We start from the raw sequence: 72,089 nt of genomic DNA, 5'->3' as shown, positions 1-72,089 counted from the left end.
AGTCTATTTTTAGTTTCAATATACTATACCAGATCTGTACTCTGTTTTGGTTTTCTGTTTGTGCTTCTTCTTGCGCCGAGTACAGACAAACTTATCTACAGGAAATCAATGACCTGGTATCTGGTAAAAATAGAAAAGCTGTGACACTTTAAATGTACTTTTTATTTATTTATTTTTTGCGACGTCGTCTCGCTGTAGTAAACACGTCATCATCAACGACTAGCGATAGTCCTAAAAGTGGTATGTCCACTACAATATAACAATCGTGTCGACCTGTGTATTCAGAAAATCTGTCTCGATTCACGTATTGGTGACGTCACCTTTGGAGTATCTTGTATTCTGTATACTGCTGAGAGAATCTGTCTTAATCACATATGTGTGACGTCATCCGTATTAGATTATCTCGTATTTTGTACTTTAAGTGTATTTTCTCTATAAAGGAGATTGAAGAAACTGTGAAAGGGATTCGAGAACTCGTACCACCACTCTTTTTTTATGGTAATTCATTGATTAAAATCGAATTATGGTCTTTTGATTTTAAAGGGAGATATATGGAAAAAATAGAAGCGATTAGTGTGATACTAGTATACAATCTCACACCGAAGAAGGGAGTTGAGTCAAAAGATTTAATATGACCACCAAACATTGCTAATGTAAATCTGAGCCCCGTTTCATAAAACTTGGTATCAACAAGTTACAAAAGTTGTAATAAGATACTGGAATCCTTGCATCTGATTGGCTGAGAGCAAATGTTATGTCATAGAAATGTGGCAGCTGTTACTGATAACAATTTTTATGAAACGGTACCCTAATTTCATATCTATCTTTATCTGGATGTACAGGCCTGCGTCAGTGTTATCTTGAAACAACTCGTCTAAACCTGATATGTTACGTTTGAGAGTTCATATCTTGAGCTGATTTCAGCTCGCAGATCAGGACCGCGTTTCTTGAAGAGGTCTGCGATTAATTTAAGTTGCAAGTCTTGCCCTACTAAAACGGCAGATATCATAACGGAAAACAACTAATCACTTGCAGGCATTGAAGTAGTTGCAGAAGTACGTGCAACGTTATGACTCCCTGAATTGAAATATTCAACTATTTGGAAACATTCATTTTGAAACAGGGCGACGGCTTGTCTTTTGTAAACACCAAGTACGTATAGCACAACACAACACAAAAACAGTGAGGCTATAGATTTTGCTGTCAGAAAAACAAAATGCATAGTTTTTATTGTGGGAGAAAAATGTTCGACCGTCAGCAGACACCCAACCTTATCTCAAAGATTATACACACACACACACACACACACACACACATATATATATATATATATATGATTGCATCTAATCTCAAATGTTTCTCAATGGTTGCAATTATAATTTTCAACACACCACACGTCTTCAGGGTTTCAGATAACGCGTTGAAAATTTGGTAATGCATTACAATCTTTTCTTTCATCTTTTGAGTAGTCCTTATACTTGAACTACAAGATCATTTTTCATAACGATACTAATAACATCAACACCGGAATGAGTGTAATGGTATTACCTAAATCAATCTTTCGTATATTATATAGTTTGTATCCGTCCTAAATGATCCTAAGCTGGGTAGGTCCTACATGAGAATGTATAAGGGCTTGGTTTGCACGTACAAGCTGTATTTCACATTTTACCAACATCCATGCCAGTGTACACTAAAACGGACACGTGTACACTAAATATACACACTCTACACACTAGAAAATAAGGAGTACAAGTATGGACCTCTAGGGGTAGACCTACAGACACTTGTTTCTATACAAGCCACCCCAATGGTACACATCTGCACCCCGTGAACTACAATTTCATTTTTATAACAATACTAACAACATCGACACCGAAATGAGTACAATGTATACAGTATGTACGTCAATATAATAAGTCAATCCTTTGTATATAGACATGTAGGCCCTAGTTTGTTTATATCTGTCCTAAAAGATACTAAATTGAGTATACAAATTTTTACGAGAATGTATAATAAGAGCTTAATTTGCACGTACTTCACATTACCTGCATCCGTCCAAGTGTCACGCCATGTCGCCAATATCCTTGGCGTTATAGGTCTCCGCTTCCGGATAGTGTATTATTCTTGTTAGCGAACCATTGTCGGGTATTCTTTCATAAGCCTATCGAGGGATAGCGCTAGGTATTAAAAAACAAATCAAAGTAACTAACAAGCCAAAAGTGAAACCAAGAAGAAAAACACGAGTACACTAGAGTCAATTATTCATATCTCGGACAATGACAAACTACTTGTCTTTTCTCAATGTCTTTTCCACGATCAACCATTAATTATCTCTCGTGCTATAAATCATTATTGTTCATTATCAAGAGAGAAAGAGAAAGAAAAAGGTTGTTCCAGTGATATTATTTTTTCGTGGATCGCAAAATGGGTAGGCTTTTACAGAGCGACGTACCTCACTCTCCTCCAGGATGATTTTTGTTTTGGGTGCTTGATATACACTGCAAAACAAAAAGTCGGTAGTTAAATATGAAACACCGAGCTGGTGCTGAATTTCCGGTGCTCATTTGTGGTGTTAAATTAACACCTCCGGGTGTCACTTCCAAAATATTTTCAGATATTAAGATATGGGTAATTGGTTCCTGTTCTTCTTGTTGATTTTGAACTTTAAAGGGACTGTACAGTACTGGTTGAGGTGGGGATTCATGTTTTGAACATTCCTAAGTGAGATAATGAGAAACCTCTTATGAAATATGAAAGAGCATGCAATTTTAAGAAGGATTCAAACGTTTATTTGATGAAAATTGGTTCTCAAATGGCCGAGATATCAACAAAAAAAAGTGATGATAATAATAAAAGGCGACAGGCCACACTCTTTATTAGGACCTCTTTGTTTCACCTTGTTTTTGGATATCTCAGCCATTTCAAAATCGATTTTCATCAAATAAACTTGTGATACTCCTTAGAATTGCATGCTCTTTGACATCTCATAGAGTGGTTTCTGAGTGTCTCGCAAAACGTTAAAAGCTAAATCCTCACCTCAACCAGAACTGTGCGAACAAGAACTCCCGATAAAGTACTCAATTTTGAAGAAGAAAAAAATATGTGAACACACTTACATCAGAGTATCACCAGTTCGTGTGGTCTCCAATCACACAGGGCCATTGGAATCAACACCAGCAATGTTAAATCAACACCATGTAGTGTCATTGGTGAATTAACACCAACGCAGTGTCAAAAGTATCACCAGCCACAGTGTCAAATTAACACCACAAAGTGTCAGCCGAATACCTTTCAATACCATCACAACATACTTTGTACACCTGTCGGTGTGGTCATCTTTGATCGATGTTAGATTTAACAAGCGTGGTGTTACATCTAACACCGATCTTTTTGCAGTGTATAAGCCTGTTATTATAGAGAATACTAGTAATTATGAGTTTTTCTATCACCTGTCAATACAATGGGCGGGTACTCGCTCTCATATCTGTTAACCGAATGATAAGTTCTACTCCACTGTGTATGTTTTGTTACAGGCTTTTCTGTGTTTTCGTGCAATAGGCCTAATGTGAACAATAGCCGGATTTGAGGGGATTCCCCCACGTGTATAAGAGGCTAATCAAAATTGTAATAGGATCACTGCTGCTCAAATCTTGGCAAGAAAATGAACGATTCGGAAGATTTTTTTTCTTCATGAAAGACGTACACGGCCTGCAATATTAGCTCTGCAAACAATTTGATACCTATCGAGCAAACAAAGCGAAAACTTAAAGACAACAACAACAAAAATGTATGGCCGCTGAGGCGCTGTGTTATAACAAGTCTATCACTTTGTCTATATCCATCATTATTCAAAGCATGGAATCTTAAAATTCTATGCCATTCAGTGGACAAATTTAGTGTACAAGACAGAAATAATAATAATAATAATAATAAACTGTGCTTGTATAGCGCATATCACATTCAGGGAGAAGTCTCTATGCACTTTAAGAATGAAACAATACAAGTAAAGGAAGTAAGGTGAAAATGGGACAGGTAAATAAACAATAGAAAATTAAGATTAAGCTGACACTGAGAAACACTGACGGCCATGAGTCTTATCATTGCAGAAATAAATATGTTTTCAACATTCTTCTAAATGAATCAATTGTTTCAGCAAAATACAAACAATAATACAACAATTTTATTTTCTCATTCGTCCTGTATCAGCAATGTATTAATTTGACATTGTCTTTGAAGATGTGCAACACTACTTGTTCAACGGAGAATTAAAGAAAAGTTAATTACGTAACCGATGATGAATGAAGTAAAGATTTGCTTTACGCGTCCGCTGAGAAACGATGAAGGCTTAATTGCAAGCAAGTTACCACGGAACCTATGGCTCTAAAGGTTCCCCCGAAGGAAGTGGTACCAAGGATGAAGTGTTTTGCCTACAACCGCCGCAGAGGCACTGCCGCTGCCCTCATGGGACTCGAAACAGGGACGTATGGGCTTCTACATCAGTGTGCTGAGCTGCAACCGCTCGGCCTGTCGATGTATAGAATGGCAAAGTAAATACGTGAAGTATTGGTTTCATCAGTTCATCAATATGGCCAACGTGATATGAGAGAAATTGCTTGATACTGAGATCCCTCAGTCGGCTCTTATATCTCACGAATCAGTTAATGTAAAGATTTACAGCAACATATTATACCTCAACAGGAACTTATGATATGTGGCTGTTTTATGTGTGAGATTATCTTGCGGTTTAACATAAAAACACGTGGGTGTTTATACCAAGGAGGTATTAGGCGATCTCACCTAAATTATAGTACATGTCCCTCCTTTGTGATGCTATAGCAAAGTGGTTCTTCTTTAGTGCTCCCCCCCCCCCCTCCCCCATGGTGACAAACATTCTCCTCACTGCAACACAATGTGTATGTACAAGTGTATTTGCTGATTATAGTGGTATCGATGTTATGCTCTGTTCAGTACCCTGACATTATGTGTCTTGATAATTTGTAATATAGTGTTAATGGTTACAGCTCGTTATTCCGAAGGCTCTTCAGTCCGAAGATTCCTTATTCCGAAGGTTCGTTTTTCCGAATTTCATTTTCGGATGAATAAATCTTCGGAATGACGAACCTTCGGAATAACGCCACAAATGTTCGGATTAACGAACCCTTTTTCATTTTCGGATTAACGAACCTATAGGTATAGGGAATTTGCGTGTTTCGGATTAACGAACCTTCGGAATAACGAACCTTCGGAATATCGAACCTTCAGAATAACGAACAGCACCCGTGTTAATATCATCATTAATATCATCCTCATCATTCTTATAATATGCCATCACTAACATTGCTGTTATCAAGTCATTATAGAAAAAAAAAATGCGATGTTTTAGCAGTTTTTTTTTAACACCAGGCACTAGCACATCATGTTCCTGCTCGCTTCACTATTTAAATATGTTTGCACACCAAAACATATTTAAAGCCATGTTTTGTTTTGTTGTGGTTTGGTTTGGTTTTTGTTTCTGTTTTTTGTCGATGAATTTTATAACCTATATACCGCAAATCGTTGCTCGGTTATTAAACAAGTACAGTATAGTTTGCTACAGACAATGCATCTCATTCTCATTACTTTCATGCCAGTATGGGAGAAATCTATAGTGAAGATTTTTGTACTGGGAGCCATTGAGGTAGTGTTATGCACATCTGCCCAAATGCATACTTATTGTCACCGCTTCGTGAAAATATGGGAAAATTTAGAATTCCTCACCTAAGTTATTTTTGGTTCGGTTTGATGACACGTCTTTACTGCTCAATTTATTGATCACAGCCAACTAATTGACTCAAGAATTAATCCAATCCACAACATGATGTGAAATTGCACTTTCAGATTGAGTAACTTGTACTTTAAAGGTGTTGTTTACCATCGGAAGCAGTGATTTGAAAATGTTCGAGTTATCACATTTGATGCATATTATGTGTAGGTCAGTTGTATCACAAAACATCCTACCATCGTTGACCATATAACAATTTCGTCATGAAGCCTAAAATATAAGGAGATATCAGTATTTTTCTGAATAAACCATTACTGTAGACTGTTTAATCTAGAAACCATTATTGTATTATCACTATTGTTCACATTTTATATTATATTTAACAATACTCAGCATTGACTACTGGTACACTGACTAACATTTTTACATTGGTTGTTTCTATCCCTAACTCACATTAAGAACTGTTTTCAAGCACTAAAGCTGGGTTTTGTTTCATCTGCAAAATAATTGCAAATAATGCCTTTAAGATTGAATAACGTGTGTTTCTGACTGCTGTCGACGGAGGTGATGGTGAGTGGGTGGCCACAGCCCATGGGGGTGGGTGGGGGGGGGGGGGGGGTTGGTTGTAGACTTGAAGTACAAAATGCGTGGCCTTGATTGACACACATGTGACAGACTCCTACTCATCAAAAGGTATCTTTTTGGAACAAACATGTCTGGTCTGTTACCGCGCGGTCAACGCACTCTCAGTGCCTTTTGTTGAGGAGAGATAGACAAGGGATAGACAGACATGAGAGTCACAGTTTTACCACGTGATTTGCTGCACACACACACACACACACACACACACACACACATCCACACAAACACCCACGGCGCTATTCCTGAGGATAGGATTTCTGCGTCTTGTAGCTGCTTGTATAGATCTGTTTTGGAGACCCCCTAAGTAGGTTAACCCTCGAATTATAAACAACTAATGACTCAAATCCACATACTCCTTTTCACTTTTATACATGCATGTGATTTAAAAAAAAAACAAACAAGACAAACTGTTGAACGCATGCGCATATGCATGCCTCAAACATTTATTATGATAATATATGATCATAATATATGATCATAATATGCGACGCTATGTAACCCTATATTACACATACTCTTTCTGCTCAACCTTTTTGCATTCTTGTATTTTTTTTTTCCGTCTTTTTTTCACACATATCCATATGCTGTCAACGCAATTTTCATAACGTTTCATCATCCGAAGTTGGGAAAGTATTGGAGCTTAAGTCTGACATGGCATCATGTTTAATTGCGGTTTAGTATGAACCAGTATTTTTCTCACCGAAGCAGAGGTTTGATTAGATTATGATATGATAACGTCAAAAAGGAGAACTTTGTCATGATATATTTCTTCGCTGGTTGGTGACGTCTCAAGTGACGACAAGTCTTTGCCACGTGGTACGACGAGTGGCACGTTTTCTCACACTAACCCATTTTTGTCGGAATTAGATGAACGGACCGCATTTCTTCGGGAAAGAACAGATGCGAGTTTCCCGCGGGAAACGCACCTGCGCTTATGAGAGTGATCAACCGACAAAAAAAAGACGTGACAGGAAGAAATACTAAGTGCAGAAAAGGGCAAGAGGGGAAAAGTGATAATTGAACTTGTCAGTTTCGAATCGCTGCTTCTATCATTTTTTTCTCAGTCTTTATATAATGATTGCGTCGATGTGGCTAATAGAATTACTGGATGAAAGCAAAGAATATAACAATAATGATAAATAATGATAACAATTTTTTACCGCGCTTGATACAAAGTTAAAGGATTTTAAGCGTCTTACATGACATATTGTATCATAATTATACCAAAAATATATAATCATACATTATTCAACATAACTACAAACTTTATACAAAAATTTACGTTACTCAGTGTACTTTAAAAATAATGAAATGCTAAAATTAGCATGCTTATTATGATATATATTTCTCTTTCCTACCCATTGAGTCATTCCCTGGTGGGTTGTGAGTTCTAAAGCAGACGTTGAGTTCAACCGAATCAGGATTTATTGTCGTTTTATTTATTCAAATAGAACAGAACAGAATCTTGGCGAGAATTCAAAAGCATGCGGTTAAGGGCCGGACCTTCAACAATTCTGTGCCGCTGCATATTGCATCGCAAGTGGAGGGAGCAACACAACAGTCATCTGATTAGACTGACCACTTTACGTAGGAATAGCCTCAAAGTCATCTCGGTATCTCATTCAGAGAGAAAAGTACATGTTAGTGTCATGTTCAAGGAATGCATTCATTGAGCATGAAAACTCGTGCACAGATTACGTAATAATTCAATATTTGGACATTGACTTGGACACTGAAAGTTCCAGTCGTAGAAAAGAAAAAAAAAACTTTACTGGGATTTTAATTCGGAAGGATTTGTTTGTTTGTTTGTTTGTTTGTTTGTTTGTTTGTTGGTTGGTTGGTTTGTTGGTTTGTTGGTTTGTTTGTTGGTTGGTTGGTTGGTTGGTTTGTTTAGGTTTGTTAGAAGGTGGCTACGCGATTTCGAACAAACAATGTTATTGGTATCTAATATTTCAATTCAAGCTGACAGGAATATAAAATGGTCTACATTGTATATACTAATCCATGGTGTGGAACCGTGGTGAAGTTCGTCTACTTTTTCCTCCCGTCAGGTTTTATGTTCCTGTTTTATTTTCATTTTTCACTTGATATGCCTGACCTATGATATAATCTAGGCGCTTCAGCGGTATTATGTCACTATGGCGTTATACCTCCTGTCTTCTGTTCCCGTATGCTTTTTCGGTTTATTTCTTCATCTGTTATCTTACATTTCACTCTTGACATTGCCTGAATCAAATCTGCCGCTAAATCCAAGTCATAAATCTCTTCTTTTTTTTTTCTTCTTTTTTTCATCGTTTCCTCCAAAAGTGCACCCCGGAAGATCAGCGGATGTTTCGCATCACTCCACTTCTCTCCGCATCATTATTACCCTTTGAACAGCTGATGGCTGCATTTAGCGGTCTGGTGGCGGGCTGTCTTGTGGATTGTAGGTTACGAAGTGCCTATGGGGTCGATGTGTGACGCACGTATATCATTTACTGCGAGGGAAAACCCCTTTTCTTTAGTTTTATTATCATATCATATCGAGGGATTACCGAGGGCTGCTGGTATCCACTCAATTCATCTGTCGCGTGGCCCAATAACTCTCTCCCTCCCCCCCCCCCCCCTCTCTCTTTCTTGGCCAGCCTCTCTTTTTTCTTTCCCTTTTTCCATTCTCTTTGAAGAGGCTTTGCGGGTTGTCTCTTCCTCTTCATTTGTATATGTTATTATACAAATAGTGAATGGTCACGAGTGCAATGGTACGAGACTTCGCACGAGGTGAAAGATAGCGGCGCTCTATTCAACGAGGCGAAGCCGAGTTGAATAGTGCGCCTCATCTTTCACCGAGTATGCGAAATCTCGTTCCATTGCACGAGTAAAGACCATACACTATTTGAGTTATACAAGGTCCAAGTAATAAGTAGATCTTGTTGGTCTAAGTAGGCCTAGAAGGCTATATCATGTATGAAAAATATAGCCATTCTTACATGTGGATCCACTGCGATTCTCTTTCTGGCTTGTGCAATCAGTGTATAGATACAGGTCACAGCTATACTAGCGCTCATATAATACACGTACACTAGCACTACGTAGGCCTACAATTACTCGAACCGTGGAATAGAACGAAAAAATCGAACCAAGTTGCACGCAAAAATAGAACCAAAATTGCACGGCGCGTTGAATGGAGTACTTATTTAATATCACGTCACCAACAATCCTCCAATCAAATTACAAGGATCTACTTGGACGTTGTATAAAATATACAAATGACGCACAGGTCTGAGTGCGTCAGTCGGAATTATGTGCATAAGGTAACTATGGAATGCTTAACCCACGAGGCGAAGCCGAGTGGGTTTAGGCTAAATTCCATAGTTACCGCATGCACACTATATTCCGACTGACGCACGAAAAGACATGTGCGTCATTTGATTTATAGGATGGGTAATTTTCTTGTGAAAAACCCAGTTTTCTATCGTGTTACCCGATTACAAAATTACTGGATGCATTTCCTTTTGGCATTCCGTAAACGGCATGCATACCCGTACTTACCGTTTTTACTGGATGCATGGCCAGCCATGCATAAGTTTTTACTGGATGCATGGCAAAATGCCAAGCTGAGTGCGCGAACGCTTGCTTTAGTGCGCGAACCTTTGTTACAAGTACGCATACTCTTGCTAAGTGCGCGATAACATGTTTACCACTGTGACTCAGCGTCACAGAACTATATAGGTAGAATGATCAAGTGGGGTCTGAAAGCATAGCCAGCGCACGCGATCTCCGCCATTTTGGTTAGTCTTTTGTTACGTCACGGCTGGCGTGCGCAGAACAGGGTTTGCAGAGTTGCAGCATAGCGCAGGCCTACGCTGACTTTTTTCTTCTTTTTTACCTCCCCCAGGCCTGTTCATCGCAAGCCGTGACGTAACAAAAGACTAATCAAAATGGCGGCATGTAATGTGCGCGCAACTGGCTATAAAGCTACGCGTGGGTTGTGAATGGGCTTGATCAATTTATATCTGTGCTCAGCGTGCGGCCAGTAAAAATGAACACATAGCTCTCGACCAATCAGATCGCAGGATTCTCGCTACCCATTCTATAATATTCTTTATAACACACGCGCGCGCGCGCACACACACACACACACACACACACACACACACACACAACTTTTTTTCGAACAGCAGGGGGCAGGGGTATCGATATATAGGCCTACTTCCAAAAAGTTGGGTTAGATGCCAGTCGGGCGAGGAGGAATTCCTGAATAGACCCTATATATCGCACGTGCATGCACACTGACGCTCATGGTCTCATATTTCGTTTTAATCATTTTAATGAGATTTCATTCAATAACCTGACAATAATGGAAGTCATTATAAAATCTACAGTAAAGTAAAATATATCGATGCAATTTACTCGAACGTAAGATGAAAACAAACTTTAGATTGATTCAGAAAGCCAGCATAAGCTAGTACTATTTTTTTTTTTTTTTTTTTTTTCACGAAGAATTGATAAATGATTCGGGCAATGTTTCAACTGATCAGGTTTGGAGGGGAAATTTTGGGTTGAAGCGCCAGTTAGAAGGTGAATGTTCAGGGTTTAACTCATGATCTAGATCTGTGGAAATCAGCGTAGAGGGAATGGCGAGGGTCCGTGACGGGTCAATATACCCAGCGAAAATTGAAAAGTGGATATTAACCCCAATCATTGTTTGATCCATGGAATAGATACGATGCAGGTGTTCATAACGCTTTTGTGACATAAAAGTGTCGTTTTGTCCTTGAGAAAAAAAAAATGAATAAGAAGTTTAATTTGGGTCTCCTGACAACATCGGGAAGTCTTCCACTTTGATAAAAAGTCTCCCACAGCGCTTCAGACACATAGTAGTTGGCACAAATCTCTTGATCGAAATTTTAGGAGCGATATTCTGGTCCGATATTCATAAGCGATTGGGCGATACTCAACAGATACAGCGATATACGGAACATATTCTGGCAATTCTAGGATGCGAATTATATCATAAAAACATCGGAGATAGGACACCGGTTGAATGGTTCAAGCTTCATGATGAAGAAAAGAGGGGAGTTTTATTCTGGTAATGAATATGAACATGAATATTTATATGAATATGAATATGAATATGAACATGGCTCAGGTTTGAGTTTCGTCAGTTTGTCTCCCTCTACAAATTTGTTAAGAACGCAACTGCTGATCTGTAAATTAACAAACATGTTGGAAAAAAGGAACCAGTGGGACTCGAACCTGTCATCTACTGCTTTCCGGGCAGCGACACTACCACCAGGCTGTCCCTGGTTGCCGGCAGTGACACGATGAACGTGGAACTAATACCCAAGCTCCGAAATTCCGACATTGTTATGTTAAGTAGTCCAAGGCGGACAAGGCATAGGATATTATTCAGAGGGGTGAAGGCTCAGGTTTGAGTTTCTTCAGTTTCTCTCCCTCTACAAATTAAAATTTGTTAAGATCGCAACTGCTGATCTGTAAATTAATTAGTAAGTTAATTTACAGATCAGCAGTTGCGATCTTAACAAATTTTCATTATTTATTGTAGAGGGAGACAAATTGAAGAAACTCATACCTGAGCCTTTACCCCTCTGAATAATATCTTTTTTTTCAATATGAACACGATTACAAAAACGAATACGAATGCGGATAACAATATGCACTGTGAATATGAAAATAAGAGTGAATAAAAACAAAAGAAATATTTGGACCAAAATGAATGACACAATGTGAATGATAGTGAAGAGAGTGGTGCATGTCCATGTACGTATACTACATACTTTGAAGAATTACTTTCTATTCTTTCCCTTCCTTTTTATTCAGGTATTTTGTTTGTTTTTCGTTTAAAAAAAAAGAAATGGGGGAAAAAGTACTTAAAACTCAACGTCGAAAATAAAGTTCGTGGTTTAGAATCGTTTCATTCCGAAGTGAGTCCGGACAAGCGTAAACGCTGGTCGCAATGAAGAGAATAACAGAGTGAAAACAGACAGAGAGAGGGGGTGGGGAGATGAAAATCTTATCGGTATTTCCCCAGAATAAATTCTTCCTACCGATTTAATCGTAGTCAATCAATTATTTTCCCCATCCCTGAGTATCTCCTCACGAAATGTCGTCATGTTTGTTTCAGCACAGTCCAGTGGAAAAGAAAGAAAGAAAGAAAGAAAGAAAAAAAAAAACGCTTTCAAACGAAAATCTCAATCTTCCAGCAAGATTAGCAAAAGCCTGGCTGGTTAATAATCCTTGTCATAATTCTCTGCCTGAATTCCAATGATTGAGAGGGAAGATGAATATGAGACATCGAGATGTAGCCAGATAAAATAAACAGAATCAATAGCAAAAACGATTTCGAAAGTGAGCTGATAGATAGCTCATGTAAAGAGAAAAGTATTCACAGGTGCTGAAGGAAAGCAAAACAACAACAACAACAACAGCAAAAACCCCGATCGCCGGTTGCTAAACACTAAATCGTTATAAGAAGGAGAGGGGTGTTCCTTATGGATTACAAGTGACATTTTATTGCACAACCGGCTTGGAAAAACACCGGATCGACATTAATAAAGGATTGATTATCATTATGCGCGTAATAAAAATGTTCGTGATCGTAGGTCCCTATAATATGAATAAAGTAGGCCCTACATAATTTCGAATGCACTGAGCTATATATCATGCACGATGTATAATTAGCCGCAATTGTGTCACCATGTCCTTTGGTTCTGGAGTGTAGTAGAATTACTCGTCTCACTAAAATCTCCAAATTTCTTTTTTGGTGGCCTTACGTAAAGTTTGGTGTCTCGAAAAAAAAAAGAGGAAAGATAAGGAATAACATAAAGAAAAAAGATTTTATAAAACACCAAAATTATACAATTAATCACTATAATAATATGCTTTTTTGTGTGAAAAACTGTTATGTTTGAGAAGGTGCTTCAAATACCCACGAACTGTGACTAAGAAGTAAGAAAGAAAAAATGTACAAAAAAAATGATATAACTCATTAAAACATCAAAATGATTATAAGCCACGATAATATTTTATGTGAAAATAGGCAGGCATGATAAAGGAATATTAAAGAACCACATAAACTCTGACATCCTGACATAATATACAATATTGAGCTGAAACATGATGACACTATACGTTACTATGAAATCATTACTGTATATACCTACATCATTGTACCTACTAGTACTTCAATTGTCAGATAGATCAGATTTGGCCATGAGGAAAAGAATAATTTGGCCGACTTTGGCCGTAAAAAAAAGACTAATCGAGTTTGGCCGTGAAAATGAGCTAGCTGCGATCTATTAGCAACCCTGGTCATGCTGGTCGCGGAAGTTAGCTGAAATGCATGCAGTTATTGAGCACTGAGCCGCGAGTTATTTCCACCCTTCTCTCGAGGAGAACACATCGAGACATGGCACATACATGTACTAACAAAGTTTTGGTGGCGCAATCGGGCCACTAAAACATATTATTTCTTAATCCCGGGCCACCGGGCCACCGCTTTTTTTTTTCTCCTTCCCAATTTGATTTCATGTCAGTTGACATTAATTGGTTCATTTGATTTTGTTTTATATCGGTTTGTAGCTTCGTTAATTCATTATTCGCTGTTCTATGTATTTTTGAGGGTCCCACATCATACAAGCTCTGCTTTTTAGTGGGACCCTCCATTTACATTCTCATCCTTAATTTGATTGTACTATATGCATATGTATATATTTGAAAAAATAACAATTGTGTTTTTTTCATTATTACTCATTTTCACATGTATTTTGTCCATCTACGTTTTCGCAATTATTACAAATATGTTCTGCTTATATACATTGTATATAATTTCTCTGTTTATTTTATGGAAATGAAAATAAATTTGAATCTTGAATCTTATATCTTGAATCTAATGTCGAGCCTAGATGTATATACATGTAATTGATATATATGTATTGACAAGGAGCTTCAAGAAGCTCCTTGGCATTGAGATATCGCCTAAACTATCTAATCGTTGATGAGTGTTCTTCTAAAATGCATGTCATCTCTATTCGTCCTTTCAGTTTCAGTAATAGAAATATGTGCGATGGATAGGTGCCGAGACATGTTATAGACTGTGTCCGTGGCGTGAGGTACATAGCTATTAATATGCCCACCCCTTTTTATGGAGGGGGGGGGGGGGGGTGATAAAGAGACCCAATACATCTCCTGAATGTAGCCAACTTCCGCTTTTGCCAGAGGCTTGACCAGACGATGAACTTATTTCTGAAACCAATTTCCTCTGCAATTCAATTTGGGGTGTCTTATTGTGAAGTTTTGTCTATCTGTTAAAGGCAAAGGAACGAGTAATAATTTTTTTCCCGACCAAAGTGGTCAAAAAATGTGACGTCAGTAACTTTTGTCCTGCCATAATTATGCCTTTCTTGTGATATATCAGCAGAGCGCTGCCCGCCAGTAAAACTTAAAGGAAACCCAAACCCAAAGAGAAATGTGGATTGAGCGAAAGCAGCAACATTACACATCAGTGAAAGTTTGAGGAAAATTGGACAATCGATGCAAAAATTATGCATTTTTAAAGTTTTGGTGTTGGAACCGCTGGATGAGGAGACTACTAGAGGTTATGGCGTCATGTGTGGACAACAATATGAAGAAAATGAAAGGGAATTCCACAAAAATTCATTTTTCATGAAAATTACACATTCCATCAACTTGATACTGACATATGTTAAGGGTAACAATTATTTCCCCTGCTTTCTGAAAGCGGTTAGTCAAGTGCTCTTTCATTATGCTAGAAAAGTGATTTTTTTTTTAATTTTCTTATTATTTTCCTTATATTGCTGTCCACAAAATATAATACGGCATAACCTCTAGTAGTCTCCTCATCCAGCGGTTCCAACATCAAAACTGTAAAAATTCATAACTTTTGCATCGATTGTCCGATTTTCCTCAAACTTTCACTGATGTGTTATACTACTGTTGCTGCTTTCACTCAATCCACATTGCTCTTTGGGTTTGGGTTCCCTTTAAAGGCGGCCAACCAATGCTGAGCTTATCACTCAAGGCGTGACGTATAATATCGATTGTCCTCTAACAAGGCGCAAATGGAGCATTCACGAACCGTCGGTTGGTACAGTCTAAAAATGGATCCATCAATCTCAGTTACCGTTCCCCATTTGGATCGAAAATTACGGAATTCGTATTGATCCCACCACGTAGAGTCTGCTCATGTTGCGAAAGAGATCATTAAGGAAGGACAGAACGGAATAGAGACAGACAGACAGACAGACAGAGAGGGAGAGATGAAGAGAGAATGGGATGGAGAAAGGTCTGATTTGAAAGAAGGAAAGATATGAATGAAGTAAATCAATCATGCAATAACACACATCATACAGACACATGAATACATACACACAAATATACAATGGAATATACGTAAGATATATTATCTACAAGTTTATGCATACGTAGGACCTACATACGTACATACACATCAAAACATACATGCACATAAATAAATACAAGTCATACATTCACTGAAATAATCTGCTGTAAATCAATGAATAAACGAATGTACAGATATACACACAAAATAATACTTGACGTTTTGATAGAAAGTGAATTTATGCGCGCGCTTGTGTGTAAGAATGTGTGTGCGCGTGAGTTTGTGTTTGTACTCTAGATTGGTCGATTAAATAAAAGAACATATCGGACAAGCTTATTTATATGACAGGAAAATTGTAAGAACAATGGGTATAATATAGTGACAGCCTTCTCATTTTTGCCGTGGATATTTTTTTTAAACTTTTCTATTTAAAATCTAGAACTTGTGAAATTTAAGCCCGAAATCTCAGAGGTCTTTCGACAGCCTGAGGGCCTTCAGTGCATTAAGATTTTAAGTTCTAGTTGTGCTTTTCTCGAAATCAACAGTATGGTTTTTCTTTCATTCTACACGACTGATTTACGTTTCGTACGATAAGTAGATAAATGATTCGCCAAGAACACACCTTTTAGCAGTTGCAGTAAATTCTCACGTCAAACTAGATTCTTATTACACTTAAGTTAAACTGGTCTCTTGGAGAGCGCTCCGTGCTAGAACCAATCGGTGGGAATGCTTGTCCAAGACATTGTCTTCCACGTCAGTAGATTGATGATGAGGGGGTGCTATGATGAGATGAGAATGGAGTCCTGATATAACGAGTAGAATAGAGAAGATAAATAACTGATGTTCGAAAAGTTGTCTCCTTTGTCTCTTGACAAAGGGGGAGGAAATAAGATGAAGAAAGTTTGTGAAAGTGGGTGAAATGATGAGAAGAGGGGAGAGGTAACATGGCTAGGGTGAGGGGAGGACTGGAGGCCATGCAGCTGGTAAGTGAAAAGGAGAAGAAGAAATATTATGAGTAGAGTGGGGGAGTAGGAGGCGGAGGAGGAGGAAGAGGAAAAGGAGGAAGAAGAAGAGGGAAAAAGAGGAGGAAGAGGAGGAGAAGAAAAGAAAGGAGAAAGAGGAAGAAGAGGAGGACGAGTAATCTAATGGACTTGTTGGGTGTAAAACCTGATACGGTTTATTGAACTTCAAGAATCATCTGTTGCCATTGTGAAATGTGCTCAAGAAGGTGATACCATCGTTACTATTGGAAGAACCACCCACCTTGATGTATGAACTCGCAATTAAAAGGGACGGCAATTAAAAGGGACGGTAATAATCAAAGCATCACCGCCCCACTGGTTACGAGTGTGCGGGATGTGAAATATTTTTGGTGTCGTAGCGTTACCAACTGAAAGGAAGACGCTCCGAGACAGTGAATAACAATAATAATAATATGAAATATTTATATAGCACTTAGTACAAACATGTTTCGAAACGCTTTACAATATCAAAAACAAATAAACAAGCATATAAATGAACTCCGAATACAAAATATATGATCCACAAGAGAAGCGTCTTTAGCAAGCATAAGATTTCTTGATGAAATTTTAATCAGCTCGTTCCTGTTTTGAGCTTTTGATGATCTGCAAACATGATGAAAAAATTTGGTGTGTTTGAGACTGATGATTAGCATTTCACCGATCTCCACCGAGTGATATTATTATTATTAGTGAGTTATTCTCGCACAGAACAGTAGATGTACTAGCGTATGTCGTCTCTGGCCGCAGATGGCGCTATACTGCTTTTGCATGGTTATCATGCTTTTCTCCAAACCGTCTCGTCTACAGTTGAATGCAATCAAAGTTGGATCTCCCAAGACCTAAGAGCTTTAATTTTCCTCTCGAAATTACTAGGTTTCTGTACTTAAGCAATCATATTAATGGCCTTCTTTTGACCAAACAGGTTTGATTTTGACAAACCAAGTAATTACTAAAATAGAATGTCCTGTGTAATTTCCCTAGACACATGCACAAAAATAATCCTTTGCCAGATTAGCAAATGTTGGATTATTTCACCAATGCTCATCAATATTAGTCACCATCATAACTATGATTCTCATTATTCATTTTTTTTTTTTTGGTGTGGATGAAAAAAAAAAAAGCAGTCTACTGCATTTTTCTGGTCTATTACAAATAATACACACACACAGACACACACCCACACTCATATACACAGACACAAACACAGAGACACAAACACAAAATAATGCACACTAACACCTATAATATAATCTATAATATATGATATATGTATGCATAATACATTACATACTCATATAATGTACGTATCATCACAAAGGCCATGTAATGTCCCCCCCCCCCCCAAAAAAAAAAAAAAAAAAATGACTGGTTTTTGGCAGATATGGAATTGTGAGATGCCAAGTTTTAAATGAATACATGTATATCATAATTTACCTCACATCATTTCAAGGAAAATATCTAAAAGCAGAACTAAAAGTTAGAAAACTGCAAAGGTTGTATTGCCGAAAGTTGGCTTTTATGTGTATTTTCTTCCTTTTCTGATCTCAGACTTTATATGGGTAACAAGATGAGGCACCACATATATACATTGCATTGCTTGCTGTATGAAATGTTACTTTTTTGTTTGTTTTTACACAGCTCATTCACTCAGATAACAAGAAAGATGAGACACAAACAACTGAAATGTAAGAGAGCTAAATGTTTATATTTTATTCACATATTTTACACAATCTCTACAGTGAAATGTCACATGTTTAAACTTTCTGAAGAATGTTAGAACAGCCTTCCTTTTTCAAAACTATTTACAAGCAGAGATATTAACAGCATGAACAAATACATTGTCTCTAATGTCATTAAAGCCATTTTTTCCTCAATGAGACTGTAGTGGCTATAACATTTTGTACTCAAAATGGGCACAAAATTAATATTACGACAATGCATGTCTCCCCAGTTACATTTACCACACAGTTGCGTTTACACCATGAGAGGAAAGTTCACTCAACAGATTGAAAATTTCACTCAACAGATAGAAAATGAAATCAGAGGAAAAACTGGTGAACAGAAATATTTTTGAATCGTCACAGTCGGTCTCTTTTCAAGGGTACTAACTGACCGAGTGCACAGAAACCCTGTTATAATGAGGTCACCTGGACCTCCGAGTTTACCTCACTGGCCCGAATTCATGAAGGTGGTACAATTAAAACCATGGTTTAAACCATGGGTTATGCAAATTTCTTCTCTGTGTAAATATGATTGACAGATTGTGTGTGCCAACAGACGTCCAGTAGCAAACGCGCAATATGATAAGTGCATGTCAAAGGTGCGCCTATTTCATGCTTATTTTAGACCATGGTCTAAGTTTAAACCACCTTCAATAGTGAATTTGGGCAATTATGTTCATTCAGTACCTTATAAATGTACTTAAACAGAAACCAGAACCACTGAATTCACCTTGTTAAAAGTGTTTCCCCGTTGTAAGTGAGCTTATCATTTTCCTCTTCTTTGGCTGATAAATCATTCATCACATATATATTACAGGAATAAGGAGAACATGACTGCAACTATTACAAACACCTCAGAAAAACGTAATGCAACATATGTTTACAAGACGATATTCAGATCCCTTGATTCAATATCCATTTAATATCCATAAATTTGGTACATGTTGAGGTTTGAGAAAGGACATCAGAGGTTAACCACATTTCCCTATTTTAGGGTCACCTCCCTTACAAACAAAGATGTAAGATCAGTGGGGGTGGGGCAAGAGATATGTAGAGAGGTAAATAGAAAGACAGACACATAGATAAATTGACAAAGAGGGAGGGAGAGAGAGAGAGAGAGAGAGAGAGAGAGAGAGACTGCAGTGAGCAGAGAACTGAACAGAAAATGACAGTATGTGACTGCAAATGAATACAGCATATGAAACATATGTCGAATTCACATTGTTAATGAATGCTGCACATGAAATATAAGTCAAATCAACATTGTCTGTCTCTGTTTTTAAATCCAAAAGAAAATGGATGAGGTAACCAAAACATAACTCTTGGGCACCTGAACAATTATTTTGCTTATAAACAGATACAAATATCTATCATAAAATGAAGTTTGTGATGTGGTCCGGTTGACTCCGCGCTACGGTGTTGGGACAGAGAACATTGCCATAAAGGAGTCGATTACCTACAGAGGGAGAAAAAAGAAAATATGGCAAAGTGTAAGTGAAAACATCAATGTCACATATACGACGCAAAAACTTCGTGCATAATTCAAGCATTGCAATGGAATTCAAGCCAAAATTCATTTGACACACACAGCAAATGTGCATGGGACACAATACATAAAAAAAAAAAAAACAATCGCTGCATGCAAAAAATGCAAACTTCATTTCACATAAGTACAGACTCCTTGAAGTATTATATAAAGTAATATCCCCATCCCGTCATGAACAGTAAATCTGCACAATTGATATAATTTCAGTCTCGCCTAGTGGGTCAAAAAACTTTGCATAAAGTTTGTTCCACTTACTCATGTTCCAAATATAGGCATAATAGACACACAAGTGAACAATTCACAGGGTGATGCTCAAATAGGACTGTAGCATAACCACACCCTCTCTGGTTGCTTCAAAGAACAGATGCCAGAGAACCTGCCAAGACTATCAGAGGTGTACACACCCTATATCAACATATAACACTTGGTTCTAAATGAACCAATTCAAACCCTGTATAACTGATTATTCAAATTACCCTGTACAGTAACATTAAATGTCATAGTGTATGCTTGACTCACTAGCGCAATAAGAATGCCATACGAGGTATGAGTTTTTCTTTCAATTTGTCTGCTCTCTGTACCAAACGACATTTGTAAGATCGCATCTGCAGATCTATTTATTTTTGTACAAAGGGTAAACAAACTAAAGAAAATTCATACCTCATACATGTACCTTCATCCCTCTGCTGAATAACCTCTTGATTTCATTTAAAAATGCTATGATTGGTATTTAATGCACATGATTAATATTGACAATAATGATAAAGATAATAGCGGAAATATTATGTTATAGTCTTTATCCGTTTCTATATAGCAAGATTACTTGCACAGTTTCACAATATCAATCTAAATGTTTTACATTGCACTTGTCCTGTTATGAAAATACAGAAAAGCTTATATTCTATACAAACCCTTCAGAGACACAGACACTTGAGCAACAAACAAAAACCATGAAATGTTTCAAATCTAAAGAAAATCTGTGATAGAACTTTGAGACAATTACAAACTTTCTAAAACAAAATCTTGAAGAGTTGCTCTTTGCATAAAGCAGATACATCAGATATACGACTTACATAGAGGAACCCTGTTATGATGAGGACCTACAAACCATGATAAGCACCTTGTTACCGTATATCATGGTTCTCATTATATCAGGGTACAAAAACAAAGAAATAAAAAGAGATGGGACCTGTAAAAAGTAGGTTGCCTTGTTATAACGGTTTTGCTAGTGTACCCGACCTCTATTATAATGAGGTTCTACCATACTGCTAGCAGGAGCTAATGGTAAAGTTGACTTCTCAGGAGTAGTTTTGTTATGCAGCGATTTCAACCTGTGTAGACTTGACACTGTTACATTTACAGTGGCGGAATTATTTCTGACCAAGAAATTGAATCATGATGTCGGCAGAAAGCTCAGTATAGCGCTTTTTTTTTTTTTTTTTTTTTAAAGTTCTGATAGTCAGAAAGAATGCAGAAGTTAAAAGCAGGGAATACAATAGTAAATGTTGAGATCATGATGTGAATGTTGTGGAATATTATTTAGCAGCTTCCTTCACTCAGGATCACAGGAGGATAAAGTATTACAACACACTTGATCATCTATGATCCGGTCTGCTCATTGGCTAAATTTAAGGCAATATTGTGTTATATTTGACTGTATCCATGCATTTGAGAATATATTGTGTTTTTTTTTTCTTTTTTTCTCCCAACACTGGAGTATGACATCAAAACAAAACATACCCCCCCAACAAAAAAAAAACAAACAAAAAAACAAAAAACAAAAAAAAACAACAACAAAATTGCTCATGTTAAAAATAAAAATCTCTAAAAAAATAATTCACCAAAACTCAATGAGGATACATGGATTCCAACATTTTAAGAAAGAGGACAATGAAGGTTACTCTGACATCAAGTGAGGCCTCAGCAGTTAGTAGGATTTGGGATTCAAATGTTGGTTGGGGATTTCACTCTGGCATTTGGTGTGGTTGTGTTAGGATCGAAGGAGAGGTGGAATGTCTTGACACATGTCGTCCTCCCGTCCAAGAAACACGTCTCAAGCACCTGGCACAATTATGGGCAAAGTGGACGACGGTTTCAAATGTCATCTTCAAGATGTGCTCCTACCATTCATGAAGCATTTAAGATAAGGTGATCATCAAGGAAGTACTCTGTTACTCTCTTCTTCATTCACTTTGCTCACTTGCTTGGTGTAAAGTTCTCTCACCATGGCAGCAGTCATAAGCTTCCAACATTTCGGCAGTGTTAGATTTATTTAATATGCACTTGTCCCTGGACATGTTAGGATTAGCCAGGGCTCGACACTAACGGTGGCCCGGTGCCACCAAAATTTCAGAAATGAAGAATTTGGTGGCCTGCTCGGGCCACCAAAAAAGGTCAGATGTTTGCCTTTGGGCCACCAAAAATAAAAGTTAGTGTGGAGCCCTGGGTTAGCTGTCAGGTTCTACCCTCCGTAATATATCGCAACATCTTGAATGTCACTAGGAAAAACAATGGGTACATGAATGACGGCCTTCTTGCATAGGGACCAAAAGCATCTACAGCAAAACTAACTAGCAAGATTGGGAATATGCCAAGGAGAGTGACGATGATAGGCTTAGATCAGACAGAGGGAAAGTGGACATTGGATGTTCTGGGAAAATCATTTGGGTGACTTTGACCAATATATCTAATGGAAAAAGGAAAAATAGCTCAAGTACTATCTTGTTTCCATTCACAAGCATCATGTTCCTTACATTCAGAACCCCCAATCTTCAAAAGAATAAAACAAAACAATGACAATAATAATAACAGCAACAACAACAGCAACAACAAAACAAAGCAAAACCTGAAAGTCACAGCTTGGAAGTATACAGTGAGTGGTAATAAATCTCAGACAAACCATTTTTTTTTTTTTTTTTTTGAGGGGGGGGGGGGGAGAAGGGGGTTGTTTGTTTTCATGTTGAACAGAAGGCTGCAAAAGTGAATAGCTTGGGATATTTGTCCATTTTGTTACGATATTGAGTTAAATGCCTCTTTAGGGAGTCTCAGAATTTACCAGCTTTAATCTAAAGGGGGGGGGGGGGAGTGTTGGGATGGGGCTGGAAGAAGAACATGGATTTGGAGAAAAACAATACAGAAAAGAAAAGCAGTAATCAGCCAATCTGCTGAAAGCATGATTTGTCTAGAGAAAAGAATCACAGAACAGCTGTAGCACAGCAGATAATGATGAGACAAGTTTGCATCCTCGCCTACCATCAAAGCCTCAACCTCTGCAAGCCTGTAACCATGGGAACGGGAGATTGCGGATGGGTTTTAGCAGCATTATCATTACAGCATTGGAAAAGTGGGCTCTTGCACAAAGATTGCGAAGCATCTGTATTATATTTGAAGAGACAAATTCTTGAAGGAATGCACCATAATGGAGGTAACAGGAGCCAGTGGTAGTAGATACAGTAAAACAGAAGGAGAATGAGAAAAGAAGAGATAAAAAAGATGGGGGGGGGGGAAGGGCAGAATATGGGGGGGGGGGGGAGGATAGACAGAGGGTCTTGATGGGGGAGACATTGTAGAGACAGAGCAACACAGATGGGGAGTGGAGGGAGAGAGAGGAGATACAGATATATTTAGATCTATATGGGAAAAAAGAGGAGAGGAGAGATAGAAAGGTACAAATGGGGGGGGGGGGGTATAGAGAGCTATATAGATGGGAATATAAAAAGAAGAGCCAGAGATATATAGATAGGGAGAGAGGGGACAGTTAAAAGATAATAGATGGGGGGGGGGGAGAAATATAAAGAGATATATATGGGGAGGGAAAGAAAGAGATATAGATATGATAGAGAGAGGAAAGATAGAGAGTTATACAGTACAGAGAAAGGAATGCTAGAGATATAGACAGGAATAGAAATGGAAAAGATAAAGAGATATATAGATAAGAGAGAGAGATGATAGAAGATATACAGTATATAAATGGGGAGAGAAAGAGGGAGGGAGATAGAGATGGGGGAGAGAGATGACAGATAGAAATATATACACAATATATGGAAAGAGAAGAAACAGGGAGAGCTAGATGGAGAGAGAGAGGGGGAGGAGAGATAGAGATATATAGATGGGAGAGAGAGAAAGGGGGAAATTACTGGTAGTGTCACGTGTGGATATGAAAAACATGCATGGCTTTAGTAGAGATCGGTTGTCAATACTTTCTGTCCAGCTCAATCCTGCGGGATATGAAGATGTGTAGCACTCCTTGGGCAAAACAGCCTGATCACAATTTCGTCAATGATGTATGTCCAGTTAGCCAAGGATAAATGTGACAGTGCACCTCAAAACGAACATAAAGTCGCACACACTGATTTTGCGTGAGGACTGAAAATAAGTGAAATGGGTCAACCTAGCCAAACTTGACTTTTTCATATTTTCTGAAAGAGCGGGTCTTATTTTACATTATGCTAAAATTTGGTATCATAAAACGGGCAGGAAAGTGTGTTTTTTTAGCAGTTTTATCTCGAACATTTTTGGTAGAATAGTGTGATTAGGCGTGTCTTTAGAATCCCTTTTTCATTTCTGAAAACCTTGTCCACACTCTTCACTTTCAACTCTAATAACTTTTGAAAGGATAGTGCTACTGCTTTGAAAGTTGGCATTAATTATGGACAGAATGTTTTAATGAGGCATACTTAATGTCAGTTTGATCTGATAATCCCTTCATTGTTGTTACTCTGGTGGCTTACTTCCTGTTTTTTGTCCATTCATCGCACAGCCAGCACTGTTTGGTAAAGATTAAGTGCTTGAATAGACACTGTACTTCAGAGCCTCTTTTCTCAGTTCACACTTTTCCTGAGTTTGTGCTTTCTTTTCAATATTTAGATAGGTTAGGAGAGTCCTTTTGATTTGAGTTATACATCATTTTAAAGCTTAAAGTCTGCTCTTTCAGAATATGGTCTTAACTAAAAAATCATGTCTGGCGACTTTTTGTTTGTTTTGAGGTGCAGGGTCACAAATGGAGTTACAGCATTAAGCAGCCAAGTGCTTGCATTAAGGAGCCATGAAGCTAAACCAACAGGGAAAAAGGAGCATTTTTTTTTTTCTCACATCGCCGACCATCACACGTAGCTGCTTCGCTCACATAGAAGGAAGGGAAGAAGCAAAGGCAGCAATTAATACTGAAAGGATGAAAATTCACTCCCACCAATCACAGCAAAGTCTGCAGACACAGCGGCAGGGCTTCTCCCAAAGCTGCTGGGCTAGTGCTTGCCGCTGGTTGAGATGCGAGAGCGGTTGCGAGTTGGTCCTCGCTCTCGCTCATCTTCCTCCTCATCCGAGCAGTCCGATGAGGAGTCTTTGGACTTTGTTCGTCTGCTCTTATACTTCAGCTGTGTCCTTGGGTGTTGAACAAAAAAAAGGCATTTCATATAGATACCTGGTAAAGTTTGCTGGTTGGCATATCACTGAAAAATAAACTGATGCAGCTGGTGTACAAAATGTTTCCATGGAACATCTATGTGATACTCCTAGTGATAATTATGATACAATCAACAACTATTACAATGATTTCTTTAAAATTGCAATGGTGATCATCATCACGACTATTTAACAACCGAAACTGCCATAATAGCTGTTATTTACATCAATTCAAATGTAAGCAGTATCAGTTTTGGTATTAAAAAAATCGTCAACATGAAATTATAACTATACCTACTGAACACAAATTGATTTCACTCTATCTAGAATACGCCACTTCCAGTGACAATGCATTCATGAAGATTACATTTCAAAAGGTTACCTAGCTGTCAAATTGGATGCATACTCAATGATGTCGTGTTATGAGGAAGCTTTATTGCAAATGGGGGCAATTAGTATGAGCCTATGCCATTACATACGTTTTCTGTTTCGTCTTTTTTTTTTATCAAAGTGATTCACTGATGCTTGAGCATAGTCCGGAATTCTTACGAACAACGACATACTTTGTGGTGAGATCCTCTTATTTTGCGGTTAGTAACCACACACACGACCTAGATTAGCATACCCTGTGGTCCAATGAGAGAACAGCATGACAGTTTAGATAAAATGAATGTCTGATACACATCAGCTCCCGTTTCATGATTCACTTGATCATTTGTGATGCTGCTCATGAAATAGCATCCTGTAGGATAGTGCTCCAAATAATGCTATCTACTGTAAAACGAGGAATGTTCGCGTGCATTTTAATTTCGCGAATTTCGTGAGCGCCAAGATTCGCGAAATTTCTTGTCTACACTATATGTATTGAATGCCAGTGGCAATTCGTGAAAATTTCATGCCACAAAAAAGGCTGTCAGCTCCAATTCGCAAAAATTTTGTGCCGCGAATATATCATGTTTTACAGTATCTTGAAAGAAATACCTCTTTCACGGCTATGCTCTAAATATATCTCTGATATGACCTGTAATTAAACACCATAAAAGTAGAGGAGGTTGACCCTCTTCTGATCTTCTTTGCAGACCTCCCAACCTTTCTGACTGAGAAATAGGGATGATTTGGCTCAAAAAATAGCAAAGAAAGAGCAGTCCCCATAAGAGTATGTAATGAAATTATCCAGAAAAATAGGAAACTCTTGTTGCAACAAGAGCTGGGAATGGTCAAAATTCAGATTCTTTCCTCCAAATTCAGTATCTAAAAGTTAAAATCTCTGTGAATCTGAGAACCTGGTCACATGATAAAGATGGCTGCCAGGAGGTCTCCCCAGCATGTGATAATCGACGAAAATCTGACCTAAAAATATTGTTATAACTGTGCCACTTTTGCTGGCCATTACTGCACTTATGGAACTTTGGTACAATTGATATTTTATGCTAAACCAGTTTTAGTGAACTTTGTCTTTTCACGATTTTGCAAATTAGAATATGTTTGTATTGAATTTTGATATTGTAAAACTATCCAGCTGATATTATTTTCATGATAGTTCAGTGCAGTGTGAAATTTTAGAAATTCTCGTAGCAAACAGTACGCCATGCAGAAACCTTGTGCTGATTACTTTCTTGTAAAATATCTTCCTTCTCGAGGAAAATTCAAATTCAATCAAGACAAACTGATCACTGACTGACTAAAATTATCTTTATAACTACATTGAGGGGCCCTGTGGCATAGTGGATAAGAATCTCGACTCATAGTTGGAGGACCCAAGTTCGATTCCCACCCAGTGCTTACGTCCTTGGACAAGATCTTTTTACCCAATATGTCCCTCTCGACCAAAGTGTATAAACGGGCACCTGGCAACGCTAGGGTAATAATAATGGCAGGGCCCTCTGGTAGAGCAGTGGCAACACTAAAGAGGCTACCCTGGATGAAGAAGACCTTATTATTAAGACCTTACAAAAAAGAAAAAGTGGAATTAAATGTCAAATTATTCAGCTTTTTTGCTGTGTTTGTGTTCAACATTGAATCCTGATTAATGTAATCCTTCTCACCCAGAACGCAGACATGATTTCTCTCTTCCAGAGTTAAAAATGTAAATAGCAATCATGAAAATGAATAAACAGATGAATGGTTAACTACCTGAATACCCATACAAACTATTAAAGGTGGAACTTTCAGGCAGGTCAGTGTCAGTAAATGTCACTTGATATAATTTCATGGATAAGAATCTTTTCAAACATAAATCAATATTTCAATTGTAATTTTTACGATATTATTTTCCCAATAGTTCAGTGGAATGCAAAAATTTGTGAAAATTCCAAACCATCAAACATTTTGCAATTGCATGAATGAATGAATGAATAAGTACGCAAATGCATATAAGCAGTAAGAATGTGGTTGAAGATATGAACTAGAGATGCCTACTATAAAGAAAAAAACCTCTATGCAAAATTTTCACCAGCTAGGTGAAGACATGAAGCATAATATCTGAAGATTAATTTTCGCCAAACCAAAACACAGCCACAATTCAATAAACTCGCCCACTTCCAATCTAATTTTACAAAGCAAGTTATGAGCAGAAGAGACATATGAAATGGACAAACAACAACAACAAAACCCCAAACCATAATATGAACTATGTTATATGCAAATGCACATCTCTGCAGGGTATAGAGAAAACACCAGCAAGCCCCAACATATAGTTTACACAAGTTTTCCCTCCAGTACACTACATGTCATGACAACAGAGCAAGCAGAGTTGCACCTGACTGCAAGAGAGAAAATTAAATTGTGTAATGTATTAGCTGGGAGCATTTGATGCATTTCAAGTCAAACAATGGCCATGGAGGCGGTGGAGAAGTGATGCATGACAACAAAATAGAAACAACACGCAAGTAGCATATTTTGCTTTTAAACGGAGGTTAAACAAATTGTAGCAGCGCAGATGAGTTTTCTATTTTTTTTTTTTTTTTTTACTGTTATGCATGTAAAGCTGAATAAACAAAAAGTAGTTGACCATACAATATATCAAGTATTTCCTTCTTTTTTTTTTCTTTTTTTTTTTCTGCTGAACCACCTGTGGAATTGTCTACACTTCAAAATTTGAGCAAAGCTTGATATTGCATAACTCTCATACCATTCAAACATCTTCACTGCTTTTTTCTGCTCATGCAAAAGCATGAATTTCAATTCTATAAATTGCTATAGCCATTATATTTCACTTATATTTGCAATCATGTCTGAGACAATAGCCACAGTTGATGAATATTATAAGCAGGATACACTGTACCATTCTCTCTCTCTCTCTCTTCTTTCAATTGTAAATTGCATTTTGTTTGAAGCTAAACCTTCAAGTGCAATTCTCCAATGGGACTACCTTTCCTAGAGACTGCATTTCATTATGTCTTGAAGAGCAAAGGTGGTGAGTTGCCATGACTGTGATATGAAGATGGGTTCTGAAAAGGACTGATTTTAAAGGGAATGTATGTCACAACCCCCCCCCCCCCAAGAAAAAATAAATAAATAAATAAATAAAAGCAAGATATATTCCTGCATTTGTGAAATGTCACAGGACATACATTGTTAGTCTAATCCAATTTCATACATAAGGTGCCCACAATGAAAATGTATTTGAGAATGCTGGTTGTTGCTAAACTGCATCAGGCTTTTAACCCGTTGAGGACGAGTCCCGAGTATACTCGGGCAAGCATCTATGGGAAATGCGTGTTGTAGCAAAATCAAACCATCCTCAATGGGTTAATGGGACTGTACAGTGCTGGTTGAGGTGGGATTCAGGTTTATAACATTCCTAAGTGAGATAATGAGAAACTTTTATGAAAATATGATAGAGCATGTAATTTTACGAAGGATTCAACATTTATTTGATGAAAATTGGTTTTCGAATGGCTGAGATATCCCAAAATGTGATAATAATAAAAGGCGACAGGCCATGCCTTTTATTGGGATCTCTTTGTTTCACCTTGTTTCTGGATATCTCAGCCATTTCAAAACCGATTTTCATCAAATAAACTTTTGATACCCCTTAGAATTGCATGCTCTTTGACATCTCATAGAGTGGTTCTGAATATCTCACAAACCTTAAAAGCTAAATCCTCACCTCAACCAGAACTGTTGAGCTATGTGAAGTTGTGAGTACAGTCCAGCTGATTCTATTACAAGGAGCTCACAGCTATATTAGGGCTGCACACTAGCCTGTTTTTTTTTTTTTCTACTGGTCCAACCTGTCTCTTGGTCCAGTAGGTACCCAGTTTTTCTATTTTTACTGGTCCATTCCTGAAAAAGTTACTGGTCCAGCAGTAATTTTTACTGGTCCTGGACCACTGGACCAGTGCCAGTGTGCAATGCTGGCTACACTGTACCACACATGATGCATGAAACCAGTCACCAACCCGATCTCCATCTCCCAAAGAGGGGGAAAAAAAATCAGCTGCATCTAGACTTCTTAATTTTCTCATGTTTCAAAGAGTCTTAAGAAGGAGAGGAAAATATTCTATTCTAGTTTCCAAGGATAGAGATTCATTATACATTTCTAATCTTGTACTGTACATAATAAGCTTGTTTTCCTGCACTGATTCATAACAGGTAACACTGCAGACCAGTGTCTGTGGTCAAAGTACAACATGAGGGCAGACTACCACAATGGACAGCCTGCTCATAGAACACAGCTCTCTATGCCACCCCACCCCCACCAAAAATAAAACAGTAACATCAAAATTCTCCATGCACACAGCAAGAACACTTGGCATGCACTGACATAGAAGCAAACAATCTGGTGAAATAAGCACAAACCATTCACATAGGCCTCCAAGAGCTATACCTTATATTGAGAGTTATATCTGAAGTTGTTGTCAATTTGTTTCTTTTTCAGTCATAGAAAAATTTGGACAGTATGTTTTGAATGCCGAGAGATATCACTAGGCTTACTGGTTAACTACATGTAAAACACAGGATGTGGAGCAATAACCATTGTCCAAAGGCATTCATCATTTTCTGATATCTGGCTATGTCAAATTTTGCAGTGCAAAAATAAACATGCTTGTGCATAGGGAACTGCAACATGCGTGACAAAAAAGAGCAATTTCGCTGTGATATTTGATGTGCCATAAATATGAATCATGGATGCAGAGCAAGAAGGGTATTAAATCAATTGGATTGTGTGCTGACTTAAGCTGTTCTGGTTTTAAAGTGAAAAAAAAAATCCCATAAAAACACAATTTTTTTTTTTGGTGAGGGTGGGGGGGGGGGGGGGGGAGAACATTAATCTTTACATATTCTTTCAGAAAAGCAGATATCTTGGGTATGATTTCAAAAACTTCGACTCTGTGAAATTTGAATCCCCTCATTACAAACGAAGCAGCATTTACCACATTTGTCACCAAAATAAATCTTCACAATGTTTCTCCACCAAATCTTTACATTAAAGCTGCAAACACAGAAACACCAGGCTCACAAGCACAAAAAAAAAAAAAAAAAATCACAGCAAATGCATGCCAGAAGTGAAAGCCTTGTAGTTGTTTTTGTTTTAGTTATTGTTGGGCCTTTTTTTTCTGCAATGAGTAGATATTGACATAGACTGCAGAATTTGACTAAAGTCAATGATTCACTATTAAAGATTTCAAAGACTGTCATTGACGAGTTTTCATATTTTTTTTTTTCAAAGACTCATAGAAATCATGTATAACTTGCATCTCTAAATGTCTATTTTGCTTGCATTTTGATATAAGTTAATGTGATATAATTATTATGATGATATGAGCCAGCAATTGTTAATGAATACTAACATTGTTGTTTAAAATTCAGCCTGTACAGTCCCACACTATATATATGGTTGTGATCATCAATCTCAATTATTATGCGTCAAATTAAACCATAATACCAAGATGTAGTTATGTTCAGTTATCGTGGACTGGGAAAAAGCACAAACCAAGCATAAAGACGCTACAAATAATCAACGGCGTAGCCAGGATTTCATCTTAGGGGGGGCGGTTAGTCTGCGAGGGAGCGAAGCGACCGAGCCCGAGCGAGCGGAGCGAGCGAGGGGGGGAGGGTGTGGGAGGGGGGTGTCCCGCCTCCCACGGTAAGAACTTTTTTGCATTTGGATGTTGTAAATGGTGCAATTTGATGCATGTTTTTGCGCGTTTTATCGACGTGAAACAGTCCCACTTGTTTATGGTAGCAGTTTATTTTGATGTAGATTATTGTTGAACAATTTGCCTATAAAAGGGTATAATTTAGATACACTTCTTGTATTAATTCTTTTCACTGAATATCATGAACGCGACTGAACCCGAGCGAGCGAGGGGGGAGGGGAGGGTGTGGGAGGGGAGTCCCCCTCCCACGATAAGAACTTTTTGCATTTTGATGTTGCAAATGGTGCAATTTGATGCATGTTTTTGCGCGTTTTATCGACGTGAAACAGTCCCACTTGTTTAAGATAGCAGTATATTTTAGTGTAGATTATTATTGAACAATTTGCCTATAAAATGGTATAATTCAAATATTCTTTTCACTGAATATCATGAACGCGACTGAACCCGAGCGAGCGGAGGGAGCGAGGGGGTAGGGGAGGGTGTGGGAGGGGGGTTTTCCCCCTCCCACGGTGAGAACTTTTTACATTTTGATTTTGCAAATGGTGCAATTTGATGCATGTATTTGCGTGTTTTAACGACGTGAAACAGTCCCACTTGTTTAAGATTGCAGTATATTTTAGAGTAGATTATCATTGAACAATTTGCCTATAAAATGGTATAATTCCAATACACTTCTTGTATTAATTCTTTTCACTGAATATCATGAACGCGACTGAACCCGAGCGAGCGGAGCGAGCGAGGGGGTAGGGGAGGGTATGGGAGGGGGGTTTCCCCCCTCCCACGGTGAGAACTTTTTACATTTTGATTTTGCAAATGGTGCAATTTGATGCATGTTTTAACGACGTGAAACAGTCCCACTTGTTTAAGATTGCAGTATATTTTATATCATGAACGCGACTGAACCCGAGCGAGCGGAGCGAGCGAGGGGGAGGGGAGGGTGTGGGAGGGGGGTGTCCCCCCTCCCACGATAAGAACTTTTTGCATTTTGATGTTGCAAATGGTGCAATTTGATGCATGTTTTTGCGCGTTTTATTGACGTGAAACAGTCCCTCTTGTTTAAGGTAGCAGTATATTTTAGTGTAGATTATTATTGAGCAATTTGCCTATAAAATGGTATAATTCAAATACACTTCTTGTATTAATTCTTTTCACTGAATATCATGAACGCGACTGAACCTGAGCGAGCGAGGGGGTAGGGGAGGGTGAGAGGGGAACCCCCCTCCCACGGTGAGAACTTTTTACATTTTGATTTTGCAAATGGTGCAATTTGATGCATGTATTTGCGTGTTTTAACGACGTGAAATAGTCCCACTCGTTTAAGATTGCAGTATATTTTAGTGTAGATTATTATTGAACAATTTGCCTATAAAATGGTATAATTCCAATACACTTCTTGTATTAATTCTTTTCACTGAATATCATGAACGCGACTGAACCCGAGCGAGCGGAGCCAACGAGGGGGGAGGGGAGGGTGTGGGAGGGGGGTGTCCCCCCTCCCACGGTAAGAACTTTTTGCATTTTGATTTTGCAAATGGTGCAATTTGATGCATGTTTTTGCGTGTTTTAACGACGTGAAACAGTCCCACTTGTTTAAGATTGCAGTATATTTTAGTGTAGATTATTATTGAACAATTTGCCTACAAAATGGTATAATTTAGATACACTTCTTGTATTAATTCTTTTCACTGAATATCATGAACGCGACTGAACCCGAGCGAGTGGAGCGAGCGAGGGGGTAGGGGAGGGTGTGGGAGGGGGTGTCCCCCCTCCTACGGTGAGAACTTTTTGCATTTTGATGTTGCAAATGGTGCAATTTGATGCATGTTTTTGCGTGTTTTAACGAGTTGAAACAGTCCCACTTGTTTAAGGTTGCCGTATATTTTATTGTAGATTATTATTGAACAATTTGCCTATAAAACAGTATAATTCAAACACACTAGTCTTCTTGTATTAATTCTTACACTGAATATCATGAACGCTGTCTGTTCAGCAATCAAACAGAAAAAGCATGCACACGAGGGTGTAGATAGGGGCATATCCCCTCCCACACGAAGGTGATTTTGCGTTTTCAGACCTGAAATTCAGCGATCTGGTGCAAATTTTTTGTGCAACACTTTTTCATCGAAGTGTTAAAATCACGGAATTTAGCTCTTATTCCGAATGTGCACCATCTGTGCGTATGTATAAAGTCTAGTGAGGTAGAACTTAGGGGAAGGGGGATTCCCCCTCCCGCTCGCGGAGCTTTTGCGTTTTTAGAATTGAAATAAAGCGATCTTGGTATAGCCACAGTCTACTTCTTTGCATGGCGGGGGGGGGGGGGGGGGGGGGAACAGGAAGAAGGCGTTGGCGAGTGTTATCTCCACTCTTCCCTTCCGATGGAGCTTGTATCTTTTTGAGGCTGAAATTGAGATATCTCGTATACGCATAATAAGCATATTTGATGGAATCAACATTTGGGTAATCAAAAAAAAAAATGATGGGGGGGGGGCTGAGGGAGGAAAGGGTCGATTAAAAGGGGAAATTCCCCTTATACATGAGGGAACCTTCAGTTTTCGGAATATTAGTGAAAAGTCTTGTGCACTCAGAATTATTCAGAATTTTTTTTAATCTAAAAAGTGTACTTAGCTAGGGAAAGCGGCAAAGAGGGGGAGGGTTTGGGAGGGGGTCTCCCCCTCCCAAGCACGAGAGATTTTGCATATTTTGAATTGAAATTCAACGATCTGGTGCACACTTTGAGTGAAATATTCAAAAAAAATTATCTTATTTGATGAAAGGTTGCAAAGGAGACCCGCTTCATGTGCATGCATACAGTATACACGCATTTTTTTTTCCGCCTCCCAACTCCTCGGTCCAAATCTTAGGGGGGCGACCGCCCCCATCGCCCCCCCCTGGCTACGCCAGTGCAAATAATGACATGAAAAGCACACAGGAACATACATCGATAAGCATGTGATGGTTTTTATGTGTAGTTTATAATATGTGATGATGGCACTGGTGGTGGATATGCTTATGATGTTAACGAGACACAAAAATAAAACGCTACAAAGCAAGAGACAAGACTGGTGACCCATTCTACTGACTCTGGGTATAGAAGATCCAGTTGCATGAGCTTCTTGCAGTCTTCAAGAAACTGGTCACAAATCTACAAGAGGGATGCAAATGATGTGGTTAAAAAATTCATTCTGACATCTATGGCATATGGTGTGGATTAATCCTCCTGTACGTATCATAGGTTGCATAATGAGACATTCCCACACTGGAATAACTATGTATACCTTTAATACTGGTCCTACAAAAATGAATCAAACCCAATTTGAAATTCAATTGACATTTGGAAAATTATTTTTTACTCTAACTGAAGCTTCCTCATTGTTTAAGGTGTTTTGTATTACCATGTAAATCTTTAAATAGGCCAACACTGGTATCTTTATCAATGGTAGTAAATCCTTTATAAAGGGATGGAACTTGTTCAAAGGATACTACAAGGGGCTGGATGCTCTATCCCCTTGGAGCGCTAAGGAGCTTTCAGATGTTTTTCGCCACAAAAACTAGGATTGTAAAAGACAGGATTTCACACTTTTGGACACAATATCCAATCTTCATTACAAAAATGAAGGACTTATCAGATTCATATTTCAATTTTTTTTTTCTCTCTCTAAGCTGCATATAAATTTTATATACATTACTGTTTACCAGGCAAATATTTCTCAATGATGCCAGTCAGGGAATGCTGCACATTCCAAAAACAGCAGATAGGGTACTGCATGCCTGGCACTAGATTTTTGTATCACTTTTAATGGAAAGGACTACCTTATGAATACCTGATAAATCATAATGCATCTAGAATTCACACACACTGCAGACAGCAATATACAATTTGTTTATCAAACATGGATTACCAAATAGATTTTGTCCAAAAAAGTGATTTTTTTGTTGTTTTTGTTTTAAAGTTCTATCAATATGTATTGTCCCCATTCATGGAATGTCCTCATGAATTGCCTGACTGTGGTATATATCCCTCCTCTTAAACCACACCCACCTTTGTCAGTTCAGTATAATATTAGTAGTCTGTTAGTCAAGTATTCATGCAAGGGTCATGGCACTTACTTTTTGTTTCGGTAGACAGTCTCCAAAGCACTCAACAAGTAGTGGTTCTGCCTTCACAGATTCAGCAAAGTCTTTTGCTGATAACCTGCCGTCGTGATCAAGGTCCTTATTTGAGAATGGGGGAAAAATAGAACAACACCAGCTCATTACAACCTCGCATGTTGGCGCAAATTTCATGACCAGAACTTACACTTTTCACAACAACAAATTTGCAAATGGATGAATCAAACATTCACAAGAAACAAGATAAAAGTTAAATACGAGCTGAAACAGCATAAAAAAGTACTTGTTTTGTAGCAAGGCTTCACGACACAACCATCACTTCTGTTAGAGTCATCACACTCACCATAAGCTGTAAGATCTTCCTGAGAGAAAGTGATATCACCTCACAATGCTGTATTTTGCTGAGAATATGCAGTGGACAACATTATCATTCATACCCTTGAACATTTTTACTGAATTTTCCAATAAGTGAATGATGGAATGATCGTACTTCGGTGTGACTTTGATGAATTTAGTTGCCATCTACCAACTGAAGTAAATTTGAATCTAACTTCATTTCCCATAACAATTGAAACACTGAGATTTCCTTCTTTTTGGCTGCCCTTTGATTGTTTGATTATTTTATAGGAATATACAAATTTCTCACTGGGGACATGATGAAATCCAGTGCAATGAATGCTGTTATTACAAACAAATAGCTTGTGATCAATAATGGTGACTAATGTCTGAGTTGGAAGTCTAGAAAGCCTTGAAAATGAATATCCTTACATACTTTCTTCTGTTATACTAATGAGATGAAATGAGAAATATAATGATTTTTAGTATGACAATTTAATGAGAAATTGGCATAATTACTAAAAAAAGGGGGAAGTACTATGAATAATTTTGCATACATCTGTATACAGTAGTGACCAATTTTCTTGAAATTTGGTGAAGACAGTTGGAGGATGCACTCACCATCTTCTTGATGGTGATTTCTACCAGGTCCTTGATGCCTTCCTCCGGATCCTCCTCCGTGGGTTGCTTCACCATCGATGTCTTCAGGAGATGGAACATCTCTTCTCGCTGGATGAAGCCATCGCCGTTCAGGTCAAACACTTTGAAGCAGACTGGGATTATATTGGAAAGACAGAAATTATTGCAAATTAACCCATTAAAGGCTAGTCCCGAGTATACTCGCGCAAGGGTCTATGGGAAATGCGTGTTGTAACAAAATCAGCCCTTTCTCAATGGGTTAAGGTGAGAAAAATGTATTTGTTGCTTTGCCTTATTGTAAAAGGCTAATGCTCTGTGTGTTTTGAATGTCTATTTGCACAGAAATCCTAAGAGTGTTGTACATGCTTTCCAAAGTCTGTAATACACAAAGGTTTAAAGGAAAAAAAAATCAAAATGGTCAGACCTGAAAAGAAAAAGGTCTGCTTTAATTTACAGTACATGCCACATCATAAGCAAACACTATCAAAATGCTGTATGTAATCTTGTAATAATAATCATAAGAAAGAGAGACTTCTTATCAACAACAATGCACAATAGTTCTAGATACAGTAATACCTATGTATGATAAACATACTCACATGCACATGTACACATTCTCATATTTTATTAAATAATATTATATGAATACTTACATTGAGTTTTCTCATCTAGTGTTCCCTTGAGAAAGACAGACAGACCTGTGATCCACTCGTAGAGATTTATGCAGGCATCATTGTCCTTGTCAAATGCTCTCAGGACTAGAGAGAGATGGAGAGAGAGAGAACAACAGGTTATGAATAATGTCAGCTTCCGCACAGAGAATGACCTTGGACAATGCACTACAATTCATTCAGGAGAACAATGCAATTAGAAAAGTCATTGCTAGGAAATAGAAATGATATTGTAGTCATCAAGTATGATGAAATGAAAATTCAGTGAGAAAGGTTAGAATTTCAACTTCTCACCTCTGTGCAGCATGTAGACTACATGGGAGAGACAAAGCTGTCAGGAGATTAACAATTTATATGCAAGTGGCTTTTTTGTGGATTTCTCGACATTTGACTATTGTACAAAATATTGGCTGTATTTCTTTTATGAAATCAATAAACTGAATTGAATTGAATTGGAAAAAAAAAGAAGAAAAGTAATCACTCTACTAAACTCTTTTACAATCATAACTGAAAAGATGATATAGTAGACACTGAAACAAAAACAAACAAGGGAACCATATTTCAGCAAACAGTCTCTGATAACTGCAAACGGCAGAAGAGAAAAGAATACATTGCGAAATAGTTTAGCTGCAAAGTACTTGCAAATTTTTGGTACATCCCTCCATTCCTTGTAAAGTTGCATTTAATCTACAATCAATTCAATTTGATTCAAATCAATTTTTATTTTCAACTCATGGGGTGGAACACCCTCATCAGCCAAAGGCTGGTTTTCAGAGGGGTCCACATTAATTTGTAATTAATAACAAAATGAGCACTTGATATCAAGCTATCAAGCTCAACTTTGTGTGTGTGTGTGTGTGTGTGTGCGTGTGTATGTGTGTGTGTGACAGAATCAATTCTTACAATGTACTTGCAGTAAACTGCACTACTGCAAATTTGCAATCAATCACAAGACTTCCAATTGATGGGGGGGGGGGGGGGTCCAAGTGATTGCAACTTTCTTGCCATGTGTCCCTCCCCCTTCCTCCATCCCCACTCCCCATCCCCACTCCCCCACCCCCCTTGGTGCTGAAAAGGATGAGCAAGGCTTACTTCTATCCATCATCACATCATCGGTCATCTTGAAGGTGGAGTGGAGAACCTCTCGAAATTGAGACCTGTCCAGCTTGTCCTCACGGATGGACCCGATGTTCTCCTTGGTCAACTCCTTGAACATCTTGGTGAGGGACTCCTGCTCTTCTTTGGTGACTGTTGGCCAATTTGAGACACATAAACAGAATAAACTGTGAAAAAGATTTACTGATAACATCCACAGAATGTTCTAGAACAATCCACAATTAAAACAAGTGTTCATGTTGGAAATTGCTTTGTGGTAAACTATTTAAAGTGCTGACTCATTATGTCATGATGTGTCTATCATGCTTGTAAGGTTGAGTGTAATTTACAAACAAATTTCATGCTCTAAGGTTTGGTCGTGAAATATGTCACAATAACATGAATTGTTAAGTTACACGTGTAGTATGTAGGCATGAATTATATTGTTTTCATGAGTAAATATGAAAAATCTTAACACATGTTATAGTATGGTTTTGAAGGATCTGGTATTTACTGTTGTAGTGGTTGGCTGCATTGGCCATACATTGTAATACAATGGCTAAACACAGGGTCAATTTAGTCTTGCTGACCTCTTATTAAACTGTGCAATGCTGTACAAGATAACGCATAATCTCCACATGTTAACATGATCAAGAAACTGCTTAACAACCACTCCCTGTACATCAAAGTAGAACTCACAACCATCAATACCTGGTCCCCCCCCCCCCCCAGCAGATCTCTCTATCACCAAAACTCCTTCTTACCAAGAACCATCTAAGACTACAACAGATTACTAGTACCCCAGGAGGTGGTTGAGGCCAATACATGTACCATCGACACATCTGTGTCACGAGCCTCGGCCCAGGAGTACACTTTGCTTAGCACTCATTTTTCATTAATAGGGTTCTATTGTTATTATTTATTTATGGACTTGTCAATTTATTGATCATTTATTTACTTATTTAGATGATGATTCTTTCTGCAACTACTGTAAAACGAGGAATGTTTGTGCGCATTTTAATTTCACGATTTTGGCGAGCGCCAAGATTTGTGAAATCAAAATGCAGGCGAAAGTTCTTGTCTACACTATATGCATTGAATGCCAGTGGCAATTCACGAAAATTTCATACCACGAAAAAGGCCGTCGGCTCAAATTCGCAAAAAATTTCATGCCGCAAATATATGTTTTTACAGTTCTTGAACCCTTTGAAGACTCAAATAACTTAGACCTCCCGAAAGTGACAGAATAATCAGCAAGTTGATTGTGGTCACTCTCATGGAATGAAGAAGAAGAAGAAGAAGAAGTTGTGAAATATCCTCACAGAAAATCGCTGAACACAATTCCATCAATATTTAATATGGTTAGAAAAAACATCATAAAGACAAAATGAGCACAAACAGACAAACGATTGCTAATACTATAGAAATCTAACTGTTAGATATGAAACATCAACGAGCCAAGTTGTCCTGTGGTCCGAGTTAGCCCAGATCCTTTTCTGTCTAGCCATTCCCCTTGCATTTTGTAAATTGTTGTCATTGTCATTGACATGAAATTGAATAGGGTCTATGGATAGGGTAATTTTTCCCAATAGTAATGCCAGACCGGTGCCACCAGCGCATGTTACAAACAGTTAATATTACGATGGATTGTGAGAGCACCCATAACATGATATTGATAAGGCCAAGCAAAGGATCTGCTGTATTAGCAGTGCTGTAACCGTGTTATGGCGTTAACCATGTAGGCTCTTAACTGCTTGCACAGTATAGGACCCTATTAAACGGTTACAGGTATGTAGGCCTACATTTGCATTTTTCTGCTGCGGGATTATTTGTATGTTGACCCGACTGTTTGCTCGGTCGCTGTAGCTGTAACGTTAGGGCCTGTAGGCTACGCGTCTTGAACTCGCAGCTCCCCGATCTCGTGGGCTAACTGTTGGTAGGCCTACTGTACTGTAGATAGACGCTGAGCTTACTAGCACTGAACAAAAATGAGGAGTCAGTTTCGAAATAGATGGGCAAAGAAAACGAACTAAAGCACACATTCTCAACAAATAATTACACAGTTGTAGATTTCCAACTTACAGTGACAGTCTTTGAGGCTTCCACCGACATTTTTACTGTTACCCTTCATCATTTGAAAATAAACGCTCTGAAATTATACCAAGGATATTAAGCATGAGGGTGGCCAAAACGTACAACTTGTTTGGTTACGGCTTCACGTCTCTATGCGTAAAGCGCATGCGCAGAAATGGGGATCACCCAAAAATATCTCATGTGACATTTAAATACATTATTCATTCCGATTTCAAGACTACATAGTCATACTAGAAAAATATATATAATGAATGAAAAGATAAAATAATTGAAATTTTGAGAGTGTAATAATATTCAGTTTTCAATAAAAAAGTATTGCAGGAAATATGACATTTATGAAGTGAGACACCAATATGGCGGAGAACATGGAACCCAAGGAAAGTGAAAATGTGACCGAAGCGACGCCAGCAAACACGGACAACAATGTCGCTGATGTTGCAGAAGAGCCAGGAATTTCCAAGCAACCACCAGCGTATGTCATTGTTGTGTTTTATTTGAATGCATGTGCAACCCTTTGATCTATTTTTCTTCTCGAATAATGTGTTTACAGGCGCACATGTTCTGCAGCCCTGCACTGCTGCGTTGGGCCCAATTGGGTGCGGGTGTGTGAAGCTGGACTGGAGGCAACTAGCTCTCGGCTGCGTATTTACATCCGCCTTAGATCCACGCAGCGGCGCCGCCTCGCTCGCCGTTCCTCCCGGTACTGTGATTCCAGCCGTCACGAATTCTCCCGGATCCGATCCCGGGGCCGTGGCCGCGGTAGCGACTCTATCTTGCGAAGTCTTGGGGAGTTTCTTTGAGAAATGAACGTAAAGTGAGCTTCGCATACATGCAGCGTAACTCTTGGCTGCATCGTGCATCTTTTTTAGACAATGTAGGCCTAGGCCTAAACATAAAATTATTGCATCACAATCACAGCCACAGGGGTCATAGAAATCTACATTTTCTCTAGCTCGGGGTCAAAAGATTAATTTGTGGATGGGATGATCTGTGGCACTAGCCACTGTGCCCCTATCGCCCTAACCTACGGCACGCTACACTACACTGCATAGCTGCAGTAACACACACACACACACACACACACACACCACCACCACCACCACCACCACCACCACCACCACCACCACCACCACCACCACCACCACCACCATACTATGGCTATCCCACCCACCCACAGGAAAAAGCAAGCAGTGTAATTAGACCGTCTAATACTTATTTTACTTAGTGCAGTAATTATGTGTATGCTGCTGTGCCTGCCTGTACAGTGTCAGTAGGTCGGTAGGCTTGCTTGTGTGAAGTCGTGACAAGTTGTGTGTCTGTGCACTGTAAATTTACACATGTGTGGCGTGGATGGGAGTGGGTGGGTGTGCATGTGATATGTGTATACTGTAAACACACAAATTTTCACAGTGCATTAATTTTAGCGCATTTAGTGCTACTTTTAGGCTCAGCTGGCGAGAATTCTAAATGGGTTCATCCCACAAAAATATCTTCAAAATTTTCCCCGCACATTTTGAATGGGTTGACAATCTTGGAGTGTGAATTCAAGAACTCGCGACATGACTTGAGCCGCTCAACGCAAAAAATAATACTGTATAAGCTGTTATTTTTGCGAGGGTTTCATTTTCGCAAATTTCACAAATCACAGCTCAGTTGGACCGTTTAACAACACACAAAAATGTCATGTGCTATGATAGTGCGCTTATGATGGACTCTGTCAATTCACAAAAACAACATCTCGCGAAAATGCTCGTGCCCTCCTCATTCATGAAAATGTGATTTTCTTTTAGTGTACCTAGAAAAACTATCAAAAGTATACGCAGGATGCCATCAATATTCAATAAAAATTATGATTTTCTGTCTTTGTACACCTATTTTAAAGACAATTTTCAAATCAACTTAAATTTGCATGTAATTAGGTAGAAAGAGTAAAGTTCTAGGCGTCGGTTTTATCAATGTGTTTATGTGTTTTTTGCTTTACATGACCACTTAGGAAGCACTTCTGTTCTTTTAGACACTAGAAAGCCAGTGGGGGAGGCTTTTGAGAACTTGGGTAATATAGGGAAAATCAGATGCTCCATTAAAGGATCCACGCAGCAGACTTTTGAGCACATGGCTGTTTGACAAGTTGATATGATAAAATGAAGCCTTGAACAATAAAGCATTCCTGTAATCAATACAAACACATTATATGGATCAATGGGGAGCTTTAGATTTTAACGCACGGACGTTTGAGATGAAGCTTAAGCTGGACGTTCTCTTCCCTGCGTCGTGTTTAAAAGTAGCTTTAGATTACGCTGAGACGCAACGTATAAAAAATGGCGCCCCCATATGATCGGTGCATCAAGTATGTCTCTGCAACGTGAATTGAGTGGACGTAGAAATAGCCCAGAACGCCTAGTGAAAAACTCGGACGATGCAAGCTATAAATAGATCGACTTGATGCGCGTTTCTGCGCATGCTCAGAACATTTTTTTCCCCCTCTGAATGTCCCGTCGCGAAAATATAAAGCTCCCTAATATTGAAACATGCTGCAAAATTATATCTGTGATACTGAATTTCTGATACTGTGAATCTTGCGTAATTGTGTTGCACAGATCAGCAAGTATCTACACTCAGCGAAAAAAAAAGAAAAAAAGAAAGTAAACACTTTTTCGAGTTCATAATTTTTATAGAAGATTTTGATAAAAATCATAATTGTGTCATATACCATATTAAAGGTTATTTAATTGGCTGTCAACCTGGTAGGTTTATACAAAGGGAAATTTACGCATGAGTGATCACATTCATTTTTGTCCTCTAAGGCACAAAAGTAAAAATTGCAGAAATTGACATATTGAAATTAATATGCAAATAAAAATATCCTTCAATATTACAATGATAACAGAAGACCAATTTAACGCAATGATAGACATGAATGAAATAGAAATAAGTTTTCATTCCCTTGTTTCTCTTTATATTCTCAAACAAAAACATAGTGGGGAAGTTTAAGGGGGAACATCAGAATTTTCTGTCAACTCAAAGTTTAACTGACACAGTAAGTCGCAAAGGTGATAAAATGGACAAAATTTCTGTATTTGCTCTTTTAATTAAGGAATGTAAGAATTCATGAGACAAATTCAAGGACCAAATATTTTTTCAGTTTTCTTAAAGGACAAGTTCACCTTAAGGATTGAGAGAATGTAGTAATATTAGTAGAACACATCATTGAAAGTCTGAGGAAAATCGGACAATCCGTTGAAAAGTTATGAATTTTTGAAGTTTTTGTGCAGTCACCGCTGGATGAGAAGACTACTGCAGTGTATGATGTCACATGCATACAACAATATAGGAAAATATAAAGAGAATTTCACAAAATTTCATCTTTTGAAAAAAGTACACATTCCTTTGACTTGTTACTGACATATGTTATGGGTAATATTATTCCCATTGCCTTCAGAAAGAAGCAGGTCAAGTGCTTTTTTATTATGCGAAAAAAGTGAAAATATGTTGAATTTTCTTTACATTTTCTTTATACTGTTGTACTCATGTGACATCATGAGCCTTAGTAGTCTCCTCATCCAGCGGTTCCAACACAAAAATTTTAAAAATTCATAACTTTTGCATCGATTGTCCAATTTTCCTCAAACTTTCACTGATGTGTTCTACTAATATTGCTGCATTCTCTCAATCCTTATGTTTATGAAGGTGAACTTGTCCTTTAATTTGGAATAACATTTCAAATTTCTTACCATCTTTGTTACCATTGCTTCTTCTTGTTTCTCTTTTGAATATGGATTTGACAGAAGATCCTTCATTTTCCTCCATTTTCCTCCATTATCTTTTTTGCCTTTCTATATCTAAAATCACATTTCCACTCTCACAATCTGTTGTGCCGGACTTTCTCACCACCACAGAAAATCCTCACAATCAGAAGATGTAGGGGAGCAGCCATCCACGTCTGCAGCCATTCAGGGTGCAGTGGGAGGGGCCGAGGATGGAGGGAAGAAGAAGAAGAAGAAGAAGAAAAACAAGGACAAGAAGGGCGAGATTGCAGTAGCAGCAGACCAGACTGATTCTCGCACTCTGCAAGTAAGCTTCCATGCATCTCTGCAGCATCAGAATATATCAGTCATGATTTATGTGCATGAAATTCTGGTAGACCTAAACGACACATTGTTGTTATTATGTTGATGATGATAATGGTGATAATGATGATGATGATAATAATCATTGTTTTTGATGGTGGTAGTAGTAGTAGTATTTTGATGTAGATACTTTCTTTTGAATTGGAAGGGCACATTTTTCTTTTTTTTTGTACAATATGATTTTAACCCTCACTTGTGAAACTGATGCAGCTGTTCTTTTTTAAGTATGAAAATGAACTAATAGATGTTAGTGTTCTGGAGCAAAATGAGTAAAGTGCTGTGAAGTGAAGACATTTACCGAATTGTTTTTTTCTCTTACTGTGCAAGATCCAAGATGATAAGTATTAACCCTTTGTGTGCTTTGAGTGTCAATTGGTACAGGAAACCCCATAGCATTGTACACACTGTCTAATGTCACTGGCACGGAAAGGGGTAAGATGATGGGAAGAGACTACATGTACTAACTGTTGCACTGTTTGTGCATGGATCTCAGTTTACAAGGCAAAGTTTGGTAACCATTTGGAGATGTCTTATGTTTGATGACAGTATTCTACAGATGTCGAGATGTTGAGTTGTCACCGTTTTAATAACCACTCTATACATGTATGTTTCCTCAGAATAATCATAAGTGTTATAAGAAACAAATCTTCGAACACTTTCACTCATCTGTCTCCAACGCATTTCATGCTCTTTCTCCTCACCCAGAATACCCAACTGTCGATGTCAAAGTTAAAAGCAGCCATGGAGCTCCTAGTCCCACAGGGAACCCAGCTTCAAGGTCCAGCGAAGAGCATCGATGAAGCCAAGAAGAAAACCTACAACTTTTGGCAGACCCAGCCCGTACCAAATCTTGGTGAGTCAGCAGCCAGTGTCACTGATTTTCAGATTGTTGAAACAATAATGCAAAGGTGTTTTGTGTGTATTATCACCAGACGAAATGATCTGTAAATAAAACAAAAAACAAACTTTGAATAGTTGTGTTCTTTGCACAACTTTAGGCATGGATAGATGTGTTGAAATAAGTGTTTGGCCAAGCATAGAAGTTACAATAGACTCTGCAAATAACCTATGAGGTAAAAATAGACTGTGTGTTGCTACCTTCTATGAACATCCACAACAGTCTGCACTATAAGGTCTTTAAAGATAATATGTTTTACAGTCACGTAAATCTTAAAATCACCTGAATTAACTGAATTTCTTGAATTACCTATGATGACGCCCAGTAAGTCAGAATTGTAGAGTGCCATTCAACAGATCCAATCCTAAACCTGACGAATTTGATGTGATGTATCCACGGGATGGTCAATTCATGCAATCTGGATAAAATTTATTATGCTTATGTTTCCAGTGTTCATTGAGCTTAGACTTGCCGTTGTTAAACTGATGTTGCCTTGACAGTATCGGTACAAAGGCTATTCAAAGAATTTGCTGCTCTCTAGCTTTAATCTCTTACTAGTGCGACACCTTCCTTTAAAATTCAACCTAAAACTTATGACCTCTTGTAAGTTGACTGTAGATGACAAAGAGAACGTAACAAGATCAAAATCTTCCATGTTATGCAATGTATGGAAAACTTGAATCATATCTGCATGTTCATGTCGATACTTTAGGGATGGTATCCCCAAAGACTTGATTCTTTCTGAATATGATGCATCATTCACGCGTTACCCCGGGGTACCGTAGTACCCTGGGTTACCGCGTTGTGTAGCGCCACCTGAAGTCCACTCGAGGACAGCCAGAGAAAAATGCATGCACTGTGTGTGCGTGTACATAGCCATTCCCATGCCACTGCATGTTATACGCTGTGCTACCACTAGTGTGTGCTTCAGTGCAGTGCAGTGCAGTGGCTAGCGTGCGCTAGCTCCAGCACCAAAATAATTTCCTCTTATTGGCACCCAGGGTACAACCTTTTTAAATAAATTAATAATTCAACAAAATGGCTGATTTTTATTTGGTACCCCGAGATACCATTTATGTCATCATATGAAGATGATTTAACATCCATCTGTCTTTGTCCCTTGTTTGTGTTTGTGTGTGTATAGAGGATGAAATCAACAGCGAGACAAATGAGCCGGTAGAAGCAAACAAGACGGACATCAGGCAAGAGCCGTACTCCCTTCCTGGCGGCTTCTCATGGGACACACTGGACATTCACAGTCCTATCGAGGTGGGTCATCTCATTGGTTGGTCAGTTCCTTGGTTTTTTACCTGTAATGACCAGTGTCATCCACTAGTGCATCAGTCTCAAAAAGGTGGCGTTCAACCTGTCTGTTAGAACATCAACTCGAATATAAAACCTGTCAACATTTTTAGTTGGACTGTTGGGGATATGATGTAGAAATGCAGTGAAATGAAAAAGGAGAAAAAATGGAAAGAAGAGATAGGAAAGAATGACATAGGAAACAGTGAATTCAAGGGATATGTTTGCATGATTTTTTATACACCAAAATTTTTGTTTATAGTACAGTATAGTTATTTTCACCTGAACCAGATTTTGCATTCAACAGACACTAGTTATGAATTATAAATTTACTTGTACTTAAGCTATAGATTCAAATAGGTAGCCTGTAGAAAGGAAATAGATAAAAAGAATAAAGGAATACAACTGTGTGGACATCAAACTGAGCTTAAAAAAGTTGCAGTGACATATCCTGTAGAAGATACAAAATGGGAAAGTTTACTCCAAATTTTAAACCAACTGATGTTGTGTAATTTGTTGCTATTCAGTTATTAATGAAGTTAATGAGTGATACATAAAATATGCTGTGTGCTGCCTGTCGCATGTTTACTTGCTGAATCCTAATTTATGTCTTGATATGGGAATTGTATCCTGTGTGATTACATGATTTGTATGTCTTTCCAGCCCACATGTTGGCTACCTTGTGTTTCAGGTGTTTCATATGTTTCCTGAAAGTAAAGGAAAATTTGTATCTGTGAGAACACACACACGTATGAAGGCAACTGATGTAATTTCCTCTTTCCCATTTCACACTTGAAATTTTTGTGTAGCTGAAAGAACTCTACAACCTCCTGAATGAAAACTATGTGGAAGATGATGACAACATGTTCCGCTTTGACTACTCAGCAGAGTTCCTACAGTGGTCAGTACATTTCATCGTCACTTTAAAGTGCATCTTCAGAAAAGTTTTTGCATGTACACCAAAAGTTTTTGGTGTATAATGAGAGTGATATGTTTTTGTGTGTTCTTCTCGGCAAAGTTCTGTCTGTGCCCAAATGTTTGAGAAAAATGAAAATTGGAGTCAAAAGGGGCCTGAGCCTGAAAATTAGTGAAATCTTGTATGCAAAGCAATGGAGAGGTTCTCAATGCCTACATCACAAAGATTTGCAAATTTTTCTTACTCTGTAAACATTGCAGAGTTTCGAATTCTTTTTTTTTTTAGTGTGTGTGTGTGTGTGTGTGTGTGTGAATTTTTTTTTTCACTAAACTTTCACTGATTTACTTCTGTGAGTTTTTTGTTTTTTGTACAAACCAACACATCAATGGAGGATTCCCTTTGATTGTCAATGATTTGACAGGTGATGGCAAAAGAAAAAGTGAAAATGAAGGTCAGTCCAGTGTCTGTTTTCTCACCCATTGCCAGTGAAAGATGATGACATTCTCATAATTGTGAAATTTTCGTCTTTTTTTTAATCTCCCGTACTTTGGAGATGTAGCTTTGTTGTGGAACATGGTAGTCTGGAAGAGATCACAGACACTGCTCTCTGTGCGTGATATTTTCAAGTTTTGTCTGTGTGGTTCTTATCACAGGGCGTTAACCCCACCAGGCTGGCTGAGGGATTGGCACTGTACAGTGCGAGTGGACGCCAACAAGAAGCTGGTGGGATTTATCAGTGCAGTCCCAGCAAGGATAAAGGTCAATGGCAGGTCAGTCTCATTATGCAGACCTCCCAACCTTTCTGAATGAAAAATAGGGATGATTTGGCTCAAAAGTAGGAAAGATAGAGCAGTTCCCATAGGAGCGTGTAGCCAAATTATCAAGAAATATAGGAAAAGCCTATTGGAACAAGAGCTGGGAATAGTTAAAATTCAGATTCTTTCCTCCAAATTTAAAATGGTTGGGAGGTCTGATTATAAGCAGAATTTGTTGTGACCCAGTGGTTCAGACCACGGACTCTCAATCAAGAGGTCTCTGGTTCAAATCCCCTGGTAGCAGTGGTTTGTGACCCTAGGCAAGGCACTTTATCTCATTGTCTATTCTTTCCGAGGGGACTTTGAGCCGTTGGTCCTGCAATCACTTGCCTACCAGCATCCACAGCTTTCTTAGCAGCCACCTTTTAAAATTATCAATTTAACTGAAGTCACACCAGTACCTGACAGACTAAAATGTCTGCAGTGAGGCATTAATTTCTTGATAGGTTCCTTAGATCTTTTTCAACTGCTAAAAGTCTCTCTCCAATTTTGGCATATTTATTGTCCAGCAAAACAGTCATATTAGGTTAGATAATAACCCTTTGGAATGTATAATGAAGTCACGAAAAATTAGAGTTGCCACCCCTTGGAAATTGGTATTGAGAACTCCCATGTAGTCTTTAGTGAAAGATGTCAGAGTACAAGCATATTCTTCAGCTTTGATTTGACCTGCGATCGTTTAGTACCTATGACAACCCACAAGGTTATAACTCCTAGATATGCTTTAGGGTGCTTGCCCCATAAGTACCTCAGAATGCTCAGTCCCACTAGAGACAAATGATTACTATGTAGAGCTCTGATCACTTTCAGGTAGCCCTCAGCAGCAGCTTAATCCTGTGTATTATAGGCTGTATAAATATCCCTTTTGCAAATGTCACAAACTTTTTTGCATGGTTGAAGAATAACCTTTCCCAACATCGTGTATGAATGTTAGGATAATACACCTCAGAGTCTCTTGAAAATGAAATGAAAAACTAACTGAGAACTAACTGTACTGAGAATAATGGTCTGATTTTTTTTTTTTTTTTTTTTTTTTTTTTTGGGGGGGGGGGGGGAGGTCCAAATAAATTCACTGAAAGTCTATTGTATTTATTCCTTCTCCATCATAAAGAAGTTTCCAGTTTTATTATTCTGAGCAAAGTTGTGATTACGTTGCTCTACAATATACCAGCTTATGAAAGGAATCTATTTTTCCGAGTTGCAAAAGGGACCCACAAACTTGTACTTCTCTTGTATAAATGATGAGGAAGAAATTAAAAAAAAAAATCTTCATTAACATTTTTCTACTTTCTTTGTCTGCCATTTGCTTCTGTTCCAAAGAGTCGTCAAAATGGTAGAAATCAACTTCCTGTGTGTGCATAAGAAACTGCGATCGAAACGTGTCGCCCCAGTCCTTATACGAGAAATCACGCGTCGGGTGCACCTTACGGGAGTATTTCAGGCCGTCTACACAGCAGGTGTTGTTCTTCCTAAGCCAGTGTCAACGTGCAGGTGAGTTGTGTCCTTTTTGCGTTAACATTCACAAGAACCGTTTCTACTTAAATCTTTCACATTTGTATCATTTCACTGATAATTTTCATGTCTAATTTCAGAGTAACTAAATAGTCACATACTGCTGTTTGACTTTTTGATCTGTTGACCATATTCCCTTTTTTTTTGGGGGGGGGGGGGGAGTGGGGTGTGGATTTGCCATCTGTAGTCATGTTTACATTTCATACTTTTTCTGTTGTGACCCAGTGGATAAGACCATGGACAGTCAATCACAAGGTCGCTGGTTTGAGTCCCCATACAGCAGCAGTTGTGCCCTTGTTTAGGAATGTGATTTTTTCAGAGGAGACTTAAAGCCGTTGGCATCATGATTGCTCACTTATCTGTATGCATTGTATCCTTAACAGCTGCATAGCACAAATATTAATTCAATTCAACAGTCAGTATGTCACCTCAGAAGAACACAGTAACTAAGGCTCACACAATTACTACATAAAAACATACAGATCAAATAATAATATATATGATCTATAAGACTATACAAAGACAAAATTTTATCTAAGAAAATGCTGTCTTGACATTGTACTGAATGCATGAAAATTGAGGTAAAAATTCAGTGACTGCAGGTGAGCTAAGAAAATACTTCAGTGGAGTGCTCTCTTATCAAGCTAAAGAAGTCCTTAAATAACTTTTGACCTCTGAATTGACAAACTATGCTGTCCTCGATTCTTTTTCATTGTCTCATCTCTCCAGATATTGGCATCGATCACTGAACCCCAAGAAACTTGTGGAGGTCAAGTTTTCTCACCTAGGACGAAACATGACCCTGCAGCGAACGATAAAACTCTACAAACTACCTGAGGTGCGGGTGATAATCCATTACTGTAAAACACAATATTTTCGCTGCATGGAATTTTCGCGAATGGGAGCCGGCGGAGTCAAATGCAGCATGAAATTTTCGCGAATTGCCTCTAACATTCAATGCATATAGTGTAGACAAGATCTTTATCATGCATTTTAATTTTGTGAAACTCAGCTCTCGTGAAATTCGTGAAATTAAAATGCACACGATCATTCCTCGTTATACAGTATTCATCCAGTCTGACACTGAGATAATGTCATAATATCATATTTGCTTTTAACATGTGCAAAGCTATTCCACTAGAAAATAGAAAATGGCAGAATTTCGGCTACAGTTGTGAACCTGAGCAAATGTTGTATGACTAGGTTTACTCATACTCAGTCACAGCCTCGTGTTTTTGTACATTTGAAAGCGGAATTACGGTTGATTTGTATTTCTTTGACAACTTGTTGAATAATACAGTGATGGCTCCTTGATATGTTTGTTTGTGGGATATATTTTTCCATTTGGGGGATGATGAGTTGTAGGTGATATTGTAGCTGAGAGTGCCTTGTGCCCAAATTCGAAGTAACTTTTAGAAACCAACAAGTTCTAGTAATGTAGTGTTATTTCTGCCATCTTTATGTACAGGAATGTTATAAATTTCAGAATAATCAGGGCTGTTCTTGCTCTGATGAGGACATAAAGCTCAAAGATTGGAGAATAGTGTCAGTAAAGTGTGCATGGTGATATAAAATATGATGATTTTGGTATTTCCACTATTTTTGGTTGCTTATACAGATATACAGTGTAATAGTAAATTGCATGAGGGTATCTTGGGGGTGAATCAAAATTTACTGTATCATCATCGTAGGGTGTAGGATACTGTAAAATACTGTTGACTTTATGGAGACATGTTTAGCTGGAGGTAACTGTCAGAATTCACAAAGGTAATCTAAGTTTGAGGCCATGGATTATGCAATTACTTTTGACTGTGTAAATGTGCATGACACATTGTATATCCCACCAATACATCAATAATAGACACACACTGATATATGTATCTGAAGTGTATACCTATTTTGTGCTTGTTTTAGTCCAGTGACTGAATTTAAACCATTAATTTTATTTCATCTACATTTACCTTCAAGAATTTGGGCCAAAATGCCTGCTGAAGTACTAGATTTGAATGTAGTTATTCCTCATTAAGAATCAGAGTCTTATTCAGGGAGAAACAAAATTCAATTATGACAGGTTTGTGATTTTAGTAAGTTTCAACTTTGGGAAGATTGATGTTGATGACGGGTTTGAAAGAATTGACACCGTGACTGTCTCTGTGTTTGCCCTCCTCCAGGAAACAAAAACACCAGGCCTGCGTCCCATCCACGCCAAAGATATGAAGCAATGCCACAAGCTGCTCTCAGAGTACCTAGAGAAGTTCAAGTTGGCCCCAAGCTTCGATCTGGTGAGTCAATACAGCCTATAGGCAACAAGCAGTAGACATTCATCTTTAGAAATATATTTGCTGTTGAGCAGCTAGCTCAAAAGGGATCATATAGTTTTGGTTGAGACCTAACTTCATGATTCTATTTTGGGTTTTTTTGTGAGATATTGAGAAACCTCTTATGAAATCTGAAAGAACTTGTAATTTCAAGAGGAATCCAATCCAATGTTTATTTGATGAAAATTGGTTTTGAAATGGCTGAAATATCTAAACTAGAGCAATCCTGATAAAAGGTGGGACCCACGTTTTATTACAATCACTTTGTTTTACTTTGGTTTGAGATGTCTCAGCCATTCCAAAACTGATTTTTATCAAACAAACTTTAAATTCCTCTTAGAATTTATGCTCTGTACCATTTTATGAGTAGTTTCTTGGAATCTCACAAAATGTTGAAAGGCCAATCCTCATTTCCACCAATACTATACCATCCCTGAAGGAAAATTACATTGCAAATATTGTCAAATCCTTACATTAATATCATCACATTCAAATACCATTGTGACCAACACTTGTTTTTGTCCCTGCCGAACGAGTTCGAGCAGGGGACTTTGAAACGGGCTCCGTACGTGTGTGTGTCTGTGCGTCCGTGCGTCCGTCCGTACGTCCGTCCGTGCATCCGTGTGTGATCAAAATGTTAAATTTGCTACTTCTCTGTCATTTATGAGCCAATTTTGATTCTGTTTGCTTTATATGATAGCACTACGTGGGATCTTTGAAACTTCTACACAGAATTTCAGTTGTGACCTTTGACCTTGACCTTTGACCTATATTGTACATTTTGCTACAAAATGCTACTCCTTCACCATTTCTAACCCGATTTTGATTCTGTTTGCTTTAAGTGATGGCACTAGGTGAGGGCTTCAAAACTTCTACACAGAATTTTGACCTTTGACTTCTTTGACCTTTGACCTTGATTTTTGACCTATATTGTACATTTTGCTACAAAATGCTACTCCTTCGCCATTTCTAACCCGATTTCGATTCTGTGTTTTATGTGATGGCACTAGGTGAGGGCTTCAAAACTTGCACACAGAATTTTGACCTTTGCCTTCTTTGACCTTTGACCTTGATTTTTTACCTATATTGCACATTTTGCTACAAAATGCTACTTCCGGCGGGGACATATATTACGCACCGCGTAATTTCTACTTTTCCTTGTTTTTTCTGTAACCTACTTTATTATTTCATTAGCATATAATGGACTGCACCCCTAACCTGGCTGTAAAGTAAGATATGTTACATACATCCACTCAAGTGTAATAATACAGCAGTCAGTCCTTTTGATTTAAAGGGATAATATGATTTCTTTTAGATGATTATTACTTGAGTGACATCAGTCAGTTGGTGAAGAAAGGGGTGCCATCAGATTTGTCGAACCCCAAACAAAACACTACAAGGATTACTGGTAGGAATGAAGAAGATGGGGGGAGGGGACAGTGGCATTCATATTTGTGTTTATAGCAGTAACTTTTGATAATACGATAATCTGAAACATTTGATTTGATGATTTGCAGGCGGAGTTCACACACTGGTTCACCCCAAGACCGAATATCATCTGTACATTTGTCGTTGAGGTGAGTGGAGAGATTTACCCGCTTGTTGCTGAGTGCATTGTTCATCATTTGTATGAGGAGCATGCAGAGACTCCGTCCCCAAGCATCTCATGCATGGGAGACTCTCCTGCCTGGACCCCCTGGCAGCCTGGCTAACTGATTGCGTGAACTTTGGCAAAATACTGCCTACGCCATAATTAGCAAGTCTAATTTTTTGTGAATCGGGACTTCGTGACAATATCGCAAGTGGATAACTTTGCGATTATGGAGTACATTACTGAATGGAGAAATGTATGCATGCGCATCACATCCATGAAGGGATGAGAGTTGATATTTTCGGGTGTTTTTAAATTTACGAATAGCACCGGACTCGCGAAATTCGCGAAAACAAAAACCTCGAAATATTTGGTTTATACAGTATCATGAGATTGTTGTGAAAATCATGAGCCAAAAGCTCATGTGAACTATCGCAATCATTCAATGTCTGTCATCCGTTGTCTGTAACTTTTTATAGTTTCTACTTCTTAAAAACCGCATGATAAATTTTCATTAAACTTGGCAGGGTAGCATCCCAAGGGGTAAGGATCTAAATTTATTCAAATGGGCACCATGCCCCCCTGTCTAGGCTTTTACTTTAATGCTTAATATCTTTGTGTGACATTGTTTGAAACCTTTGCACAATCAATCTAGTGTACCATGAAGAAATGAACAAGTGGTTGTATTCACTTACTCTGAGATATTACACCAACATTCTGTGTTATACACATCAGAGTATGAATTAGTTGGAGCTGAGAAATTAGTTTCTTTTTTTCTCAATGCAAAGACATGGCAAAACAAATTGACACTATCATTAGTCACATATCAGCTTTCAGTTATCTGCAGTTTCCAAGAGAAATAAAGCTAGGAATCATTTTGCTTTTTATAGTATTAATGAACACTGAAACACGAACTTGACGGTGTGTTTATTTCAGTGCAAGTTTTTGGTTCATGCCTCTTTATTCAACTAATTTACAAATAACCCTACATCAAAGTAAATACCTCAGTGTAGGGCAGTTTGTCAAAACAATTTGGCACAAGAATTTAATTAATTTTAGGCTCGCGAGAGAATATCCGCTTTGATAATCCATTCCTTGTTTTTCATGCTTTTTGGTCCACCTCATGAAATGTGAAGAATGAAGGGAAAGTGACGGACATGATCAGCTTCTACACACTCCCCTCGTCCATCATGCACCATCCGGTCCACAAGCAGCTGAAAGCCGCCTATGCCTTCTACAACGTCTGCACCACCGTTCCCTGGGAAGCTCTGATGCAAGACGCCCTCACACTAGCAAAACAGGTCAGTCAATACGAACTATATAAAGTGTTCTCCTGTTATAATGCACATGTTAATAACAAAATTTCATAACAACATAATAAAAATTCATGTCCCAAAATTACTGTCCATGTACAGTGTACTCCCATTATAACGAAAAGGGTTATAACAAAATTCTGGTTACAATGAAGTAAAAATTCAGGCCCAAGCATTATCTGCTCTATTTTTTATGTTGTTTCTTTCTTCCCTTATGACAAAATTTTGATATAATGAAAGAAAACTGTCGCTCCCGAGGACTTTGTTATAACGAGAGTCGACTGTATCTTTTAAAGGTAGGGAATCCCACTTGCATGCCTTAAATGAAGAGTTGTATAAATACAGTGGTATGTTGAAGAGAGTGTCATTTTAGAAACTCCCATAAAGTACTGAAAGTGGAAGGTAACATTTAGTACATTTTTATTGACCGTTAGATTTTGAATTGAATTTTTTTCGGGGCTCACCGTAAATTCCAGTACATTACTAGGCTACCTTTGCAGACCCATGCACTGCATGTGTGTCCATCATGTATATTTTGTGAAGAAAGTTCATCAAAAATTACAAACATTTCCATATACATTCTTGCCACACACTCTATATGTTATTACATCAGCTCTTGTACTTTTAGATTTGTGTTTATAGATAAAAAAAATACAGAAGACTGCAACAAAAAGGCTTAAGTGTGGCTGACACACAGAACTACTGAGTAGTTGAGTTTTGTGCATTATTCAAATTGTAGATAACTGTTGACTTCCAAATTTCTCAGCAGTGGCCTAAACAAGTCCCCTGAGGTTCATATTTAATGTTTTGCTGCATTTTGGGAGGTCTGTAAAAGGTATCCCCTACCTTTAATACTTTATTTGTTTGGCCAAAAGAAAGTTTTTGATGTAACAAAAGAAAACTGCCGGTCCCAAGGAATTTATTACAATGGGGTTAATTCATTTCTTTCTCTTTTTTTTTTTGTGCTACACTTGTTTAGAGATGAGCTAACATCTTTCTTTTCACCGCATTCAACTCTATTGGAAGAATGTTTTTCTTTTGTGGTAGTCTTTAAAGAAGACGGGTTGTTTTGTGTATTATTTGTGGCTTCTGACAACACTTCAACTTCTAATTAGCCTTTCCATGGCAAATCCTGTGTTTTTAGATGAGGAAATGTTATCATGTGTGTGTCTTTCTTTCCTTTTTTGATCTTTCTCTTGTGTATGCTGCCCTCTTGTGTCCAGGATGACTTTGATGTGTTCAATGCTTTGGATCTCATGGACAATAAGGATTTCTTGGAGAAGCTCAAGTTTGGCATCGGAGACGGCAACTTGCAATACTACATCTACAACTGGAAATGTCCCACCATGAAGCCTCAGGAAGTGAGTCTAACCTAGCAAGTTTGTCAGTCTGTACATATGTCCCATCAGTGGCTGTTAAATACAGTTAAACTCGGATACCTCGACGTCGGATAAGCCGAATATCACTTACCTCGGGGGCAAAATGAAAGTCCCGATTGTTCCTATGGAGTTTCCGTGTATTAAAATTCGCGTAGCTCGAAAAAGATAACTCGAAGTTCGGTTACCTCGAAGGGAAATCTAATGTCCCGATCTTAATTAACTTATTGTTTTTCCCAGCATGTTGCTCGAATCGAAATTGCAAACATCACTCAGCATCTCCGATTAAGCGCGCGTGGACAGCGAAGACATGTCACAAATGTTTTCACACTCGATTGTAAATATTCTGAGACCAGAACAATCGCGCGCCCAAGAAGAAATACCCGATACACAGCTGACAAGGAAAATCCCCAACACCTACCAACACACGTGTATGCACATAGCACCCGTGCCAATGGAGTGCTTTACGATAGCACTACGCGCTGCCCCATCATTTGCTTTTCTTTAACCACTGTGTTTTGATTTTTGATCGAGACAGTCATACCGTGCGCGTAGATTTCTCAACCGTCGGGGCGCACCTGCTAACGTTGACAGTTATATCTTTGCCATTAATCACGCTCCACTGTCAAAACATCAATCTCCCTCGTAGTGCCTTTTTTTAAACTATTTTTTTTTTGCCTTTCACGAAGTTTACTTCCCCGAGAACGCAAGCACTGAAACTTTTTTTTTTTCCCAGCAATGCGATTATGAAAATCTGGAAGTATAGGCCGATCATAATGAAGAATAGAATACACAGGGCTCCGCACTAAGTTTTATCGGGCCACCAATATCATTGATTTTTATTTTCTGGTGGTCGAAAGTAAAATCTGGTAACAAAAAAAAAATCAGGAAAAACATTACAAAAACTAAATCGGTCCTACTAAACATAGACAAATTAATATTAAGCATTATTGAAGTGATACAGATGCCCATGTCTAAAACAAATGAATAGAAAATTCAATCATCTTACTCTGTGTTTAAAGATTTGACAAATAGGCGTAGAGATTATTTAAAAAGTTGATGCCCATTATATTGAGGAGGTCAAAACTTACGTTTGAAATGAGAAAATGGGAGCATTTGCTGACATTTGTTAGCATCCGACATTTGTTTTAGCATTGTAAAAAGCCGAAAGTTACCGTTATTCATTTTTAAATGTAAAAGCAAACAACCGACATTCATTTTAGAATCTTACGGAGCTGAATACTATCCTAATCCATTTCCAAACGTGAAAGCAAACATCCGCTATTTGTTTTAGCATCTAACTGAGCGGATTAATACTATTAATCATTTCCAAATGTTAAAGCAACAATCTGTTATTTATTCTTGCATCGTACGGAGCAGAATATAACCGTTATTCATTTCAAACATCCGACATGTATTTCATTATCGAACGGAGCCGAATGTTACTGCTGTCCACTTCCGAAAGTGAAATGAATCATCTGACAATTATTTTATCATCGCGTGGAGCCGAATGTTACTGTTTTTCATTTTTGAACGTCAAGGCAGACATCAGACATTTTGGACCATGAAACGTATAGCTGAATGTTACTGATATTTATTTCGAAATGTACCGTAGCAAATATCCAATTTTTTTTTCATCATCGTATGGGGCAGAATGTTACTGCTGTTCACTTCCAAACATGCCAAACGTAAAAGCAATCATTCGACATGATTAGCATCTTCCGGAGCTGAATGCTATTGACATTTACTTTCGAACGTAAAAGCACACATCCGGCATTTATTTCATCAGCGTACGGAGTTGAATATTATTGTTATTCACTTCAGAACATCAAAGCAAACATTCGACATTTATTTTAGCATCTTCCGGAGCTAAATGTTATTGCAATTTACTTTCGAACGTAAAAGCAAACATCCAGCATTTATTTCATCATTGTCAGGAGTTGAATATTATTGTTACTCTTTTCCGAACGTCAAAGCAAACATCAAACATTAATTTTACCATTAAACGCAGCTGAATGTTACTGTTATTCATTTCGAAATTTAAAAGCAAGCATCAGACAGTTATTTTAGCATCATATGGACATGATGGAGTAGAATATTACTGCTATTTTCTTCCGAACATAAAAACGATCATCTGACATCTATTTTAGCATCTTCCGGAGCCGAATGCTATTGCTATTTACTTTCGAAAGTATAAGGAAACTTCCGACATTTATTTAACCATCGTACGGAGTTGAATGTTATTGTTTTTCATTTCCGAACGTCATAGCAAAAATTCTACATTTATTTCAGCGTCTTCCGGAGCCGAATGTTATCCTTATTCATTTCCGAACGCAAAATCAAATATCTAACGTTAGTTTTAGCATCATACGGGGCTGAGTCTTATCGTTATTCATTTCCAAAAGTATGAGCAAACATCCCACATTTATTTTAGTATCGTACCGAGTCGAATACTGCCGTCATTCATTTCCACAATTAAACGCAAACCCCTGACATTTATTTTAGCATCTTACGTAGCCGATTGTTACCGCTGTTCATTTTCAAAAGTGAAGGCAAACATCCGATTTTTTTTTATTTCTGAAATTTTGATTTCATTTCCGATTTTCACTCAATTCATTCATATAAAAGTTGATTCAATTCAAATTGACAAGCATGCAAACAATCAGTAGGCACTATAACAGACACCATGTTGAATATCGATAAACGTCGAACATCGATAAACATCGGATAAGTCGAAGAAAATTCGACGTACGCGTACCTCGAAATTCGCGTACGTCGAACCATTTTCTTCAGTCCCGACGAATTCGAGGTATCCGAGTTTGACTGTATAGAATTTATTAATTTGTTTTCTGTATGATTGCCTCATAAATTATCCGTCTGATCTCTTGTTTCCATTTTATTTTCTCTTGTTTTGGCAGTTTATGTGTTTTGTTTTTTGATAACTTTAGTACTTCATGAATCTAATCTTATTTCTCAAGTCAGGTACTAAACTTAATATGGTTTGATTTTGATTTTATTCACAAATGTATATACATACGTTATACATATGTATGGTTTGTTCATGGAATTGTCATTAATGGGATGTACATTTAGGAGTAGATCGTCAAGCTATTCAAATCTTGAATTAAGTTCAAAAATCATTTTCTGTTTTGATAGTGTGTTTACTATATAGTAAACCTTGCCTAAGTCGCATCTATTTGGATTGAAGAAATAGCTTCAATTATATTCCACATACTATTAAAGACTCTTGCTATAGGATTGGTCAAGAGCTGATCACGTGATAAAGCGTAGTTTTGCCCATCACATCACCTGAGAAGAAAAGTTCATTACACTCTATGTTGATAGTCCTTTTTGTCTCACTGATCTCTTCAGTCCATACAGTCCTAACGCGAGATGAGTACGCTTGAAATACAAGTGCGTTGCACTGTGGACTATCATTTAACTAGGTCACTTGATAGTCCACAGTGCAACATACTTTCACTTCGGTGCCGCGCGGTGCGCGCAGCAAATTCATTGTTTTGTCATAAGTACGCGCATACGTCTAAAATATACTACGTAGCCTAAGCCCTAAGGATACCTAAAGACAGCTAAAACGGTTTCAGATGTGGAATAAATGGGAGTTTCTAGGACCGTAGATGTGGAATATAAAGCAAATAATCAACTTTTAGTTTCAGGCAATGAGACAAACTATCACTTCCTCAGCGATCTGAATGTGTACGCTATCTTTCCTCAGCTGCGCTTCGGAAAGATAGCTACATCCAGATCGCCTCAGAAGTGATAGTTTGTCCCATCACCTTCACCAACGTTGATTATTTGCTTACTATTCTAAATTGTAATCAAATGTCTACTTTTATAGTATCATTATCATTATTGTTGTTATATGTTTTGTATTGGTTTGTTTGTTTGTTTTTTGTCCCTAAGTATGTTTGGTGTCTCATGTTAATCATGCCATATTTTTCCTCTTGCTGCAGATTGGGCTAGTACTACAGTAAGGCATGGCCTGTCATCTTCCTCCTACTGACCATGGTACAACACTGACCGCGGAATGGTGCTTGTCCTGCCAGATTCCCCGCAACCAGTGATCCCTGCCAGGGAATTGCAAGCTTTTCCGCCTTCAATACAATTGTATGTGTTGGCTCAGCTTTTGTCACTGCCGGGCGAGGGTGGCTGTGTGGATTTTCCCCAAAAAGTGCATCAAACACACACATGGAGGATGATGCTGGAATATGACTTTGGAACTTGTGTGGGAATGTTTTCCTGTCACAAGTTCATTTCTTGGACCTTTTTGTATTTTCTCCCCAATCCCAGGGACGTAACAATGATGCCCATTGCTAGACAGTGCTTCTTCCTCAATCCTTGTGTCTGCCTGTGTTTTATCGACACGGATACAACATGTGGAGAAATTTGGATGTAATTATCACTAGTTATGAACTATGTAGATTATGTGATTATATGCTATTAGGTTCCCATTCACTAAGCCAGAATATTTATGGCAGGTACAGTAAATTGAAGTGTACTGATCTTTGCTGATAATGATATATAAGTAAGGTGAGCATGCCAAGTGTGGAGCGAGATGGCTAAATGATTTTTGATGTCGTTTTTGCATTCACACCGGCTTCGAGAGGCAAGAGTTTTTGACAGGTGTGGGATTTAGTGGGAAGTGCATTTGATTTGAAGAAGGTTATGTTTATGTCCAACCGATTAAAAAAAAAATCAGTATTCATCCTTGGAATAGACTTCTCGGACACTTCTTTTACAGCTCATGGAATTGTTTTGGAAAATGGAAGAAGATACTGCGAACACAGCAAGGCTGGTTGTAATGGCATACATACTTGAGGTATGGATCTACCATGGTTCAGAGCCATATCTGACTGAAATGTTACCTTCATCACACGTGAAACAGATGTGAAGATCAGAACGTCCATGCTACATTTTAGTGTCCGACTCTGATGGAAATCATATTTGCTATCAAGGCGCATCAATGTTCCATTTGACACTGATGTGATTTACAGGAGGCAATCTCGCGTTACTCTCAGATTTTCACTTCAGTCAGGAAGCAGCATTATTTTTTTTTTTCTCAAAAGTTGCGATGCTAAAAAGAAAGCAGCGTACGAAGTTGGTATGTCCTGAAGAACAGCGGTTCATTGTGAAGGAGAAATTTGGCCTAAATTCTGACTTGAATATGATAAAGGTTGTTCGCTCCCCCTTCGTCCATTTTCCTTTCTATTATGTTTGTTGGAGGATGTTGTTTTATTTTGTTTTATAAGGCTTTGTAGGATATGTGCCAAAAACTAAAACTCTACAACAAAAGCCCAGAGCAAAATTATTTGCTAGATAGACAGAAACAACAGTAACAAGAAGAACACAAAGAATGATTTGTGTTGCCCCACATACCCATATCTATGTAGTGGTTATCATCTTCGGAGGTCTCTGGCGAGTCTTTGTTGCAGTGGTTTCTTGTGGCTGCCCCATGAGATCTCACATTGTACAGACATTCATGTTCTCTGTATACTCGACAATTCTGAACAAATTGTAATTAGCTTTTCTATGAAGTAAGAAGGTTGGCTTCAAAATAACGGCAGCTTTCAGCATAGAGTTATGATGAGCAATTTACCCAACTGAGAAGTGTAATAATTCATGACAATATCATGAGCTCCCTTGAGCAGTAGATGAAAATATTAAATCAAATTTATATCTTATTTTTTTAATGTGTTCTGTTTTGCTTGCCAATCAAGATATCGAGTGAGAGAGTAACTGATAAAGCCTATTTTTGCTCAAACCTTTCCTAGAGTTAGAGATGGTAATACTGAAGAAGAGTGTGGGGTTGGATTATGCACTTTTAACATTCACATTCACAGTCACATTCACATTCACATTTTGTTCTGACAGTCTTAATCATATTCAGATGCACACTGTCTTGTCTGACCCAGATACTAATATTTCAGAGAAGCTCATTAAATTCTACATGCGTGCACATCTCTTGCATGAAACAAATTTACTAGAATACTTGATTAAATTCTTTGAAATGGAATGAAGTCTGAATGTAATAATTTTGAACTTGTTGCAATGCATTAGCTTGATTTTCACATAACAGTACATCATGCCTGAGTAGTCCTATTTGAGTATTTAAGTTGAATATTCTTTTAGCCATTCACTTTTTTATTGCCTCGGTTCTAAATGGCTGTTACTTATCAGTGACATTGTGTATACTTATGTTGTTGCCAAGTAAAGTTAAGTCCTAGCTAGTAGATGAAAATACATACTGTAAAATGAGGAATGTTCACATGCATTTTAATTTCGCGAATTTCGCGAGAGCCATGATGCGTGAAATTAAAATGCATGTGAAAGTTCTTGTCTACACTATACACATTGAATGTTAGAGGCAACTCACAAAAATTTCTTGCTGTGAAGAAGGCCGTGGGCTCCAATTTGAGAAAATTTCATGCCGTGAAAAATTGTGTTTTTATACAGTATTCAGAAAACAGATTGATGAACCGCAGTGAAATTGCTCTTAAGAAACACGGCACTTGTTGTGAGGTGGACCAAGTCCAGGAATTTTCTGTGGAATCGCCTTTCTGTATGCCTTGTAGTAGATTGCCTCATATCGCTTCCCTTACCAATGTGCGTGAAAAAACCCCCAACCAACAACAACAAATCTATTTAGTTCAGCGATGTTGAGTATGCGGGGAAGGAAACAATCAAGAAGAATGGATTCCAAATTCTGGTGCTCTCATGTTCATATCTGCGCTGTTCACGTATATTGTGAACTAGTTTGAGAGTTGGGTACTGTGTGTGACTTCTGTGATCATTCATGATGCTGTCTAAGGTCAAAGGTTGTGAGATGTCAAAGGTCAAAGGTCTTATAACTGCTACCTCTTATTCATTCATTATTTGCCACAATGTAAGTCTCATCTATAATCATGCTCTGTTTCCATAGCTTGTCATATATGGTGAGTAGAAAGATGCACACTACTCAAAATCTACAAAGAAGAAAAAATGTGACTAGTGTAAAGAGGGAAAAAGCACCCTTATAGGATTATATAAGTAATAGGAACCTTTTTTTTTTTATATTGGGGGAGTGATATGGGGGAGGCTGTCCCGAGTAGAATTTAGCTTGCTATGGCTCAACTATCAGTAGGTGTAGTAAATGTAAATGTGCTACTACCCAAACAAAACATGTGGTCACGATTCATACAACGTACATGTTGTACCACCAGGGTTTAGTACTACTAAAGACTAGTTCATGTTTAGCCAGCTGATGGACACCTTGTGGTACATTGTATGGATAAAGAGAGAGGTGGTATTCACAGCATGATTTATTCTGAACTACTTTACCCACTGGTGTCAATCAAGCCAGGATCTGGTGCATGTTATTCGAATGGCAAGAGTCACCTTGGCCCCATTTCATAAAACTTGCTATCGACAACAACTTCTGTTAGTTATAAGCAACTGAAATCCTTGAATCTGATTGGCTGAGAGCAAATTTGTCATAGAAATGTGGCAGTTTTTACTGATACTGTAAAAGTGGATATTTTCGCGGGAAAAATCTTTCGCGCTCGGCCGGGTAAGAAGAGTTTTGCAGGTTATTAATGCCGCGGAATAAAAGACATGAACTACTGGAACATATGGCAAGCAAAAATATTCATGTGCTTTTGTTTTTGCACTAGTTTCTGGTTGCATGAAATTCGCGAAAATTTCAGCACCGCAAAAATTTCCACTTTTACAGTAGCGAGTTTTATGAAACGGGACCCTGAAGAGAGTTGCCGAGGTGAAGAAGGCGTGCAACGGAGTTGCCAATTTGAGATGGAAATTCCATGTGATTTCAGCTTGCAAACTTATGATAAAAACAGCAGACAAGTGCCCTCTGAGGAGATTGTCCCATTAGGTTGATGACATCAGTCTTGGTCGTCAGCGATAGATACATGCTTTGTGATGCTTTGATATCCAACATCTATACCAGGGCTCGACATTAGATTGGCCTGGCATCCTGGGGCAACTAAAAATTGACTTGGGGCCACCAGATTTTTCACAAATATATCTGTTAGTGGCCTGATCAGGCAGCTGAAATAAAAAAAAAGAAGAAAGAAATGAAGTCCACTGCAATGCCTCACGTTGTGAAAAAGTTGATTCTTTTGGAAGGTGCAACAACTGTGCGATGAAATATTTCTGGACATTTTAAATGAACAATATGCTGTGTTTTCTACCACAGTGGAAGCAGCAAAAAGTGGTTATTAGGCAAACTGAGAGTGGTAGTGGAGGTATGGGGGAACCTTGTTATAATGAAGACTTAAAGACTGTGTCAATGGCCGTGTTATATCTGGGCCCTGATGTAGATTGAGATTGAGATTAAACAGAAATCTCTGAATACTCACATTATGATTGGCTGATACCTGACTTCAATTTGTTTTTTTTTACTTTGCTTTGTTAATATATTGGGGTACAAAAACAAGGAAATTTAAAGAGTTGGGATTTGCTAAATCACCCTTTTAGAGATGAGTTTTGTTATATCTCACCTCTTTGTAACAAGGTTCCCTTTAAACGAATGGAGGAATAAATGAAATACTGTACAACTCTGGTGTCTGTTATAATAACCCTTCTATGGATTCCTATTCAATTGTATTGCAAGTTTCAGACTGTATTTTAAGTGTGTCACCCCATGTATTTGCATCATCCTATTGTTAATCTTAGTGTACATTTACTGGTGGAATGTTATGGATTAGATACAGATATTATCATTTATCTCTTCAAAAACATGGCATTGTGACAAAGTCACTGTGTAGGACAAAATTCAAAATGTTCGAATATTAGATGTGCTGGTCATGCAGGTACATGTATGCAACATTAGCTCACCGCATTATGAGGTGTCTCCATTTCATTCCCACCTTACAAATTATTTGTTCTGGTATGTTGCTGTGAATGATCTACATTGCCATTATACAGTCAACTCCTGTTATAGCGAGGTTCTTGGGACTGGTTTCTTTATTCATGTTAGAATTTTGTTACAACCAAACAAATAAACATTATAGAGCTGATATTGTTAGGGCCTGAATTTTTACTTCATTGTAACCGGAGGTTCAGTATAACCCTACCGTGTTCGTTATAATGGGAGTTAACTGTACATGTATCCTTACGGCAACTTTTGCACTTCTTTGGTCTCAAGAGAGCAGAATTTGATGAGACGAGTTATTTAATGAAAAATTATTGTGTTTGCAATGACCGCCAGTTTCTTTCATTTCTGTTACAGACATTTTGTGAACATCTATTTCTTGCCTCCAAGGTGTAGAATCATTTTGTCTTTTCCTCCCGTAGACGTATATTGCAGCCACTGTCCATTTTTATACTGAAATTGCAGTCTGTGGAGATGGGAAATGGTGATGTTCGGAGGAGTAGATTCATCTTTCATTGTGGTCTCACGATGGAAATTGCAAAGTGTGATGACTTTTATCAAAAGGGTGCAGCATTGTGGCCTCTTCAAAAGAGTAAAATTTGATTTGTGCTCTCGCCTAAGAAAGTGAACTGTTCAGTTTCAAACTCGATGATTTGTACATTAATAAAAACGATATCAGACAACATCCTTGTAACTGTATGTTTGCATTTGTATATGGAGAACTGTCTTTATGTTGCGTGAATGTTCTGAGCAAAGTGCAGTGTGTTTGGTGCAAAGTTCATTACGTTATAAGTGTTGGTGAACATTCTCAACATCAGAATACTGATTGAATTATCATGTGTTGAGTTTTCTGTGACATTTCAGGTAGTTGTGAATGTACCTGTGTCTTTTTACAGGAGAGATTCTAGCACACAAGATTATGAATGTCATGTTCAGTATCCAATGTTACATATACAGTTGTGGTATTCTTTTCTAAACATCTGTTACCCACGAGGAAGAGATAGTATACATAGATTAAATTGGATCAAAACTTCACCAAGGAGGTATGAGTTCTCTCATACCTCCTTGACTTCACTGAGAGAATGCAGCATTATTAGTAGAATGCATCAGTGAAAATTTTAGGAAAATCAGACGATTCTTTGAAATGTTATCATGAATTTTTGAAGTTTCATGCATATGGCATAAACTACATGTATATACATGTAAGTAGCCCTCCCATCCAGCAGTGACTGTACAGAATCTTTCAAAATTCATAACTTTTGAACAGATCACCTGATTTTCCTCAAACTTTCACTGATGTGTTCTACTGATATTGCTGCATTCCCTCAATCCACATGTACAGTATATTAAGGTGAACTTGTCTTATACTATTAAAAGATACAACAACAATGGCAACAACAACAACAATGGCAACAACAACAACAATGGCAACAACAACAACAACAACAACAACAACAACAACAACAACAACAACAACACAAGAATCTAATGAGTAAACTTCAAGACAGTGTGGGTGAAAAAGCATTCATTCACAGGTACACTTTGAGTGGTCAGTCCACCACCATTTCTCCTTTCACACACTTTCAAGCAATATCAATTTATACACAACCGGCGAAATAAGAAGAAATGAATCTTTGATTACATGTACTTTCATGTAGAAAACACTTTATTTTCAAGAAATAAGTTAATATAACAAAACAACACTGACATGAAAAAATGGACTAGCACTGCTCACAGCAAGAAAGAAGAGGAAAGTAAAAAGAAGAAGAAAATCTCTTAACCCTACTGCGTTTAGAGGTACAACAGGTCAGCCTTAATTATGACACATTATGCCAGCAATGGTGAATAAAACATCTGCCAAGATATCTCAGGTTTATGAACTTTTTAAAGTCTGTCATAAGTTCTGTGCTAAGGTAGAATGGGTAGAATATGTGTAGAATCTCTAGTTTGCATAATTCATAAATATATTTTGTGTCATGTGCAAGGGTTTCTGCTAATGATACCACATGGCCAGTAGAGGGCGGTACATTTTTCTGCCAAAAGACTTAAATGCTACCATTACCAACACATTGCTTTCAGCCATTTTTTTTTTTCTTTCAACCCCACTAGTGCAGGTAAAACATCACCACATATTATTGAAATTTAGCATTAGCTTTTAATGCTATGCAGAACAAAAGATGTTGTATATTCGAAGTTGTGTCATTTGAGGGTAAAAGATCAAAGTTCAGAGTTTGGAAGCATGCATACACTCAACATAATTCATATGACAAGAGTGTAGTGGTTATGTATGTAGGACATCTCAATGCAGGAGACAATGGTGTGTGAGTGGGTGTGTGTGTGTGTGTGTGTGTGTGTGTGCATGTGGAGATAACAATAAAAAAAGCTCTTTGTGGACCGCGTTTGGTTACCTATCAAGGACCAGGACAGATTCGTAAAAGAAATGGAGGAGAGGGCTAATCAAGCGGTGCCAAGGAGCCTTGGAGCAGAATAGGCGGCAGCTACGACGGGTACTTCGAGAAATTAAAGATTTGTATGGAATGGTGGAAAACTGGATAAGAGCAGATGTCTACCGGTTTAATGAAATTGGCACAACAGGTAGCGAGTCAACTTTGCTACTGGTAACACGGTTGCAGAGGAACCTACGTCTGGGTATTCAGTAGACTAGAAGTACAACCTGAGAACGGCAACCCAGGGAAGAATTCGCCAGCTTGATTAAAGGTTTACAGTAGGATATTTTTAACAGGCCATTCTGAGGAGCAACCCGCGAACTTTGAATACCGGTTTTATAGTATGATTTCCGCAGAGTTTGACGCAGGCAGTCCGGGGAGCAACCCGTCAGCGATGCAATGTGAATTCAACTGAATTTACTGGTTCATAGCAGACCGTCCAGCAAAGTTTTGACGGGAGCAATTTGGGACAAAATGGGAACGTTAGCTAGCAAGCACCCCGAGTGAGTGCAGCCTGGGGAGCATCCGGCTAGTGAGGTTATGCGAGCTCAACTAGAACTACAGGGTATTTCGCAGAGCATTCTGGGCGGAAACAACCCGGTAGTAAGTTTTGTGAGTAAAATAAACTACTGTTTTCTGCACCAGGTTTGTTAGCAGATTTGATGGAGGTAGATTAGTGAGTACAGTCAAACCTGTCTATAGCGGCCACCCAAGGGATACGGAAAAAGTGGCCGTTATAGACAGGTGGCCGCTATAGACAGGTAATCCAACTTTGTGTGCATTGCCTACATGTACATGTATCATCGTTGTATATACATGTACATTTATGTGTGTACGTATGCACACGTGTGTATCATGCATAGAACAATGCCGGTGTTTATGAAATTGTTGCACAGTACACTAGATGTAGCATGTGCACAGTCATGAATTAGTGCATTATTGTGACTGAATAAGTGATGAATGCAATGGTGGCGATCACTGAATGTTGCCCAGAAATGACTGGCACAGCTAAAAAGCAGAAAAACACTCTGAATTATCAGCTCGGCTTCGGCTCCATCGGGTTTTTGGCCGCTATAGACAGGTTAAAATCTACCGCGGGAAACAAAATTTGTGGCCGCTGGCCGCGTTAGACAGGTGGCCGCTATACACAGGGTCTTTAACATGGCTTTTCTCTCGGGGGGATTTTTCAGTGGCCGCTATAGACAGGTGGCCGCTATAGAGAGGTGGCCGCTAAGGCAGGTTTGACTGTATTTTAAGCAGTTAGTAATAATGAGAAGAAACTAAGATTAGTTTATAAAGAAACGGATATTGAGAATATTTACGGCTCTCCCTATTTACTAAGGTAAAGTATATGAAATAAGAATATATTAAGAGGAGCAGAAAGTTCATAAAGAAGATATATTTAGGACAGCTGTTGTGGTATGTATTGAGGGGAAAAAAACAGGATATCACAGTTGGGATGAGATGAGTTGTGCTGTATACAGATTTAAGTCATTGTAAAGAGAAAAGAGGAATATGAAGTAAAAGAAAGTATATGGGAAATGTGTATAATTATAAAAGATAAAGTTGGTAGGATGGTGAATTGTTTTTGTTTGTCTGTAAGGATGATGTGACCCACTAAGCTTGCTCAAAAGGAGACATATAAATATGTATATGGTATGTTTTTATACAGATATGCAGAGAATGAATTTAGAAGAAGTCAGTTTTTTTTTTTTTTTGTTAAAAGGAATGAGGGGAAAAGAAGGAGTCACACAGTTTCACATGTTGCTGTTATGAATTGAACACTAATTTTAAAGTTTATTCAGTAAAGGCTGTCACAGATAAGGTGCAGGAGAGATTGGTTATTTCATTTATGTTATGGAAGGTTTAGAATTGAAAAGAAAAAGAAAGTGAAGGAAATGCCAAATGATAACATCAAGGAGTTTCAAAGCTCCTTGATAATAAGCCAGTTTGGAGTTCCACTCTGCGCATGAGCAGAAAAAAGGTCATTCGGACCAACAGGCACGTTGGTTTTTAAAGTCACTGGGATAAGCGTCTGTGATGTATTATTATGTATAATAATCATTCATGTAATCCTATAAATGCTGCTTGCCAGCACATCCATCTGACAGCAAAAGTGGTATTTGGCAATATCGATAGAAAGAGGTTGTTCTTACATTCAATGTAAGATAATGAAATGGATGCTTTCCCAAGTGTTAATTGACGGATCATTCTGGTCATCTGGTCTATGCGAGTTCATTCTTTGTTTAAGCAGGATTGATGAATACCATAAATCGTTACGTAAAGCTTTTGCATTACGTCGCTCTGAAAACGAGTGAAGAGCCCCTTAACCGACTGAGAAAAAAGAAAGGTCATTCGGACCAATGTGCCCATGAGCTAACTCCGAACTGGCTTATACGAAGGCTTACCCCGCACTTGGTGCCTTGAGAGGAGAAGGGAGGAGAAAAAAGAATGGGAATTGTACATGTACATTGAAGAGACAAAACTGTGTAAGGTGTTAAAATAGGTGTGTTTTTTTTATTCCTTCTTCTTTTTGTTGTCAGAGGATGACCCACTGATTCTGCTCAAAAAGCGGCAGACAACACATGAATTGTATTTTTTTTTTTTTTTTTGTTAAGGGTTAATTTCTCATGCAGGTAACAGAGGATGATACCAAATGGAAAGTATAAATTTGAAGAAGTTATTTTTATTTTTATTTTTTTTTTGTAGGGTGACCCATTGATTCTGCTCGAAAGAGACAGACAAATATCTCTCTGTGATAATGTGACCTACTGATTCTGTTCAAAAAGAAGCTGACGAAATATCTGTATGTATGCTTTAGGCGTTGATTTTTCATGCGGGTAGCAAAGAATTAAATGGAAAGTGTAACTCCGAAGAAGATTAAAATCGGGGCACTTTTTCTTCTTCTTCTTCTTCTTCTTCTTCTTCTTCTTCTTCTTCTTCTTTCTTTTTTTTTTCTTCTTTTCTTCTAATTGGTGGTAGTGGTGGGTGACCTACTGATCGCCCCGCCAAGAAAAAGGAAAAAATAGACAGACGTATATCTGTATTGCACGTTTTAGTAGGGTCAATTTCTCATGCAGGTAGCAGAGAACAATAGTTAATGGGAATGGTAATTTTGAAGAAGTTAAAATTGGTACACTTTTTTTTTTCCTTGCATACACACAGACAAAGGTGTGTATGTATGCTTTGGGCGTTTATATGCCATGCAGGTAGCAAAGAATTCAATGTGTAACTCCGAAGAAGGTAAAAGTGGGGCATTTTTTTTTTTTTTTCAATGGGTGTTGGTTGAGGTGTGACCCACTGATTCTGCATAGAATTCAATGGTAGAAAAGAATTCAATGGAAAGTAATAGGAAGAAGGTAAAAGTGGGGCATTTTATTTTATTATTATTATTATTTATTTATTTATTTTTTTTTAAATTAAGTGGTGGTTGTGGTGTGACCCACCGATTCTGCCCGGAAAGTAGGCAGATGTATGAGTATTTCCCTTCTTTTTAGGGTCAATTTCTCATGCAGGTAGCAGAGAACAATATTTCAATGGAAAGTGTAACTCTGAAGAGGTTAAAATCGGTGTATTTTTTTTTTTTTTTTTTTGTGTGTGTGTGTGTGTGTGTGGTGTTACCCACTGATTCTGCTCAAAACGAAGCAGACAAATGTGTGTATCAAAATTCTCTAGGAGATTATTATGTCATGCAGGTAGCAAAGAATTCAATGGAGAGTGTAATTTTGAATAATGTTTAAAGTGGGCCACTCTTTTTTTTTTCTGGTTGTTGTTGGTGGTATGACCCACAGATTCTGCCCAAAAGAGGCAGATAAACACGTGTATTGTGAGTGTGTACTTTGTGTTTATAAAGTTTAATTTTTTATGCACATTATGCAGAAAATAATATTCTATGGAAATATAAACGGTTGATAGATATCAGGCAATATTAGAGAGGTAGTTGGATAGAGTAAGTTCGGTTTGTTAATTTTTTTTCAGATGGTATTGGGGTGTCATTCGGGGTTATTTAACTTTTTTTTTAGTTCTTGAAGTCGTGCGGGAAGAATATTGTCCTGGAATGTGTTGTTTATCTCAGTGCTATC

General features: G+C 38.1%; 2 protein-coding genes across 3 annotated transcripts; one reads left to right on the top strand and one right to left on the bottom strand.

The window, feature by feature from the left end:
- Positions 1–19,622: 19,622 nt before the first annotated feature.
- LOC140243299 (calaxin-like) lies at positions 19,623–40,629 on the bottom strand. 2 transcript variants are annotated; one of them, XM_072322971.1, is made up of 7 exons: positions 40,494–40,629; positions 38,409–38,564; positions 37,299–37,403; positions 36,628–36,779; positions 35,668–35,772; positions 34,641–34,702; positions 19,623–19,966 (listed from the first exon to the last, which is right to left on the bottom strand). In XM_072322971.1, the coding sequence occupies exons 1-7, from the start codon at positions 40,543–40,545 to the stop codon at positions 19,963–19,965; spliced, it is 636 nt and encodes a 211-aa protein (XP_072179072.1). In that variant the 5' UTR covers positions 40,546–40,629; the 3' UTR covers positions 19,623–19,962. The 2 variants fall into 2 exon arrangements, with proteins under 2 accessions (XP_072179072.1, XP_072179073.1); XM_072322972.1 differs by lacking the exon at positions 34,641–34,702.
- A 228-nt stretch (positions 40,630–40,857) lies between these two features.
- Positions 40,858–66,245, top strand: LOC140243773 (glycylpeptide N-tetradecanoyltransferase 2-like). The gene is made up of 13 exons (XM_072323444.1): positions 40,858–40,977; positions 44,402–44,576; positions 45,338–45,485; positions 46,675–46,799; positions 47,642–47,733; positions 48,402–48,518; positions 49,884–50,054; positions 50,805–50,913; positions 52,247–52,357; positions 53,911–53,970; positions 55,121–55,285; positions 56,521–56,658; positions 60,645–66,245. The coding sequence occupies exons 1-13, from the start codon at positions 40,859–40,861 to the stop codon at positions 60,663–60,665; spliced, it is 1,551 nt and encodes a 516-aa protein (XP_072179545.1). The 5' UTR covers position 40,858; the 3' UTR covers positions 60,666–66,245.
- Positions 66,246–72,089: the final 5,844 nt, after the last annotated feature.

The sequence above is a fragment of the Diadema setosum genome, chromosome 20, assembly GCF_964275005.1.
Source record: "Diadema setosum chromosome 20, eeDiaSeto1, whole genome shotgun sequence".
Classification (NCBI taxonomy): Eukaryota; Metazoa; Echinodermata; class Echinoidea; order Diadematoida; family Diadematidae; genus Diadema; species Diadema setosum.
The sequence above is the reverse complement of the archived record's forward strand: the minus strand, read 5'-3'. Positions and strand labels throughout refer to the sequence as shown.

Coding starts and splice junctions, on each gene's coding strand:
- LOC140243773 (XM_072323444.1), top strand. CDS start 40,859: ATGGCGGAGAACATGGAACCCAAGGAAAGTGAAAATGTGACCGAAGCG. Junction 48,519..49,883: donor AGGATAAAGGTCAATGGCAG/GTCAGTCTCATT, acceptor TCTGTTCCAAAG/AGTCGTCAAAATGGTAGAAA. Junction 53,971..55,120: donor TCTGTACATTTGTCGTTGAG/GTGAGTGGAGAG, acceptor TGAAATGTGAAG/AATGAAGGGAAAGTGACGGA.
- LOC140243299 (XM_072322971.1), bottom strand. CDS start 40,545: ATGATGAAGGGTAACAGTAAAAATGTCGGTGGAAGCCTCAAAGACTGT. Junction 37,404..38,408: donor TGATGTGATGATGGATAGAA/GTAAGCCTTGCT, acceptor ATCTCTCTCTAG/TCCTGAGAGCATTTGACAAG. Junction 36,780..37,298: donor ACTAGATGAGAAAACTCAAT/GTAAGTATTCAT, acceptor ATATAATCCCAG/TCTGCTTCAAAGTGTTTGAC.